The sequence below is a fragment of the Nelumbo lutea genome, chromosome 1 (genome assembly GCF_056320005.1).
Source record: "Nelumbo lutea isolate HS-2025 chromosome 1, American lotus-T2T, whole genome shotgun sequence".
Classification (NCBI taxonomy): Eukaryota; Viridiplantae; Streptophyta; class Magnoliopsida; order Proteales; family Nelumbonaceae; genus Nelumbo; species Nelumbo lutea.
The window spans coordinates 217,958,081-218,028,694 of record NC_142684.1 but is presented as its reverse complement, the minus strand read 5'-3'; the positions used below and the strand labels follow the sequence as shown (position 1 = coordinate 218,028,694).

General features: G+C 36.7%; 7 protein-coding genes and 1 long non-coding RNA gene across 19 annotated transcripts in view; 2 read left to right on the top strand and 6 right to left on the bottom strand.

The window, feature by feature from the left end:
- The window catches only part of LOC148881051 (uncharacterized), a 4,532-nt gene extending 1,171 nt beyond the window's left edge, over nt 1-3,361 (bottom strand). Inside the window, exons 1-3 of one of the 2 annotated variants that reach the window (XR_016104736.1) lie at nt 3,104-3,361; nt 2,943-3,006; nt 2,686-2,791 (exon numbers count right to left, since the gene is read on the bottom strand). This is a non-coding gene — a long non-coding RNA (uncharacterized LOC148881051). Of the gene's footprint in view, nt 1-2,685; nt 3,007-3,103 lie in introns of both variants that reach the window. The other variant, XR_016104735.1, reaches the window with a different exon arrangement.
- Nucleotides 3,362-3,751: 390 nt separating this feature from the next.
- On the top strand, nt 3,752-18,476 carry FKGP (L-fucokinase/GDP-L-fucose pyrophosphorylase). Of its 6 annotated transcripts, none has more exons than XM_088963281.1 (7): nt 3,752-4,341; nt 9,783-10,065; nt 11,088-11,452; nt 12,442-12,568; nt 13,149-14,165; nt 15,538-16,271; nt 17,889-18,476. In XM_088963281.1, exons 1-7 carry the CDS (start codon nt 3,997-3,999, stop codon nt 18,285-18,287), a joined length of 3,270 nt encoding a protein of 1,089 aa, XP_088819407.1. In that variant the 5' UTR covers nt 3,752-3,996; the 3' UTR covers nt 18,288-18,476. The 6 variants fall into 6 exon arrangements, with proteins under 6 accessions (XP_088819407.1, XP_088819409.1, XP_088819408.1 ...); XM_088963283.1 differs by having other exon boundaries at nt 3,764-4,341; nt 15,538-16,266; XM_088963282.1 differs by having other exon boundaries at nt 3,764-4,341; nt 17,839-18,476.
- Nucleotides 18,477-19,712: 1,236 nt separating this feature from the next.
- LOC148881049 (NC domain-containing protein-like protein) lies at nt 19,713-24,570 on the top strand. 2 transcript variants are annotated; one of them, XM_088963280.1, is made up of 4 exons: nt 19,713-20,378; nt 20,474-20,622; nt 20,755-20,885; nt 23,590-24,570. In XM_088963280.1, the coding sequence occupies exons 3-4, from the start codon at nt 20,792-20,794 to the stop codon at nt 24,312-24,314; spliced, it is 819 nt and encodes a 272-aa protein (XP_088819406.1). In that variant the 5' UTR covers nt 19,713-20,378; nt 20,474-20,622; nt 20,755-20,791; the 3' UTR covers nt 24,315-24,570. The 2 variants fall into 2 exon arrangements, with proteins under 2 accessions (XP_088819406.1, XP_088819405.1); XM_088963279.1 differs by having other exon boundaries at nt 20,118-20,381.
- Nucleotides 24,571-32,821: 8,251 nt separating this feature from the next.
- On the bottom strand, nt 32,822-33,571 carry LOC148881048 (uncharacterized). Its single transcript, XM_088977832.1, has one exon. The coding sequence runs from the start codon at nt 33,569-33,571 to the stop codon at nt 32,822-32,824; it is 750 nt and encodes a 249-aa protein (XP_088833958.1).
- A 1,880-nt stretch (nt 33,572-35,451) lies between these two features.
- Nucleotides 35,452-35,906, bottom strand: LOC148881047 (uncharacterized). The gene is made up of 2 exons (XM_088977818.1): nt 35,818-35,906; nt 35,452-35,749 (listed from the first exon to the last, which is right to left on the bottom strand). Exons 1-2 carry the CDS (start codon nt 35,904-35,906, stop codon nt 35,452-35,454), a joined length of 387 nt encoding a protein of 128 aa, XP_088833944.1.
- A 1,909-nt stretch (nt 35,907-37,815) lies between these two features.
- LOC148881046 (plant UBX domain-containing protein 10-like) lies at nt 37,816-55,498 on the bottom strand. Its single transcript, XM_088963278.1, has 4 exons — nt 51,844-55,498; nt 40,433-40,603; nt 39,184-39,387; nt 37,816-38,326 (listed from the first exon to the last, which is right to left on the bottom strand). The coding sequence occupies exons 1-4, from the start codon at nt 52,705-52,707 to the stop codon at nt 38,096-38,098; spliced, it is 1,470 nt and encodes a 489-aa protein (XP_088819404.1). The 5' UTR covers nt 52,708-55,498; the 3' UTR covers nt 37,816-38,095.
- A 116-nt stretch (nt 55,499-55,614) lies between these two features.
- Nucleotides 55,615-63,394, bottom strand: LOC148881045 (transcription factor LHW-like). 5 transcript variants are annotated; one of them, XM_088963274.1, is made up of 14 exons: nt 62,990-63,123; nt 62,154-62,590; nt 61,842-62,012; nt 61,604-61,705; nt 60,853-60,942; nt 60,479-60,587; nt 59,948-59,989; nt 59,701-59,760; nt 58,583-58,723; nt 57,092-58,387; nt 56,909-57,010; nt 56,635-56,784; nt 56,390-56,515; nt 55,615-56,257 (listed from the first exon to the last, which is right to left on the bottom strand). In XM_088963274.1, exons 4-14 carry the CDS (start codon nt 61,696-61,698, stop codon nt 56,072-56,074), a joined length of 2,397 nt encoding a protein of 798 aa, XP_088819400.1. In that variant the 5' UTR covers nt 61,699-61,705; nt 61,842-62,012; nt 62,154-62,590; nt 62,990-63,123; the 3' UTR covers nt 55,615-56,071. The 5 variants fall into 5 exon arrangements, with proteins under 5 accessions (XP_088819400.1, XP_088819401.1, XP_088819399.1 ...); XM_088963275.1 differs by lacking the exon at nt 62,990-63,123 and adding an exon at nt 62,706-62,841; XM_088963273.1 differs by having other exon boundaries at nt 62,154-63,394.
- A 6,552-nt stretch (nt 63,395-69,946) lies between these two features.
- The window catches only part of LOC148881044 (pentatricopeptide repeat-containing protein At2g13600-like), a 5,737-nt gene continuing 5,069 nt past the window's right edge, over nt 69,947-70,614 (bottom strand). Inside the window, exon 1 of the mRNA XM_088963272.1 lies at nt 69,947-70,614. This exon is cut by the window's right edge and continues 5,069 nt beyond it. Within this exon, the coding sequence (XP_088819398.1) occupies nt 70,503-70,614 (112 nt within the window). The 3' untranslated portion in view covers nt 69,947-70,502.

Sequence of the window (70,614 nt, the reverse complement as noted above, 5' to 3'; positions counted from 1 at the left end):
TCCTAGAAGATAATTTACAACAAAGCAACATTAATATGGAAACCAATAGAGCTATTCAACCAGTATTGAAACCACTCAAAATAGTGCTGATACTTATCTAGAGTTCAATCTAAGCCCAACAAACCGATACCATGACTATGTGATGGTTATCAACTTGAAACCAAAGCCTCAATAGAAAACTTGCTACCCATTACATGATCTTGAAAACCAAAGTGAGGCTGAATCTGGAGGTGATATCTTGATCAAGGCAATGATGAGAGTGGAAGCTCAAATATAAAATTGTTGTCACAAGCATGGAATTGAAACAGAAGTACGTCCCTTAAGCAAAGGAGGCTTCAAGTGGAGCTGCACCACCAAAATGAAGACAAGGGTAGACAAGGCTTTGTAAAAATAGAATTTAAGTTTGTTGTCGAAATTCATATCAAACATGGGTTTGTTGACATATACAGATAGGACAACCCTGAAACCATGACCTGCAACTAATCACCATGAACAAAAGTAGTTAGAATGCAATTGCCAATGTTCTCTCTTCCCACTCTTTTCTTGTTTCTACCCTTCTGTTTCCCGTTAAATTAGTTTTTATTGCCTCTATGATATCCTATATTTTGTTACCTTTTTTTTTTTTTTTTTTTTATCTTGAACTACTACCTCAACGTGCTTAGGAACTAAATCAAGGCATGATTCTCTCATTCCTTTTTATTGACTTTGATTTGATTTTTTTTTCTTCTTTGTATTATCATAATTTTTTCCTTTTTGCCTTTTCTTTCTTTATTTAGCATTTATTTTTTCTTTTCTTTTTTTTCTCTTTCTTTGGTTTTTGATTTTTTAATTTTAATATTTTCTTTATTTTTTTAATTATATATATATTTTTATTTATGCCTAACCTTCCTAGCCCTTTTATCTCATTTTTTAATGATTTTTTTAATTTTTTAATTTTTATATATCTTATCCAATTGTTCTATTTCTATTTTAGTTTATTACACTCTTGAATTTTATCTATTTTTTATTTTTATTTTTATTTTAGGTTATTATTTTATGTGGACCCCACAAGAGGCATGCAAGCAAGCAAAGATGAGGTGGCTGACACCCTAGCTAACAAGGCTGACCTGTGGGGTGTGATGCATGAGGTTGGAGTGTGACACCTAGATCCATGGCTGAGGTCACCAATTTGCAAACCTCCACCCATACGAACTTCTCAGGTTGATGACTGACTGAGAGCTTTCCACCGGCCTCATCGGGTCCCTAGTAGGACCCTCTCCTAATAGGACAAGAGGATTCTAAATCTAATGCAAGATGATGTGTGTAAAATGTGAATAGACAGATGAGCAATAATAGAAATAAAGCAGTAGATAATTATGGAATACATCAGAAATAAAGCAATTATTAATATAACTAAAAGAAATAACATAAAAGCATGCATATATTCAAGAAGTTATAATAAAGCCAAACAGCCCCACGTGGACCCCACCTATGGTCCAAAAAATACCCAGTGGAGTCTCGAGTCTGTGAGCATTGGAAAATGACTCACTTGGGGCTGAAATGGATCTTCCTTTTTTTAGTCGGGACTTAATATTCAAAGAAACATAAAAAAGAGAAGAACAATGAGGCAAATTCACATCTGTATGCATAATCAGCAGCATTATCATGGACAAAAGGTAACAAACCAATACTTAATCGACTGATCTTGCTGGTTCAACATAACTTCATCACCAGCGCAGTCAATTCCTGGCCAGATGCCGGTTGCAGCAAGTATACAAATAAACTTAAGAAAATAAAATGAAGAAAGAGACTAATGAGGGAGAGCTTATGCAATATGTCTGGCCTGAGAAAAAATCGACGAACAGAGGAAAATTACGTCTGCTGTAATCTCTGATGGTTGGCAGTCAAAGAGAGGAGATCATCGGGGGATTTGCAACTGGGATATTTGTGAAGGCAAGAGCCGGCGTTCGAATGTTATATAAACTCTGCTCTGATGGGATGAAGATGACCGAACACAGAGAGGTTGACCGAACACAGAATGTTATCTAAACTCTGCTTCTCGGGTATCGCCCTTTCTCCTTGGCCGATGAACGAGAACGAAAAACGGGAGGACTGCCGCTACTAGTTCTCTATTCTCGTCAAGAAAACGAACAATGACTGAAACAAACAAAAAAAATAAAATAAAAGGGAAAATGGTGAAATAGTAGGGAATCGGGAAGGAAGGGGGAGAGAGAAGGAGATAGGAGAAGAGAGAAGTAGAAGAGAGAGTAGATCACCGTTGAGCGGTGATCTCCTAACATTCGAATAGGGTGGGTGAGACCAAGAGGAAAGCGAGATTGGGAAGAAACGAAAAAAAAAAGAATGAAAAACGGAGTAGGAGAGAGAGGGAGAAAAGGGAGAAAAGAGCCAAAGATAAAGGGGTGCCGCCGATGCTGTTCGGATGCAGCTAGCGAAGAAGATGAACAGGGTCTTTCTCTTTGAATTCGGCCCCTGCAATGGTGGAATGAGGAGGAGAAAAAGAAGGATGAAAAACACGAGAGAGAGAGATGGCTAGCTAATATACCTTTTCTCAAATTGTTTTGTATATGCCGAAAAATTGTATGCTCTAGATTTTTTCACCAACCATAAATTAAGACTTTCCCTTCCAATAAATAAATAAATAAATAAATTAAGAACATGCAGGGCTAAATAAAAACATAAACTTACCAGGTAACGTCGTAGGTAATGTATGAAGCCAAGGAGTTTGATTCGTCCTACCCTACCAATAGTCGTTGAACTATGCTCTATCACCAACCCCAAATTAATGCATTCCCTTCCAATAATTAAATAAATAATATTTCATATTATAATTGTCCAACAACGAGGTAAATGGCTAGCTAATATTAAACTGGATTTTTTTTTTGTTTTTGTTAAAAAAAATCGAGAACATGCAAGACTAATTAATAATAAACACATGAACTTACCAAGTAATGCCTGAAGCCAATAGACTTATTCGTCTTATCCAACAAATAGTGGTTGAAATGTATCCTAACATTGCTAATGGCGCTTGATTAGTTAGTGTTAAACAACCACCAATATATAGTAGAACAGTAAAAAAACAAAACTAAATAGAAAGTAAACTTACCGAGTAATGGTTGAAGCCAAAGCCGATGGTTCAGAGTCGTCCTTTCCAACCAATAGTCTTGAACTGAGATTTACTGTCTCACCAACATGAACATGTGAGAGAAAATAAGGTGTTTTTAAAAAAAAAAAAAAAAAAAACAAAACCAAACTTGTTTGATTCCTGTGGGCATTGACGGTGCCGGTCCTCTGACTGCCATTAAACTCAAACCAGAGGAACACTTTGCAGTTCATTAAACTCACTGCCAAATGCCAAAAAACAGCAAATAATTTTTTGCACTTATGCTATACTCAAACGAATGTTTGGGGGAAATAACAAAGGGCAAAGAGGGAATGTTCAAAGAAACCACCCTGTGAGGGGCGTGCCGCGTGTGTTAAAAAGGGACAATCCAGTAAATATAAAATGAGGATGTCTTGACCATTTCCATCATTTTATTATTTTAAGAGGGTAAAATTGGATATTTGAAATCAGGGTGTGTTGGACGATTCATCCATTTTCATTTTTATAAATGCGTAAGATTTATGGCTCTCGGGTCTCGACGGGTCCATGGGTGTTAATATTCCATTCATTGTTAACCGCGTTACACGTCAGTCATTATACACGTGTACTTCCGCAAGAGGGTGTTGATGGGATGTCTCAACTCTCACGAATGACGACGGCTTCGTCGGTAGGCACGAAGGCACCTATTGTGATTCTCTCTCTCTCTCTCTCTCTCTCTCTCTCTCTCTCTCTCACAGCTTTCTGCGGTTGCTCATCTGCTCACTGCTGACTGCTGAGCTTGACCTTTCCATTAGTTTGGCTCTAGTGGCGGGTACGAACCAAGGGGAACAGAGAGGGATGGTTGGTTAGTGTCTATTTGCGGTTTCTACAACGAACCTAGAGCTAGAGAGTTAAACATGGAGACTAATGGAGATAAGGGATCCTTGAGGAAGATGAGCAGGGGAGATTTGGCGACAGTCCTACGAAAGTCATGGTACCATTTGAGGTTATCGGTTCGACACCCTTCTAGGGTTCCGACTTGGGATGCAATCGTCCTTACTGCTGCCAGTCCTGAACAGGCCGAGCTCTATGAATGGCAACTCAGGCGGGCCAAGCGGATGGGCCGGATTGCAAGATCAACCGTTACTCTCGCTGTGCCCGATCCGGAGGGCGCACGCATCGGCTCCGGTGCTGCTACGCTAAACGCCATTTATGCTCTCACCCTGCATTTTCAGAACTTAGGTGTCGACTCAGAGTCAGAGGTACTCCAGTTACCATCTCTTATCATTATTTGCGTTTTTATTTTAGTTAACCCAGCATGATTCGACAAAGACTCTCAAATCTCTTCCGAAGAAATGGGTCTCAAGCAAAAGCTCATTTTGGACAAAGTTTAACAATTTTCTACATTTGATTTTTTTTCTTTAATTTTTATAGCTCTCATTACTGAGATTTTCTATTAGGTAAGGTCAAAGATTCTTAATTGGAGGTAATGATATGATCTTTCGATATTATAACAAGGGCATAATGACGCGTACTTGCATATTGCACATGCAAAGGGTATTTCCTCCAAAAAAAGGAGCTGAATTATAAGAGAAATGATAACATCTTTATCATATTTTCATTCCTCAATTAGGCTTTTTATACTATTCCCTAGATGGATAATTGCCTTAAATAGATTAGCTACGAGAAATTTTTTTTTTCCACACTTGGAAATACTCAAGAAATTTTTAAAAGAAAAAACGACAACAATGCAGCTCTTCTAATAAGCCACAAACTGGAATAAAGAAAAACCAATAAAAATACAAAATAAAGGAAAATGTTGCATCTCATCAATCTTGTGATATGTGCAATCTCTTTTCCAATTTTCCAGTTACTCAAAACACCTGAAACTAAGAAAAAAAGGAAATATTGTTGTCTTTACCAAGGTTCAAAGTATCAACACAATAAGCCTTGTATTGGGCATATCTGCCACTTGCCAATACGCCTTTTTTTAAGGCTAACCCCAAAACTAACTGTTTTAAATGTTAAATAATGCTTAAAATCTCGCCCCTTCCGTTGTATCAGGGTGTATCGATACCTTGGTTTTTATGAAATTTAAATCCAAAGTGCATTTAGTGGAGTTTATGATGTTCACCACAAATAACATCTTATGATAGCAAGCAGTGGCTTTGACATCCAATAGAATGGGCGGCATCATCTAAGCCTTGTCCCAACTATATGGGATCGTCTACATGAATCCTATTTTACCATTCTGTTCTTTTTCAGTTTTAGTGCCATCTCCATTGTTAAATTATGAGCCCTTCTAGCCCCTTCAACTTGCAATAGACTGTTTCTTCTTATGGGTATTGTAGATTTCTATGCATGTGATCAAACCATCTTAGTCTACTTTCTCTCATTTTATCACCTATTAGAGCTAACCCCTAGGTTTCTTTGAATGACTTCATTTCTGACCCTATTCTTTCTAGTTTTTCCACCCATCCATCGGAGTACAAAATTGGAGTACTCCATCTCTTCATCAAGGTAAAGTTTGATGGCTATAGCATTGGGAATCCTGGTAATTCAGGTGTTGTTGGATATTTTATAAACCATTCTCAAGACATTTGGGTGATCTATTCAGGTTTTATTGGTGTTGAAGACTCCAAACTGGCTGATCTGCTCTCCTTATTTCAAGGACTAAGGATGGGATGCTCTTTAGGATATGTGAACCTAGAGGTGGAAAGGTAACTTACAGAAAGTCATTAACTGGATGAGGATTGGGAAATTCGGCCCTTGGCAGCTATTTCATTATATTTGAGCAAGATTTTTAGAAATTAGTTTGAAATCTTCATGTTCAAAAGTTAGCTAATGCTCTTGCTGGCTACTCTATGTCTCTGCAGAGGGAGTACATAGACAGACGTTGGTGATCAAACCCCTCATGTTTGTATATTAGCTAGAGGATGGGAGCAGAAGGACTAGCCCTCTTATATTTTAATTTGAGGAGGGTTAATCATGCTCTTATTTCTTTATACATCATTTCTTTCTCTATTGTTTTCTAAAAAAATATTCTGATCAGTTACTGATTGAAACAAAAATGCATTATTTGAGACATTTGGAAGAGAAGAACTACTTGATAGGATTGGCAAAATAGCTAATACTCAAAGTGCCATATAACTTTTAACTGGACATCAACTGGAAGCAAAAAGAGAGCCCATTCAATGTTTCCATTCGAGGCATTAGATTTTCCTTGTCAAACATGTGCAGATGCCTGAGATCGAAAGGGTTTTTGGCTAGAATAGAAACAAATTCATGGTCTTGGATCCAAGACTTTGACTTTCTTTTTTATCAGTAACAATTAAAACATTTTATTAGGCATGAAAATGTATGATAAATATCATTATCATCATCTAAGCCTTGTCCTAACTATATGGGTCCAACTACATGTTTCACCATTCCATTATGTTTAGTGCCATATCTGTAAGTACATGTAGTTTACCATCACCAGGACTATGACGAAGATGTTAAAGGAAAACCATACGGAGAAATCCCAACCGGGACATCTCACAGAAACACTTTATCAAAATGATGGAAGGCTTCACACACTTGCAATGAGCACAGAGAGCCATCCGGTACTTGCGATGGGCATGAAATGCCTGTTGGGACCTGCGATGAGCAATGAGTGTCACCTAAGACTTGCAATGGACATAAAATGATAGTGCTAGTATGAGACAAACCCAATATACTACTAGTGCCTTGCGATGGACACGAAATGACAGCCCATGCTGTAACGAACGGAGGATAGACCTTGAGAATAGTGACACCCACTTGTGGGTGATTGACATCCCTTCTGGTCACAACAAGCTGTGATGAGGCACCTTGGGGGCGATCGAGCAGAGACCCGAGCATAGTCAGATCTAGAACTTGTCCTTAACATGTGGCCACAGGGAAACCCATAAGGGGATGTAGTTTTCATGTTCCACGCGAGAATCCTTAGGAGAAAGGAAACTTTGTCCTTGAAGGATCTCGTTGGACATGTGACGAAACTCCAATGGTGCTCTCTTAATAGCCGACATAAAGACAAAGATCCCATTTCTTAATAGGAAATGTCTCTTTTGGGATCTTTTCCTAATAGCCTTAAGATTCCGTCTATAAAAAGGGGAAACAAGCAAGACACAAACAGGAGAGTCCTCAGAGTTTTTTTTTTTTTTTTTTTTTTTATCAGAAAAAAGAGAATTTAGCTTTTTATTAAATTGAAAAACAGATTACAGTTTCTTTATCTACTCTGCACTCTGGAGTATTAGGATATACAAATAAACCCAGATTATGTAGATCAACATCCCACTGTTGTGATACAGCCAACTATAGTTTAGCCCAAAATAGAGTAGATCTATTAACTCCCTGTTTTGCTAGAGTACCTGCCAGTCCATTCCCTATCCTTTTAAGCCATCCAAAAGTGGAGTTAAATCTTTTAGCAAGAGAATCAATCTCCTTGAGTGCAAATCTGTACTTCCATGGTGCTGAGTTTACTTTCTTAGCCCAAGCAATAGGAGAGTCCTCAGAGCTTACTAGTCGAGACCCTTTCATCCCTCTCTCCCTTCTTCTCTCTCCATGGCCATCCTCCTATTGCTTGGGCTAAGAAAGTAAACTCAGCACCATGGAAGTAATTTGGCTTCAGAAACTTGACAGACCGCCAGTCAGAGTCCATGGTGATTACATATCCATTGTTAAATTATGAGCACTTAAATCATTTCTTGCTACTTCAACCCATACCCTATTTGGTCGGCCCCTATCCTTTACCAAATCTTACATTATGGTCTCAAATTCCCACTGTGGGGGGTTGAACCCCAGTAATTTGGCTTCTGTTTGCCCCTTGTTTTGCAAGCCCATCAACTGCATTATTAGCTGTTCTTGGAATCCATCTAATGATTACAATGTATCCACAATGGTATTGCTAGCTTTCTGGTTCCATGATCTAGCTTTATTGCTTTTTAGCCATCTAATGATTACATGCAAATCTCCTTCCACCAATGTGTCCTTGTAGTGCAGTTGTTTTGTCAGCCTTAATCCTTGTAGAACAGTGACTGTTATTTGAAAATGATTTGGAGATGTTTGACGAAGGGGCTGTGTTGGTGGGGAGTTTTTTCCCTCTTGTTTGTCTCAGTAATCTCTTGTCACCAGGATTTTTTTAATGGATTTGTCACCTGGGGTTTTACTCTTCCTTATTTCCTTTTCATTTGAATTTCCATTTAGTATAAAAAAAAATCCCTTCCAACCCAGAGAATGGAGCTAAGATATTTCCTTCTTAATTTCTGGTAACACCCCAACTCCAAAAATTTCTGGATTCCCCAAAGATGCAAAAATGAAATTCAATTTGATCATGATCGGGGTTGGAGGAATCCATTTTATGATTTTGGCAGGAGCTACTATCTTCAAGTTAATTTACTTTTTATGTTAGAACATTGTTGGTTGAATATTTGTTCTCATAGTCTACCTTTTCTTGGCATTTCTTGGTCTGGAGTTGATTCAATACTGTTTGAGTGTTGACTCTCAAGTTTTTTTTTTGGTGGTTTGACACCACTAACCAAGGCCTTGATTCAAGAAGTGATGTAAATGATGCCAATTCAAAAAGAGATTTACAAGTTCTCTAAGTATTCCCTTCTAATTACCTATCTCTTTCTCTCTCACTTTTGATTCTTTGATTTTCTTATTTGATTCTTCTTCATCTATTAGTATCATACTTCTTGGTTGTCATTCTTTTTGATCAGTAACAGAAAATTTTATTCATTAATTTATTAGTAAACAGTTACAACAAGGATAGTCTCGGTTACAACTGAGCCCAGAAGCAGATTTCCCTATGGACCCCCTGTTTTGCTAGTTGATCCGCTACTTCTTGGTTGTCATTGGTTACTTCTTTTTGTTTCTCTGGCTTGTCCTACATCACTATGACAAGGTTGTGAGTTTGCTTTCAAGCCCCTAGGGTCATGTCATTCAGGCCGCATTTTTAGACTAATACTTCATAAAGGCGAGAGGTGATTAGATCTTTTATACAACTCCTGGATACTATGTAACTTAGGAGATTCTTTAAATGCGGTAATAGGTTCTAATGGTTAATCCAGGTTCTCTGTGTGGTTTATTTGTTAATTGTTGGGGAACTTTGTCTTGGGTGGGATAAGATTTGTTGAAAGGATTGGTTGATTATTTGAGGGGGTCAAAGTGAAAGTCCACGGCTGGATTGGTGGGCTGGTGGAGTTTTATTTTATTTTTTTCTCTCTCGGGTGATTCCTGGTGACCTTCCTTTGTATTCTCTTTTTTAATTTGATTACTACAAAAAAAAATATCTGTAACTAATCATCAACATCATGTAAGCCTTGTCCCAACAATTAATCTGTTACTAATGTGCTATCTAATTATCCGCTGAAGAATTGATGATTCATTGGACTTCCTACAATAATGATTAAACAATAAAAAAGACAAACTACAGCACGTTCCTACAACAACAATAACAATGATTAAATATTTAAATTGATGATAATTTGAATACATTTGAACGATATGCGCTTGTGATACTATATTTTGCATGTTAATTATGAAGAATATTTTATACTTCTATCGTAATGTTATCTTCTTTTCCCCTATCCCAAATATCTCCTTGCATTTTTCTGTGCACAAATATAGATACATAAGTTTTCTCTGTTGTTGGCTTTGATTGGGCATGTATCATCTACAGGTTGCAGATACCAAGACTGGCAGTTCAGGAATTTCAGATTCGTGTATAAGGTCTAAATCTGAAGTAGCTCCCCAGTCATTGGCTAATTTCATTGCCAAAAAGCATATACTATTGCTTCATGCTGGAGGTGATTCCAAAAGGGTGCCATGGGCAAATCCAATGGGGAAGGTTTTTCTACCATTGCCTTATTTGGCAGCCGATGATCCTGATGGACCAGTTCCACTACTTTTTGACCATATACTTGCAATTTCCTCATGTGCAAGACGAGCCTTTAAGAATGAAGGTTTCTATGTTGGTGGCCTTTCTTTTGTGCATATATGAAAATTAGCATTAGTTCTGACAAGTAAATCACCTCAAGTTGAACTATTTTTGTTTCATTCCCTTATCTGTTTGTGAACTTCTCTTTTCAATTAATACAGTGGTGTATGAACTGTCCTTAAATGAAGTTGCCATGTTTGTACACAATTCAAGCTCTGTCAAGTCTGTCAGGGGTTGAGAGTAATGATCACATATTCACATTCTTGAGAGAGAATTATTAAAAACAAAGATGCAGGGTCATGAAAGCAAAAAAAGAAAGGCACTTCCCCCTAATGCAAACTGCTCTTCCATTCTAATTCCTTATATTGTGTTTTTGGCAGCTTTTGATCTTGCTTCCAATTATTTCCTTAAGTTCATGCACTGCAGTAGTTATGAGCCTCTTAGAAATTACAGAATTTAAGGCACAGAGAATCCACCTGGTCTAATCTTACCATGTAAAGGAGCAGCTGGGGGCTGGATGTTAACACTTCTTGCTGGAGTCCAGGTCTGCTCCCCACACCAATCCCGCAGCACATTGCAGCCATGTATTGGGAACATCTCCCCATTAATGACAACATACAAGTATTGGAGATGTTCTCAATGTGAGGCTGAAATGTGCTGTTGGGAGAAGATCTGAGTTCTTCCTGTTGGAAAGAAACTGTTTTTAAGATGCATCTGGTCTTATAATGATGCTAGGAGCCATATGGGTTGTCCAGATTCTATTTTCTTACGGGTGCTTTGAACACTGTGGTCTGGTACATCATGTGGGGTCCAGTGTTTAAAAGTATAACTGGCAACATATTCCCCACAGTGTTGCAGTTCCATGGTGTTCATGACACCCTTATTATGCAAATATGGTTTGGTCAACCTGTTTGACTAGCATTTCTCTTGTGTCTTGATGTTAAATGGGTTGAGTCAAGCAAGCTAGGAATATTGTTTGCTTTTGCTGTATTTATCATTTTATTATATTGTAGAAATTGACTAGCAGCAACATATTTATCTTTGCAGGTGGCTTATTCATAATGACTGGAGATGTTCTCCCATGTTTTGATGCCTCTTCTTTGGTTCTTCCAGAGGATGCATCCTGTATTATCACTGTTCCTATCACGCTTGACATTGCTTCTAACCATGGTGTTATTGTGGCATCCAAAACTGGGACCCTGGATAAAGCATATTCGCTCTGTTTAGTTGAAAATCTTTTACAGAAACCCACTGCAAGGGAACTCATTGAGAACCAGGCAATTCTACATGATGGTAGAACATTGCTTGATACAGGACTAATAGCTGCTAGAGGTAAAGCATGGGAGGAGCTTATTGGGATTGCAAGTTCTTCTAAAGAAATGATTTCAGAACTTCTGAAGAGTGGAAAAGAGGCAAGTTACCATCCTTCAGTTTAATCTGATGGTTAGACTTAAGAACTTATATCACTAATGGATATAATGTTCTGTTTAGTGTTTAGCTAGTGCAGCTTCAAGTGGTTGGTGGGACAAAGAATAGTTTATTTGCTATCCAGGGGAGGGGTGGTCTGGATGTGGATTTAACATTTGTCATTTTCTTGCACAAAGTAGCTGCTCTGAGACTCAAATCCACTTTCTTGTGCTTGTCAGTCTGAAAAATTTCCATTGCACCAAGCAATAGCCCCTGCATTGAATCTGTAGGAGGGACAATTTTTGTGAAAGCTAATAATTCTTTTTATTGATAAATTTTCTGTGAACTTGAACTAGCCTATCAAATTTTATACATATGATACTTATATTTTACATACAGTTCAGTCTACGGATTTGTGTGGTGAAATGATGCATAAGTAAATTTTTAGTAATTGTTGCTGCATCTTTTTATTATTAAATGTGGTTTCAATATGTTCTTTTGCTTTTACCTCCACTTAAGTTATTTTCTTTCTCTTTGCGTAATTCTGCTCTTAGGCCCATCATATTTTCATTAAGGCTATGTTTGGTTTGAATGAAAAGGTAGGAATCGAAGGATTCCCTACCTTTTATTTTAAACCAAACACAGCCTTAGGGGTCTCTTGCAACAGCCTGTGGAGGCATTTCAGTTCTTTCACTCCTTCATAAGATCAATATTTGAAAGTATTTCAAGATCCTCCTGTTTTTTAATTTGGATAGTTCCATGTTTTCCTCCATGAGTTGCAAAGATCAAGTAAATTACTGAGTTTATTTTTGTTGTGTTACATAAGCTGGATTTTCCATGTTATTTTCATGTCATTTTATTCTTGTGGGACTTTTTGCAGGTTAGGAGTAATTAAAGAAACTTATGTTATTTATCTCACAAACTTAAATGCTGGTTTTCATGGTTTCTGTGTTAGACCTTATCAGTGTTTGATGGCTTTTCAAAAGTTCTGCAGATGAGTCTATATGAAGATCTAGTGGCAGCTTGGGTACCTGCTAAACACAATTGGTTGAAGCATCGCCCTTTGGGAAAAGAACTGGTCAATGGGCTGGGAAATCAAAGAATGTTCAGTTATTGCGCATGTATGTTGTACTTGGTCTGAAGTATAGGAATCTATTACTCTTATACTAAAGAAACGTAAAGTCAAATAAACACATACATGGATATTCATAAAAAAGAACTGAATATTAAAAAACTGCTGGTGGAAGGCGACTCTAGGCTGGCTGTTAGTTGGCTACAGAAGGAAGAATTAAGTCTGTAGAAGTTCTTAAATGAGAAAAAGAAAATTAACCAGCTAACTCAGAACATGGAAATTCAGTTTCAGTGGTCCAAGAGGAGTGCTAATTCTATGGCAGATTCTTTGGCCAAACAAGGGGTGGGAAGAGCTAATCTCTTTTGGGCATTGCTGTAATTTGTTTTCTAATTTTAGGGAGGGTTAAGTGAATTTACCCCTCCCTGTTGTAACTTTCTCTTTTCTATTCCTCTTAATAAAAGTTTCTGTTATCAATAAAAAAAAATCATAAAAAAGAAAAGCACATATACAGATGTTTTGATGCATAATTATGCTTGTATCCTAGTTAACGTTGTAGATTTATGTTAAAATGAACAACCATTGTTAAAGGTTTTATTCTTATTTTATTTTTTTCCCTCATTTAATTGCAGATGATTTGTCATTCTTACATTTTGGAACCTCTAGTGAGGTTCTGGATCACCTAAGTGGGTCTGGTTCAGACCTCGTAGGTAGGAGGCATTTATGTTCTATTCCAGCAACCACTGTATCAGACATTGCATCATCTGCTGTTATTCTCTCAAGTAGTGTTGAACCAGGGGTATCAATTGGGGAAGATTCTATGATATATGACTCATCACTCTCAGGCAGAATACAGATAGGATCTCAGTCTATGGTTGTTGGCGTTAATATCCCAGGAGATGGGGAAAATAGGCAACCGGGAGATTCACTTCAGTTCATTCTTCCAGATCGCCATTGTCTTTGGGAAGTTCCTTTGGTAGGATACAGAGGAAGAATTATTGTCTTTTGTGGACTTCATGATAACCCAAAGATATCATTTTCTAGGGATGGAACTTTTTGTGGAAAACCATGGAAGAGGATCTTGAAAGATTTAGGCATTCATGATACTGAAATTTGGAGCTCTTCAGATATTAAGGAGAAATGTTTGTGGAATGCAAAGATATTCCCTGTTCTGCCTTATGTTAAGATGCTTAGTATGGCAATGTGGCTAATGGGTCTAAGTAAATATAAAGACCGATCTATGCTTTCAATGTGGAGAAGTTCACACCGTGTCAGTTTGGAGGAATTGCACAGATCCATAGACTTTCCCCAGCTTTGCCTTGCTTCCAGTAATCATCAAGCAGATCTTGCAGCTGGAATTGCTAAAGCCTGCATTAACTATGGTTTGCTTGGACGAAACTTATCTCAGTTGTGTGAAGAAATTCTACAGAAGGAAGAATCGGGAATTGGAATGTGCAAAAACTTCCTATCCATGTGTCCCAGTCTCCAGGCTCAGGACTCTACAATTCTTCCCCAAAGCAGGGTATACCAGGTGCAAGTTGATCTTCTTCAGGCATGTGGAGAAACAGCAACATCTCTCACAATGGAACGAAAAGTTTGGGCTGCAGTTGCTAATGAAACTGCTTCAGCAGTAAAATATGGATTTGGAGGTAATGTCTATGAATACTTGTTTCCTTCCCTTCTCTTCTTTCCTCCCATCAAAACCAAATTTAGGGGGTGATCTGTAGCGTAGATGAGAAATTAGGTGGTGTGCTTTCATCCACACAACTCCCCAACAGGGTAGTTGTTCTGCACCATGGACAAAGATGTGTGGATGGAACCACACCACACCTCCATGAGCGTTCTGTAAGGTGTGGTGCATTTCAGTTCACACACTGTGTTTTGATTCCATGCATCTCAGGTACAACATTTGAGATGATCTGTATGCCGTTAATCATTAAAAAAACAATATTTTATTTTTTAATAATATACACAATAGAAGAATATTAGTAAATTGCTAATAATATCAATAATTAATAATAATTAAAAATGAGTAATAACATTAATGATAATTGATAATATTAAAAATAATATTTAATAATAATCAATAATATGAATAATGACTAAAAATAATTATTAACATTAATAAAAATAATATTTGAAACTTAATAATTAATAAATAAATATCAATAATGTTGCAATGATAAAATGTTGTATGTTTTTAGGGTAAAACACATCGTGCTTTGAGAGTGCAAAGCATGGGATCATTGTGGTAATAAATTTCCACGGTAGTGCGGATCTGTCCACAAGAAATAACCGTAGATGATAAATTGCCCTGTGGTTTGGACCAATCCACGATATAGTGCGGTTCGGTCCACACCACGGTGCAACCAAACGACTAGATGAAGTGTTGCACATTTCAAAACAGAATATCACATGGACACGCCACTGTTCCAAACACCACCTTAGTTATAAAAAAAACACCTTGTCTTCAATTGTATCACTATGATCCCTAGCTTGAGTCTCTAGGACCGTGGTTACTAGAAATACTTACTGTGTTGTAAATGGGTTATTATCCTTCTGTTTGTGCATAGTAATGCTTATATTACCTGCCAATAAAATAAGTAAATAAAAATGAGACTTGAAAACATGTTTGACCTCTTTTGCTGTTGAAAATTTCAATTCCCCTATTGCTGCCAATTGGAGTGAGCAATGAATGCAGTGCCATCTTGAATTGAGGCAGCATATGTTGAAGAAACAACATCTGAATTGGTGCAGCTAGAGATAACTTTACCAAAAAAAAAAGTGAAAAAATAATAGAAATGATGGAAATAAAAAAATCGTTTTAACTCAGTTTGCAAATTTCCCTTCCCCCATGATGCAAAATATAAACCAATATTTTTTATATTTCTTTCTCTGCTAAGTTTCTGCATTGTTTCACCAGAATGTGCTTGAGTTGAATATTTTATCACATTGTGAGCTCATATTCTATCTATGATTGTTTCATGGATTTTGATTCGTAAACTTACTTTCTTTCCTCAGATCATCTCTTGGAGTCTTCCCATGTCATATCTCTTTCTGCAAATCAAGAGAATAATGTCAATGCTTCTGTTGACCATTCTTTCTACCAGAAGAGAGCAAGGGTAGAGCTTCCAGTCCGTGTAGACTTTGTTGGGGGTTGGAGTGATACTCCTCCCTGGAGTTTGGAACGTTCTGGTTGTGTTCTGAACATGGCAATAAGACTAGAAGGTTCTCTACCGGTTGGCACCATAATAGAGACAAGAAAGATGGTTGGAGTGCTGATTTCTGATGATGCTGAAAATCAGTTATATATTGAAGATCCTTCATCTATTACTTCACCATTTGATAATGATGATCCATTTCGTCTTGTCAAATCTGCACTGCTTGTGACTGGTATTGTTCATGACAAGATACTTTCATCTACTGGCTTACATATCAGGACATGGGCCAATGCTCCCCGTGGTAGTGGTTTGGGGACTTCAAGTATATTGGCAGCGGCAGTTGTTAAAGGACTTCTTCAAATAATGGAAAGAGATGAAAGTAACGAACGTGTTGCTAGACTTGTTTTGGTTTTGGAGCAGATCATGGGCACTGGAGGAGGTTGGCAGGATCAAATTGGGGGATTGTACCCAGGTATTAAATTTACTTCAAGTTTTCCAGGAATTCCGTTAAAGCTTCAAGTCACCCCCCTAGTGGCTTCACCACAATTGGTGTCAGAGTTAGAGCAACGACTGCTGGTGGTATTTACAGGTCAAGTAAGTCTCCAATTTCCTTGTATTAGTGTACACCACTGCCTTTTCTGTTTCTAACTGAATAAAATAACTGAAAATGCATCACATAACTAGTTATGGTTAAAAAAAATGAATTTTAGAAGCCTGCCCTACATTATAGTATTACTACATGTTGGGAATGTAGAGTAGTATACTAAGTCCTCGTTCCTTTGGTCTGTTTTCAACCTCTGATGTCTTAAAAGCAATTTTTTTACCTCATATCTTCATACTTCAAACATCAGATCTGACAGCATTCTTATTTTTTGTCCCCAAAATGCAGTAGTATTCCAAGGCCTTGTAATATTATTTTATTATTATGTTATTATTTTACGTAAATTTTATTAATAATAATGTTAATTATCATTAACGTAAATATCAATTCTCATAATCAACTACAGGGGAAAAATAGTAAAATAACCATTTTCAGAATTCAACATTCAGATTTCATAACAACTTTCTCTGCATTCAAATTCAAATATCAGATAAAACAAAAGGAACTAATTTTCAAAGTACTTTCTTTTAGAGCTTTTTTGCTTTTAAGGCATCAGACTTTAGACCAACAGAAACAACACCTAAGAAAGGATGCCAACCTTTCAGTGAGTTGGCAACGATTTTATGTCAAGTTGCTTTACAGAAATGTTATTTGTTGCCACGTGCTATTGTAACCTATCAGACAAAAGGATGCCAAAATTTCTTGGTGGAAATAAAATAGTGCCAACTTTAAGTGAACATAACATGGGCCCTAAAATCACTTTGGAGTTGAAACTTACTTCACTCAGAAATGTATGTACAAAAACATAGTTGGCTGGTTTGATTGGTCTTCAAAGTTGAGAAATTTGTCTTTAAGTGGCCAAATGATGCCTTGAAAGCTTTATAAAGATTATCAAAGAATGGGATTAAAGGTAGGTTCCTCGTGGAAACCAAAGAGACTATCAATCCCCATCACAGATCCTTTCTTTCCCTACCATAGATTCTATGATTCATTTTGCCCCTTGCAGATTGAAGCTACCACATTTCATGTTAAAGCAGGAAGTAGACTTGTTTAAGCCTAAATCATTATTCCAGGAATACCTTATTAAACTTTCTACAGTGCAATCCAAAGAGGAAATTACATGGTAACATTTGTCAGTAGTTAATCCAGAATCCCATATGAAGGCCATATAGTTTTCAAGTATATATAACATTTTATTTCATGATTTTCATCTTGCAACCATTAAAGATATCTATAAAATTAAATATGTACTTCCATGGAGAGGACCGAGAGGTTGGTATTTATGCTTTACAGGGCATTCTGATTGTAATCATTTTGCTCCTTCTTACCCATAAGGAAAATGCGTGCATCATGGGCCTTGTCTATTAGATGCCAAAGCTCAATTAATCAAATATTGGGGTTAATGTGGCCAGCACCATTGATGCAAGTCTTGACCATACTATAAATCCTTGAAACCAGAAAAAGTTGTCTGCTAATGATCGTTGTCATGCCCTCTTCTAGTTCATTTTAGCTATCCTAAATTTTGATCCAGTTTAATCGAATTATGTATTTTTTTATCAGCAACAGATTATCTACTTTTGTCTAAAGTACATGCCACAACCACCATACAGGTTCGGCTTGCAAACCAGGTCCTACAAAAGGTGGTAATCCGATATCTCCGACGTGATAACCTACTCATCTCCAGTATTAAGCGCCTTGCTGAGCTGGCCAAAATTGGGCGGGAAGCTCTCATGAATGGAAATATAGATGAGCTTGGGGAGATAATGCTGGAAGCTTGGAGGTTGCATCAGGAACTAGATCCTTACTGCAGCAATGAATTTGTAGACAGGCTCTTTGCATTTGCTGATGACTTTTGCTGCGGCTACAAGCTTGTGGGTGCTGGTGGTGGAGGATTTGCTTTATTACTTGCCAAGGACGCTCATCGTGCAAGAGAACTGAAACATTTGCTAGAAGAAGCTTCAGATTTTGATGTGAAAGTCTACAATTGGAACATCTTTTTAGGACAATAGTTGAAAGATAGTTATTCTTTGATGATAGCATTTTATATTTATATTCTTTATCTGTATTTCAATTCCTGTTATTGACTGGAATTGTATTTATAGAGCATCTTATTAAAGTGAATATTGTACTTGGAATGAAGGTTTACGATGAAGGCAAATAAGATACAATGCAGAATAATGGTCGCTTTTTCTTGGTCAGCTTCTTTTTATTTTTATTTTTTTCAACTTCTTGGCATTATTGATTGATGTTTATATAGCAAGTGTAAACCATACCCCTTGGTTGTGTATTTGAATGTCATTGACCAGAATGATTGCCATCCATTTTACTTTTTTTAATCATTTTTTTTATTGCAGAAGTTATGCATGGAGCCACATTTGTCTTTGTAGAAAGCAAGGTACTTTTCTGTTTTTTTTTTTAAGCATAAAAGGAAAAATTCAACCATGGTCATTTGGTAAATTTGTCATCCAAATGGATGGGTAGAAGTTGTTCAGTTTTCACCAGGTAAGTTAGAAACGTAAAGTTCACACTGTCATTAACTGGTCAGGTTTTGTAAGAGTCAGCCTCAACTTGAATCCAATCCAAACCTATTTCTGAAACTAATCAAACAAATGATGATTCTCCTCTCTACAGTGTTTTTGATTGCACATTTTTAACTTTTCGGACACCATGGTTATACACCGTAAGTACATGAATTTAAGCATCACTAGAATTGAGACAAAAGTTATGCTGATGTGTGCCGTATGTGTAACAGTGAAAGCCGAATCATTTGATACATATTCAGTACTAATAAAGTAATAAACGGACATCTGGATGATAAAAAGATTTTAAAAGTAAGGGTAAAATACAAAAACCTCTCCCGAAGTTTTTTACAATCATAAAAACCTCCTCTATAGTTTTATTTTAGCAAAAACTTTTCATTTATTTTTGAAAAAATTGACAGATACATCACTTCTGTCAATGAAAAACATTAAACTGATGACCATTTTTTTAAATACCTATTTTACCCTTTTATGAATTAATGTATATCTATTTTTATTAAAATACTCTTATCTACGTTTTATACTCTTTATCCCCTTTTATTATCCCATATTCAACTTTTTATGTCTGAAAAGGAGCTATTAGAGAGGAACAACCAACGATTTCAGTCAGGTGGGTTCTCTATTTTCATTTTAATGCATAATGGTCCTATAAGAAAAAAAATCATAACAAAGATATGGTTGAGAACAAACAAATAAAATTAGTGAAACATAGCAAAGAAATGAATAAATCAAACTCCAAGAAAACATAGCAAAGAAGTATAAATCCAACTCAGTGAAGAAATTAAAAATGAATAAACATATACACTACAGAAAATGAAGCAAAGAAATACAAAAAAATGAACTCACATAATAGAAATTAAATTCCTTGGATTCTCAGAGAATGAACACAGATCTGTTGATCAATACTTTGATTCTCAAAGAAATAACAGTGGTAGATTCTCAGAGAATGAACAACAAAAATGGTTTTCAATGAAGAACAGCATTAGCCTTTGGTGAAGAACAATCTGGATTCTCAAGAATGAACAGCAAAATAGTCTCCAGTGAAGAACAGAGAAAGAATGATGGTCTCTGACTCTCCAGTGAAAAACGTCTGGATTCTCAGAGAATGAATAGCAAAATAGTATTTGATGAAGAAAGTTTTGGGTTCTCAAATAGTGAAAAACGGTCTGGTTTCTTATATAAAAAAGAAGGAATTCTAAGCAGTTGCTCGATTAAGGGCAAATACGAAATTTTGCAAATTGATCAGATGACGCTTAAAGGTAAATATGTAATCATACACGTTTTCTGTCTTGATGATTTGAGGGAAGGGAGGTATCTAATTATTTTTTTCAAAAATAGAGGTAAGGTTTTATGATTGTAAGAAACTCAAAGGGAGGCTTTTGTAGTTTACCCTAAAAGTAAAACGGACCTATCACCTGTGCTGTGGTCAACCGGCGCTTCAGTCTTGTTCTAGAATCAATCTGTGGTGGAGGTGGACCCCTGATCACCTGAACGAAAAAGCATGAAGCATTGAACATATGCAGATTGAAGCAGCTTCTTCACATCCTAAGAGAATCCAAAGTGGTCTATTGTTTTCCGTTACTTTGTTTTATTTATTTATTTTTTGTTAAAATCTTGTCTATCCTTCTCAAGTCAAGTAGTTTGGACCTTGGTAGACGGAACGGAACAAGGGCACCTATTCCTGACTTGACGATCACTTCTACGTATACTCAGATTCCGTCTCCTCTTCCTCTCCTTTTAGTCTTTACGAGTAGACGGGTAAAAGGAAAAAATAACGAAACGAGGGAGTCAGTCAACAACGAAGGTAACGTAATTATTAGTATTTTTTTGGCATTGTTATTAGTATTTAAAGCATATGAGTTGTTGAACCGATCCTTCGGCTTTCTCATTTTTCTGTCTTCTTCTCCCTCCAATTATACTCTACTCTTTATTCCAGAGAGCAGAGAAAGCAAGAGATTGAAAGCGGTTGACAGATGGGTCTCCTCTCCAACAGGGTAGAGAGAACCCAGATCAAAGCCGGGGATCATATCTATACCTGGAGAGCTATCTATACTTATTCTCACCATGGTAACTCCAGTCCCCCCCCCCCCCCCCTTTCGTCTTTGCAGAACCATATAATGTGGGTTCATCTTTTAATTTTGGTTTTTGAGTTGGTTTTTTTTGGCTTGTCTGTTTGAAGCTCTTTTCTGCGACTTCTATTTGGCGTGCCTGTTGGGCTTCTTTATAATGCGGATGCTCATGATCAAATAGATTATCTTTCCCAAGGCTTGATTTGGGTTTTCATTAAACTCTGAGATTTCACAAACGGTTGATGAAGCCCCGTGAGGGTGATTTCGCTAACTGCACTTTTGTTTGTAGGGTTTCATCAACATTGTATTAAATCCACTGTTTCTATAGCGTTTCCTTGATGGAAGGTGGATAATTAGGTAGGTTTCTTTGCTTGTAAATCTATGCATGCGATTCCTTAGTTAAAGCATCTCAGTAATCCAAAAAATATACTCCCTTTGAGTATTCACAAGGTGCTGAGATAAATGGGTTCCAAATTACAATGGACGGGATTTGGACTTCTTTCAAAATTGGGAGTTTCTTTTTTTTTTTTTCTGCAATTTCTTCGCCAGTTTTACTGCTTGAAAGGGGGAGGGGGGAAGGGGGAGGGAACAAGGGAGATGGTAAGCTGTAGCATGTTTCTTCTCAGGTAAATTTAGTGTTGTCCAGGGAAACACTTCGCCCATTTACTGTGTTGGAAATCAAATCATAACCAACCTCTCTTAATTCTGGTTTGAAACTGCCTTTGATCCCCTTTAAGAGAAACTGTTAAGAGATGCTGGCAAAGGGACATTACAACATGACAACCCCGATACATATTCGTATTGCCTTATTTTTGTATAGAAATGGAATAATATGTGGAGTTAAAAAAGAGATTGGAAAATTATGAATATAATATGGTAAATGGTACATTATGGAATATGGAGTATGCGATGTGTATCTATAAAAAGCTCATAATTGAAAAAGGTACTAATTGCCTTTTCCATCCTTCCTATTTTTTCAACTACAATGCCTACAAACTATGGGAGAGGATGGATGGTCATGCCAATAGATTTTTAGAAAATTTGCCGTAAAGAACTATTTTATTTTCCTTGATTTGGAGGCCACAACAATCAGCTGAAGTACACGGGACATATGTCATTACCACATTGTTGGTACAATTAGGATTCATGACCAATAGATGCTTTAAACTCACCACTTTTGTTATTTTGTTTCAATAATCCATATGAGGAAGAGATTGAAGTGGATGTTATACAGGATTAGAACAGTGTAGATGAAGAGGAAAGGTGCATATCAAATATTGTGTGAAACACACATAGATGGAGATAAGGAGAATTTTGTTATTTTGTTTCAATAATCCATATGAGGAAGAGATTGAAGTGGATGTTATACAGGATTAGAACAATGTAGATGAAGAGGAAAGGTGCATATCAAATATTGTGTGAAACACACATAGATGGAGATAAGGAGAAAAGAATCTCATCATCATCTAAGCCTTGTTCCAACTATATGTGGTCAGCTACACGATTACTGCTCCACCATTCCATCCTGTTCAGAATCATATCCATTGTTAAATTTTGGGCCCTAAATAATTTGTCAGTACTCCAACACAGCCTGTACCTAGCCATCCTAGCCCCTTCAATTTGTAATAGATCACATTTTTTTTACTGGTGCTGTATGTGGTCTTCCCTGCATGTGCCCAAAGAACAGGAGATGCATGAGCTTATAGCAGACCTTACTGGTGATCTAGCTTAACAAAGCCTGTGCATCTTCTGTTTTTTACTGGTGCTATAGGTGGCCTTCTCTTCTAGCCCTGTTGACAGAACATAGGTCATTGATAGAGTGAAATGACGAAACAAGATCCTTATAACAGACCTTATATAGTTGGAATAAGTTTTTGCCAAATTGGTGATATGTATAGCTCATTATTTTTCTTTCCTATTTTTCCCTTGGTGTAAAGTGTAAACAATATTTATCTTTGTTCTGCAGTAGGTTGGGCACTGCCACACTAATACTAAAAGCACTTGTCTGCGTATGTTTCTTCTTTGTTCCTGCATGTCTGTATGTTTCTTCTTTGTTCCTGTATGGCTGCGATAAGGTAGATCATAGATGGATTGTCCAACTTTAATAGATACTGACCTTCTTTGTAGATTTTTGTTGCCAAATTCCACCTTCAGAACTGTGCCCTTTAAACTCACCAATTTCATAACCTCTTGTACATCTCCTCCCTCTCATATCTTTTCATATTGATAGAACCTTTTTTTTTTTCTTTGGTTTGAAGTGTTAGCATACCTGTTCTTTTGCAGCTTGTGGGACAGGCCTCTGCCATTCAGATTTAGTAAAATTTGTTCTACTTGATAATTTGTATAGGTCACTGCATTTTCCTATCCAAGTGGTAATGTGTATTATTTCTGGAAAATGTTTCTAATGGTTACGAGAAAACAAACAACATGATTAGTGCTTAACTAACAACATATCAATCTCAGTTACTGCACTCATGCATGTTTGCATTTGAATATGTAATTGCACTACTCCACATTATGCATAAGGGCATGATGACATGTAATATAGCCTTCTCATATGAGTTATCCAGAGTTCTCTGCTTCCGTAACTTTTTGTTCCAGATCATCATAGTAGATATGGTAGTTAGCATAACTTGTTTGCACATTTAGCTGACAACCTTTGTAATGCTTTTAAGTTCCATTTGGATTGGGAAAACATACAGGAATCTATGTTGGGGGAAGCAAAGTGGTTCACTTCACGCGTGAACAAAATGCAAGTTCAAGCATATCTTATCCTAGTTCAGCTTCAAAACTCCCATCAGCCTGCCCTATCTTCCCTGACTGTGGATTCAGGCAACCCAATAGCGGTGTTATCCTCTCTTGCTTGGATTGCTTTCTTGGAAATGGATCCCTGTACCACTTTGAGTATGAAGTCGCTCCATCTTATTTCCTCGCCAAAGTCCGTGGTGGCACATGCACCACTGCAAAGCCTGATCCCCCTGAAACTGTGATCCACAGGGCAATGTATCTGCTACAGAATGGGTTTGGGAACTATGATGTATTCCAGAACAATTGTGAGGACTTTGCATTATACTGCAAGACAGGTCTTCTGGTACTTGATAAGTCAGGAGTGGGTAGGAGTGGTCAAGCTTCTTCTGTCATTGGAGCCCCGTTGGCAGCCCTTCTTTCATCTCCTTTAAAGCTGCTAATTCCAGGTCCTGCTGGTGTTGTCACCGTAACAGCTGGAATGTATTGTATGAGCAGGTATGCCACTGATATAGGTGTCCGAACTGATGTAATAAAAGTGGCAGTTGAAGACATGGATGCAATCCTGGGTTGGAGTGGTACAAGTGAGGAAGAAGCCGAGGATAAAGAGGCTTCTGACAGGCAGAATTCGCACAGCCTAACAGGCAGTTCATTGATAGTGAAACAAAAAACATCTAGGTGACGTGAATTTCCTTTGTGTGGCCTGTGAGTTTGCACTTATTTGTTCTTAAAAAGATTAGAATCAGCAAGCATTTGATTGACACTAATAAATTGAATATATGACTATGTGCTAATCGTTTTTTGTCCCATATGAGTTTGTATTAGGTGTTCTAAAGTTGTTTACTCAGAAAGTTATGGAGTGAACATTAGTAGCAAGGGAATAATGTGGATTTGGATTTGGATGATATTTGAGAACTTGGAAGAAAACTCTTTAGTAATCCATTCTTTGTAATTGATAAAATGCCATGCTAGCTCTTGGCTACCAAATTCTTATTTATTCATAAATTGTAACTCATACAGACTAGTAAATCTGTATGTTCATTGCACATGACAATTTCAGATAACAATAATAATTTTTCAGTATCCCTGTATCCATTAAAAAATATAAGTAACTAAAACATGGTGTGCTAGTAGATTTAAATTTTGTATTTTATTTTCATTGTTAATAAAAATACTTCTTATTTATCATATTTATTTTTGCTTAATGTGATAAACATATAATATTAGAGATGTGCACACTTTTTTTTGACAAATTTCATTATGGCATCATGTTTTGACATATTTGACTTGAAAGAGAAAACAATCTCATTTTTGGGAAATTTTAACTTTTCTATTCCATTTTCATAATTAATTGTAATAACAATTATTGTTTATCACACTTATCTTTGTTTAATATGACAAATGTATAGTATTTTAGATATGCCAAAATTTTTTATAAAATTTCTACACTTTTAATTTATAATTCTTTCTATTTTTATTTTTTGTTTAATTATGACATTATTGGTTGACTCATTTAACCCAAATAATTGGATTAGTAGGGTGCAAGTTTATATGTTTGTATATATGTATACATGTTGGGCTTGGATTGGATTGGTCAATCATCCTCATGCTAAAACTTGACATAAATGTATGCATGTGTATATGTATACATGCGTGCTATATATGTCTATATATATATACATGTATGCAAGTATGTATATAGTATATAGTTAGACTAGGCTCAAGCTACCTAACGCTAGGCCTCTGCATAGATCAAAAAATAAAAGAGTCTAAACTTTTGGGCAAGGCCTATGCCCAACCCAAGAACCAAAAAGCCAAGGTAGTTCGTTTAAAACTGCATGTTGGGTTGGTCCAAACTCATATTGAGCCCATCCAGTTTGCACCTACATGGGTCACTGGCCACCAATTAAATGGAAATTTTCTTTTTGAGTTGGTTTAATTTTTTATTCTATTTCCATCATTAACAAAAATAACTCTAATTTATCATATTTATTTTTGTTTAATATGATGGAATGCATAATATTGGAGATGCATCCAAATGTTTTCTACAAATCTTTTTTATTTTTAATAATTCTCTCTCTCTCTCTCTCTCTCTCTCTCTCTCTCTCTTTTTTTCATAAAATTTCTATTTTTTAATTATAACAATGTGCATTGACCGATTTGACCTAAAAGGTTGAACCATTAACTCACCACTTGAATATGAAATGTTTCATTTCTAGGTCATTTAAATACTTCTTACTTATCATACATAATTTTGTTTAACATGATAAATATATAATTTTAGAGATGTGCCTAATTTTTTTGTATTTTTATTATTTTTAATTTTTTATCATTTAACTATAAGACTATTGGTTGACCAATTTGATTTAGATAGTTGAATTATGTACCCACCACATTGACATGTTCTATGTTGGGCTTAGACAAACTTTTAAGCCTACGGGCTCGGGCTTTCCCAAATAAGTCCAGCCTTAGCCCGAGCCCAACTTAATAATAGTTAGTATATACATAATAAAAAATATCATATATTATTAATAATATATTATAAAATATATGTCCATATCAGGCTTGGGCCTTTGTCATTTTCAGTTTATAAAGAGGCCAAGCCCAGCCTAAACCTATATAGGCCATGAACAAAAGGACGTTTTAGTTTTCAAATTGAATTTGAACACAGGTTTTGTATTGTTAAAATTATTGAGTATAGATTTAATTAGTAGAATTGATTGGTGAAACAAAAATGCTTAAATAAGGATGTAAGGAGGGAGAATGGAAAATATCACCTTAATGAAAGAGAATTGAATGAGTAAAAAGTAGTAGTTTAAATTACATTTTTCCCCTCACTGTTAGAGAATGACCAAATTCAAAATTGAGGGTATTTTAGTCAAGAAAAAGTCCATAAAGCTCGTTTATTTAACATACAGTAAATGTGAAATTTAATGAGAGGGGCTGGGAGTTAATACCTAAAATATAAAGATTAATAAGTGGAAATGGAATGAATTTAATATAAATAGAAGATCAAATTATGTTTTGTGCCCTTACAATAAAAATGGACCAAATTCAACAATAAGGGTATTTTAGTTAAGAAGATTTCTAGAATTAGACCTCATTTCCACTTTTAATAGTAGTATAGATTAAGCAAAAAGTTTGGTAACAAAGAGCAATAAACATAAATTTAGGCTATGTTTGGTTTGAAGGAAAAGGTGGGGAAAGGTAGGGAAACCTATACAAGATTTGTAAAGGTTTCCCTATATGTCCCTTCCTTTCCCTGCTTTTTCCTTCAAACCAAACACAGCCTTAGGAAACTAATTTTCCTCTCCTTTCTCACAAGTGGTTTATTTGTTTTTAAGTTTTTGGGTTAATTGCTATACGTACCTAACTTTCAAATCATTCGTGACTGTTTCACATGTCGGTTAATTTGTTTTCAAAATCCCAAATGTACCCTTCTATTGTCTCTTAGTGGTACAAAATGTTAAATTAAGACATTTTTCTACTTTCAATGGAGGAACAGGGAAGACTCAAGTTGTGGCTCTGATTTAATTTAGAGAACCAATCGTGAATAAGGCAGGCAACAAAAGTGTGGAGTGCTCTATGAGAAACTAGATGAGAACATAGCAGTGACGGGCTGTAATAGGTTTGGTTTCAGACCTGGCTGTAACAAAGTGGAGATGAAGACCTCACAAGTAGATGACCAGTGGTGATTGCAGCTTAGATATAGAAACAGGAACCACCCTTGCATCAGATCTGTCAATCAGAAAACCTCCCTTCCTCTTGAAACATGGAATACCCAGATCCAGATTAAACATTGCCTGGAAGAGATTTGAGGGAGGGGAGCTAAACTCACTTAGGAACGAAATTAGAGGATGATGACAAAACTTTGGTCACTACTCAGTACTATACTCTTCAAAATCGCTATCATTTTTGTAACTAGGAAGAGAAGGGATGATTCGAGATCTTATATACAACAAATGGATGAAGGAGCAGAGAGACTAAGCAGGGAAGAGCCAAGGCGTTGCTGGCCTCTGCCCTTGGCTCTCTTGGTCTTGGGTGTCTCTTACTTGGCTGCTAACCGAAATTAAGTGGGTCCATTACTGTTATGAAAATACCCTTGCGAAGAGAAGAAGAAGAAAATGTATATTTTAAATATTTAATGAGCAGTTAAGGACATTTTTTGTCTTTTACAACTTATCTGCTAGACTAAACCTTTGAAAGGTCAACGAGGTATATATAACTAGGTTTTAGAAGTTTAAGGTATATTTAAGTAGTTTCCTAAATATACATAGTATACATAAGTAATTAACCCTAAATTTTTACTCTCTCCCCCTTCCCGATTAAGTCTTATTCGTTTCCTCTTAACTCTTATTTCTTAAGAGGAATTTTTTAACTTTAAGAGAAAAATGAGTGTTTGTTTCCTCTTATCTTTTATTTCTTAGGTTATGTTTGGTTTGAAGGAAAAGATAGGGAAAGGAAGGGAGAGACAAGGAAACCAATACAAGGGTTGTAAAGGTTTCCCTACCTTTCCCTACATTTTTTTTCAAATCAAACATAACCTTAAAGTGCAATCATACAACTTTTAGTTTTTCAATGATACCCCCAAAAAGACAAACTCATATATGGGGTCAAAATGGACATTGATAATTTTCAAAATTCATAACAACATTCTCTCATTCAGAGTTCAATGGAAAAAAAAAAATCACCAATACCAATATACCTCTTAATGTAATTATTAGACTTTCAGATGTTAGACTTTGAGCAAACGAACATACCCTTAATGTTTATAACCTTCTCTCTCCCCCATTAAATCCTCTCTTCTCTTTGAATCGTTCTTAATTTTTAACTCCCTCTAATAAAGTAGGGTTACCTAACTTTAGATTCAGGTTGGGCCAAAACCAATGCCAATTCCCATGCTAACCCCACATAAATTAAACCCAACACAACTTGAAATGGGCTTGGGTGAGTTGTTCAGGTTTGAAAGTTTCCTCACTTGTATTTTATCCAACAAGTCATGTGTTGTACAACTGGATACAGTTTGACATGTATCGATACAAAAGCATATCAATGCCTAGTTTGACGAAACTGTATATTGGTCACTTTTGGATTATTTTTGAACTTTAATAATATATATATATATATATATATATATATATATATATATATATATATATATATATATAATTATAAAAATTCAAATAGAATTATTATTATAAAAACTAAAAAACAACTTAATATTTAAAATTTCTCAAATTTAATAAAAAACTAAAAATTATAAAAAATAATTTATTTATGTTTTATTTTACCATTATGTGTTAAAAATAAAAACATACTTATTATCTAAAAATAGTTATTATTTATATAAAAATACTAAATAAATAAAATTTGAAAGTTATAATTACAAAAATTGAAATAGATTGATAATTATTGAATGATGCCTACATGTTCTAAAGTCCCGGTATTATTGATTGTAATGCTTTCCTTCATATAACCTATTAAAGTGCTTTTTTCATGTATTTATATCTTGTTGATGTATTTTGTGTATTTTGAATGAATTTCCCTTAGGTGGCAGTGGAGAAGGGCATTGATGCTGGGAAGTGGAGAAACACAGGAAGGATCATGAATTGCAACCAGAAAAGATGTTTCCGAACTGATGGACTGTTTGATTTGCCGTTCAATCTGTAAGTGTATGTTTCTGTTTCAACTTTCAAGCTGAAGGAAGGACCTTTCAACTGACCGGTCTACAAAATTACTTTGATGTTCTTTGTCCACTACTCACTGGACTAGTTTTTTTTTTTTTTCAAGAGAAGCGTCTTTGCGCTTATTTATTCAATTCAACACAAAATTACATTCACAATTCAGAATTTAGAATTTAATAAAGAGTAATATCTAAGTCTTGTACTTTGGGGGTAGTGGCACTTATTCAGTCCTGACCACCTGCCAGCAAAACACGTTCCAACCTCTCTACCTATATGATCTTACACTGCATATCTCATACATGATGGATCCCACTTTTATGGTGGGTCCCAGTCTCATGGTGAGATGTGTGGTGTCAGGCCATGTTGGTAGAGGCTTGGAACATGTTTTATTGGCAGGAAATTCCAATTCGTCGCACTTAAGCTTTTTGAACTTTCATTTCCAACAAAGACCCCCTGAATTTTTAGACTCTAATATTTTGCCTTTTATTCTTTTTGGGATTAGCTAAATGTTTTAGCTCTTCATAGGCTGTGGAACCAATAATAATAATACTGCACACCAGTCATAAAATACATGGGGTCCACAATTATTCAACCTCGAGTGCTATCATTGGTTATAGCCTGTTGCACAGCTAATGCATTCAATTAATCCAAATTATGTTCTTTATTGGGTTGATGGTGATACTAAAATTACCAAATTACCTATATAAATTTCCATGTTCCGATAACACCAAATATCGATGACGAAAATAGCTTTCGAGCAAAACCTTGTCCTGAAACTATTATAGAAGGAATTGAAATCAATGGAGACTCTCAATGTCAAAAACTTTTACTCCAGAAATCGGTGGAGACTATCAAAAACTTGTACTCTATTTTTGTTTTTGTAAAAATTGGTGGACTGTGTCGAAAACTTTCACTAAGAGGGAATTCGTTTTCTGGATTTTGAGGGGGGGAGTTGGTCAATGGATTTTGGTTCCCATTAATCAATAAATTCATTTTCTTTTTTTATATTTATATAATAGGTAAATAACTTTCCCACCTACCAGCACTTTGATGGGACAAAAATATCCTTTTATAATTAAAATGACCATTATCTTATTTACTTGAAAAATAAATGACCATGATTAATACTTACTCGAAAAATAACTTACCAAAAAGCGACGAAAATAGTCGTCCTCAAGCCGCTGGCTTAACTATACTTCCAATGTGATCCTGTTGTAGAAATAAAAAGAAAGAATAAAAATTAGTGGAGATCAGTGGCAAATACTTCTATTACATTATTGGATTTTTCCAGAAATTCCTCTTCTTTCAAGGTTTAGAATTTTTTTTGAAATTCATGGCAAATCTTGTTTAATTTTGTTTATGAAATGATTATCTCCTTTTCCTTTAAGTTTGTCTATGAAACAGAGCATTGTCTCTGCGATAACCAAATGAAACCTTGAATTTATGTCTATAAAAAAAAAAAAAAAAAAAAAAAAAAAAAAATCTATCATTTCATTTAAATACTGAAAACAGCCATAAATCTGTAAGGATCTATTGGAAGTTGAAACAAGCAAAAAAACTTTAATATTATATTTAAAAAACTATCGAATAATAAGTTGTTGAAATAAATAAAAAATGGTAATTTAAAAACTAAAAAATTTTAAACAGTTGAATAGATTTTTTTTTTCTTTTTTGTAATTGACAGAATTGCAATGGAGGGATATTTGTTGGAAAGTGCAATTTCTGTTGCAAAAAAATAGAGGCAATACAGTAGGAAATATCTGGTGAATGAAAATAACTCACTGCATAATTTCATCAAGGAATGGCATTTAAATAGGCACCTACATCAGATAGAAGCATAAAAATAGGAACCATTAACCACTAAGCTAAAGATTTGGTAAAATCACAACCACTTAACAAACTTGCTGAAGACTAGTTCAGCAAGGCTCCAACTAATAACTGTCTTCCTAAAAACTAGGACAACTGGCCAACAAATAACAAAAATAAAGATTTTTTTTCTAACAAACCCTCCCTTGAACTGATGTCTACAGACATCCAGTTTAAAACATTCAGAATCCCCTCAAATTGAGTCTTCCAGACTGCAAACTCCAAGTAATTTCCTCAACTTCAGAAAAACAGCTAATTTGAGGAGCTTAGTAAAAACATTAGCAACGTGGTCCCCACTTCTATAATAAACGAGATCAATGACTTCATCCTTTGTGAGATCACGCAAGAAGTGATACCTCACGTCTATGTGCTTGCATCTCCATGAAGAACAGGATTTTTGGAGAGCTCAATTGCTGAATTATTGTCACAGCAAATCTGGGTAGAACCTGGTTGCTCAAACTGCATCTCCTTGAAAATTTTTCTCAACCAAAGTGCTTGACAAGCACAAGAAGCTGCTGCTACAAATTCGGCTTTTGTTGTTGACAAAGTAACTAATGATTATTTCTTTGATCACGAAATAGCTGCAGAACCCAACATAAAAACATATCTAGATGTGCTTTTTCTGTCATCCAAATCTCCAGCATAGTCACTGTCTGTAAATCCAATCAAGCATGATTGTTCACCCTTCTTGTATAAAAGCCTGAGTTCAGTAGTACCACGCAAATACCGAAGAATCCTCTTTGCAGCTAGAAGATGAATTTCCTTTGGTTGCTCCATATACCTGCTGATAAGATTTACAGCATACATTAAATCAGGTCGTGTTGCTGTCAAGTACATTAAACTTCCAACCATTTGCTTGTAAAGAGTGTTGTCAACCCCTTTTCCTGCTGGATTTTTCACAAGCTTCAATCCTGTCTCAATTGGTGTAGTGGTTGAGTTACAGTTCTTTATATCAAACCTGTCCAAAATTTCATGGGCATATTTCTTTTGAAACACAAAAATTCCAGTAATAGATTGCACTACTTCTATGCCAAGAAAGTAATGCATTATCCCAAGATCAAACATTTCAAACTCAACCATCATGGATTGTTTAAAGTTTTCAAACATTGCTCTATCATTTCCAGAGTATATCAAAATCGTCTACATATAAGCACACAATAAGCAATTTTCCTCCATTTTCATTTTTTGTATAAAGTGTATACTCGTATGGGCATTTTTTGAAACCTTCCTTTAAAAAATAAGAATCTATATGACTGTACCAAGCTTTAAGTGCTTGTTTTAGTTCGTGTAGAGCCTTTTTTAATTTGTAAACTTTATGCTCACTATCGAGTTTCACATAACCAGGAGGTTGATCAATAAATACCTCTTCTTTTAAATCTCCATGTAAAAATGCAGATTTCACATCCAATTAGAAAATGGGCCATGAGTTTTGTGCTGCTAATGCAATCATCAATCTCATTGTATCATGTCTGGCTACAGAAGCAAATACTTCTTTGTAGTCCACACCAAAGTCTTGCTTATAACCTTTGACCACCAAACGCGCCTTGTACTCATCAACTTTGCCATTCTCCTTCAACTTCCTCTTGTAAACCCACTTAACACCAATCGTCTTTGGTCCCTTTGGAAGGTCTGTCAATTCCTAGGTTTTATTTCTTTCAATAGCTGCAATCTCTTCATCCATGGCTTTCTGCCATTTTTCTTCTTTGATAGCAACTTCAAAAGTTGTAGGATCACAATCTGAAAATAGGGCAAAATGTGTAAGTGAATCATCAATATCATTTATGTTGGGTACCTCGTAGTCTGACATCCATGCTGGTCTTCTTCTGACACGTTGAGAACAAGAACCTGCTGCAGCATCAAGTTGTTCATCTGATTCTGTTGTTGGTGGTGAAGTTTTAGAGGCTGTAGGGATGTCATTTTGAGTATTATGAGGGGCCGGAATTGCTGGAGCATTTTGTTGTTGTTGCTGTTGCGTTTCATCTGCATCTCCCTCATCAAAATCTGCTTGAAGTTGCTGTCCACCTGTATTGTTGCTCCACAACCATGTCTTTTCTTCATAAAAAATGACGTCACAACTAATAACAATTTTCTTGGTGATAGGATTATACAATTTGTAGGCCTTTGAATGATCATTAAAACCAAGAAAAATGCATTTTTCACCTTTGTCATCTAACTTTCTTCTTCTTTGATCTGGAACATGGGCATATGCTATGCACCTGAACACACGCAAATGATCTATAGTTGGTCTATTCCCACTCCATGCTTCTTCAGGAGTTATATTTTGAGCAGCTAGTGTGGGGATTCTATTCAAAATATAAACACTCCAACTGACTGCTTCAGGCCAGAAACTCTTAGGAAGACCACTTCTTTGTTGAAGGCTTTGCACCATATTGAGAATCGTTCTATTTTTTCTCTCGCTTACACCGTTTTGCTAAGGTGTATAAGCTGCGGTCAGCTGTCTTTTAATTCCATGTTTGCCATAAAAATCAGCAAACTCTTTTGTACTCTCCACCTTGGTCAGTACGTAAAATCTTAATTGGACTGCCAACTTCATTTTCAGCTAGTGCTTTAAACCTTTGAAAGACTGCGAAAGCGTCCGACTTTTCCTATAGAAGATACACCCAGGTTTTTCGGCTAAAGTCATCAATAAATGATATAAAATATTGTTTACCTCCATTTGATGTTGGTATAATTGGCCCACACAAATCAGAATGTACTAGTTCTAGTGCCATCTTAGCCCTCTAAGATTTTCCTTTTGGAAAAACATCTCTGTGTTGTTTGCTAACAACACATTCCTCGCAAATTTCTGAAGGAGACTCAAAATTGGGAAGGCCTGCCACCATGCTTTTCTGCTGCAAGGTCTTCAAACCACCAAAACTGAGATGACCATAGCGAAAATGCCATAGCCATGTTGTCTTTTAGTTTTGCAGCGAGACATTTGTGGGTAATGTGATGGAGATACAAAGGAAACATCCGATTTGCTGTCATCTGTACTTGGGCAATTAAACCCAACTTGTCATCTTGGATTCAACGAACTCCATCCTTAATTGAGATCTCATATCCCTTTTCTTAAGGCTAGCCAACACTAAGCAGATTAGTTTTTAGATTTGGAACAAATAACACATTGGAAATAGAATGATACTTTCCTTTGGCTTGAAGTATAACACTTCATTTTCCCAAAACAGATACTCTAGAGTAGACATATTCATGGGCCGGGCCAGGTCGGGCTCGAGCCAGGCTTTGACTCTTTATTAACAGAAAAATGTTAGGCCCGAACCCGAGCGCAGCCCGACCAACGGGCCTACAACTTGGGCCCAAGCCCGGCCCTGATAAAAAGCCCGAAGCCTGAGCCCGAAACCCGACCTAATAAAAGAAATTTGAATTCTTCCCTATCCAAATGGACATTTTCTATTTTAATTTAGATGTTTTTTCCCCTATTAAAATGAACAACAGGCCTACAAGTGAATCAACAACATTCTCAAATCAAAAATTTATTCAAATGGACATCACATAGGGTTTTTACTTAGGTTTAACTATAGGTCGGGCCGGGCTATTTTGGCAAAGCCCGAGCCCAGCTCGAATTTTATGCGGGCCGGGCTTTTTGGCCTGAGGTTAAGCCCACGGGCCAAAAAGCCTATTCAAGCCCGTCTGGGGGTCGGACCGGCCCGTCGGGCCACCCGGCCCATGAATAGGTCTACTCTAGAATTATCACCAAATTTAACAGTATCTCGGAATGATTCATCCAAATCAGAGAAAATTGATTTGTCTCCACACATATGGTTGTTGCAGCCCATATCCAAGTACCATAAATTCGTGTGAGTTTCCTCCATAGTATGACACACCATTAGGAGAGAAACTTCTTCTTTTTCCTTTTCTGCAAAGTTAGACTTTTCCCCTCGATGTTTATTTAAATTTGTACGGCATTCTGAGTGATAGTGACCATACCTGTGACAACGATAACATTTCACCTTGGATTTGTCAGCTGACTTTGGTTTAGATCCTATTGAACTCTGAGCATCACGAGCCTTCCAGTTTCCTTGAGATTCAGCATCTTTCTTGTCTCCTTGTCTTTGGTGTGTATTCTTGCCCTTCCATCCACCCTTTCCATGTCCTCTTGAGCTTGTTGCTGCCTGCAATGCTTGTTCTTCATTGTCTTGTTGGGTATTTTCTGCTCATGAACTAGCAAAGATTTTTGCAATTCATTTATTGAAAGAGTATCAATGTCTTTAGACTCTTCAATAGAACAAATCACAAAATTAAACTTGGGTGTCATTGAACGAAGGAAATCCGCATCTTGTTTGCAATTGCCATTGTCCTTGAAAAGTACTCTGAAACTGACTCCACTGACTTCATTTGAAGAAGCTCAAACTCTTTACGAAGAGCTTGGAGTTGCACACGCTTCGCCCTTGCGTTCCCTTGATACTTATTCTTCATGGAGTCCCATATTTGCTTGGAGGTGTCCTTGCAAAGAATTGTTTCCAAGATTGAACGATCAATAGCTTGAAAGAGATAATTTTTTGCCTTCAAATCTTTCAGCTTTTGTGCCTCCTGTTCTACTTTTGTGCATCTGTCAAAACAACTCCAGTTGCTGCCTCTTTTATGCCACTTTCAACGACCTGCCAATATTCTTTGGACCTCAAGAAATTCTCCATCAGCAGGCTCCAATGATCATAATGACCATCAAAGCGTGGGATTGCAGATTGAACAAAATTTTCAGAAGCCATAGAAATCGTTGCTGCAATGAAAGAAAGAGTTGTTGCTACACTCTTCCTGTTTCACTCTTCGGCTCTAATACCACTGTTGCAAAAAAACAGAGGCAATATAGTAGGAAATATCTAGTGAATGAAAATAACTCACTGCATAATTTCATTAAGGAATGGCCTTTAAATAGGCACCTACATCAACAGATAGAAGCATAAAAATAGGAACCAGTAACCACTAAGCAAAAGATTTGGTAAAATCACAACGACTTAACAAACTTGCTGAAGACTAGTTCAGCAATGCTCCAACTAATAACTATCTTCCTAAAAACTAGGACAATTGACCAACAAATAACAAAAATAAAGATTTTTTTTCAACAATTTCAATGTGTTTTTTGTCACGAATAAAAGAACGGCAATAATTATCACTGACCCTTTAGTACGGTGGATAGAATGCCTTCGTATCCTGAAAGACAAATGGAGTAATGGAGTTCAGGTTTGCATATCTGAACTGTGTTATTGAGCATTCAAGCACTTATGAATGCTCCAAAACAGCACCATCATCTTTCCGAGAATATTGAAACAGCAAACGAGTGGATTCGTCTTGTATGCAAGTGGTTAGAGATGGCAATTTCACCTGTCGCTGTGGAGCCCCGTCCCGCTCCACTCCGATCGGGCGGGCTTTTTGACCATTGATCGGGGTTTGGGTGGGTTTCGGAAAAACTTGAAACTCTGAGATCGGGGATGGGGTGAGAATAGTATTTGTCCACCCGCTCTGATTATAGTATAAAACATATATATATATATATTTTAATATATACTAATATATGTATTATATTATATTATAATATCATATATTATATATACTATATTATAGTTTTTTGAGAAATAAAATACTATATTATATTACACAATATAAAAAATAGGGCAGGGCAGGGCAGGGCAAAGTCGGGGATCCCCGATCCCCACCATTTTTAGCCCCGTTAGGGATAGGAGCGAGGATGGGGTAGGGAATTTGAATTTGGAGTCAGGTACGAGGCAAGAAAAACCCGGCCCCACCCCCCGCCCATTGCCATTCCTACAAGTGGTGTTTGATGTAATAAAAACAATGTTTTAAAAAATGACTCGAAATCGAAAGCCATAGTCACAAACCTGTATCGACAAGTGGTGCCAGCTATCGTCTGAACCAGTGTCTAACCCGATACAACCCCTGAAAGGACGTATCAGAAAGCCATGGGCACAAACCTGTATCGATACTTTAAACCTTATATTAGATAACAGAAATAACAACAATCCTTCACATCAGGCGCCCATGACGGGTAGTTACTAAAAGTAAAGAGGGGTCCTGGTTGAAGTATTTTTGCTCATTTCGCAATGCATGGGCCGGGATACTATATTGTACATAACAAAAAGGAGATGAAATGACAGAAAATTTTTGGTCGTGTAAAAAGCCAGAGTAGTCTTGAATTGGAGTGCCCGAATCACATTGTAGGAATCGGAGCAGATAAGGATAGGTCCTGTAGATATCCGTTTCACAAACTGGACTCCTTGATGTATTTATTCCAAGAGGTTCAACTTCCTCCACTACTGATCCCCGGCTTATGAGACTTTTTACACCCACCATACCTAATTACCCATACAAGGAGTTAGAAAGGCAGATAATAGCACCCCGGCTTGGATAGTTGGGGCTGGGTGCCACTCACATGATGTGATAACGGGTTTTTGTTTCCACAAACCAAGGGCAGGAAAGGATAAAATCTTCCAAAAACCCATAATTTCACCTCTTTTAAAAGCGTTTTCTACGTAAAGGGAAGAATCGGAACTCTCTTTACCTTTCAACTTGGACCTAATCTTAGATTAGATGAGGAGGACCACGAGGCTGAACCATTTGGAGAAACAATCCCAACAAAATAGTTAACATAATTCCCGCAACTGACGAATTACTTTCTTCAGCCTTCATTTTATCTAAATAATTATGTAAATCAGTCACCAACAGAATGCAAGTGCGAGTTATCTTTTTAACAGTCAAGAAGGTTCTAGACCTCACGTCAGACCCAACAGCCCCTCAAAGCAAAGGTCATTTGTTTGATTCGATCTGCTTGAAAGAAAGCTTTAGCATCCAAATTATACAACTTCTATGTTAAGGTGACAAAATACAGAATACAAACTGGTTTTCCACTGTCCCATCTCAGGCTACTGACCACAAATAGCCCTCATGAGTCCACTTCTACAAAAAGGCTAGCCTGAGGATGCAATCCTGCTTCGTTCAATGACAAAGAGTGCTTCTCTGGGCCATAGACAACCCTCGGAAAGTTGGAGACCAGGCTGTACTTCTCTGCATTCAGGCAATCCAAAGAATCAACATAATCATAGAGGGACTGGATTGTATCTGTATTATGGAATCTCCTTTCCTTGCGTTCTCCAGTCGGAAATCTTACAAGAACCTGTCCAAAGGGAAACAAAACACCTAAATTAGCAAAGCACAGAATTATCTCCCAGTAGTTGGAACCCAAATGTATAAAGTCTGAACCATTAGCAAAGCACAAAGTAGGAATAGATTAAAGAAGTGCAACAAAATAATACAAACAATAAATTAACGGTTCATTTGTCATGAACAAAAAAGAAGTCTGGAACCTTGTGGCTGCAAAACATTATCACTGATCTCCATCTAGCTCAGCTCTACTAAGCTGAATCCTCTTCATCTCTCCTCATTATGGATATAGCAACACATAAAACATTTTTTTGTACCATAGCTAAGCCCAAATAAAAGCCTCATCTCCAACAGCAGCAGATAAATCAATCCGGATGACAAACAAGACTACACGTTTTTATGTCAGTAAATTCACGATCTCTGAAGACAGTACACTAGAATGCAAAGACTAGTTCATCACCAACGAATAACCAAAAAAAAAAAAGGAAAAGAAAATGTCCAGAAGCACTGGAAAACTACATGATGCTTGAAATATTAAAAAAACCTTTTTATTTAAATGAACCCACACACATTTATATGCCTTTTTTGAACATAGATACAGGTCATAAAGCATAAAAAACTTTTATATTTTCTCAAACGAATGTTCACACGCCTTAAAAGCTAAAAGAAAGCTAATTCTCAAAGGCACAACATTTTTTAAGCAACTTCTCCACATGAGCAGTATTAAAGAATGCAATTGGCAGAAAAACCTCATTTTGTAAACAAGCACAAAACTTGAACTTTGGCTGAAACCTAATAATAATAATAATGATGATGATGATGATGGTAACAACAACAACAACAATAATAATTCAAATTGAGAAGCGTTACTTGTGTGACATTAGGTCCTTTTTCAGGTTCAACACCCAATGACATAGCTTTCTCCTGGCGCCTTCTAATTAGTGCAGCTTCTCTCTCAGCAGCCTCACGAGCTGCTCTTTCCCGTGCTTCCTCTTCCTCCTTACGCTTTCTCTCAGCCTCAGCAGCTTCTCTCTCTAACCGCTCTTGCTCTTCTTTTCTCTGGCGTTCCCTAGCCTAACACAGCAGAAAAGCAAATTTCAGAAACAGAAAAATAAGTTTCAAAATTGCATAGGGTCCTAATATAGATATAATCACAGATTCATGGTCCATGTGAAAGCACCATTTCTACTTGTCATGCATAATTGTCAAGGCATCACCTAGTGGATGCCTAGATGACATGACACCTTTGGTTGAGTTGAGTGCCTCGCTTAAACACACTGGTTTATATATTAAAAAAAGGTGCTTGTTTAGGTAACAGAAATCACTAGGTGGCCATCATTACTGTGTGTGCTAACGTCTTACCATATATCATACACCATCCATGCTTTGTTCAAGGATTTTACCATTAAAACATGCAAGATCAAAGGATTTCAAGAAAAGAAAAAAGAAGAGAACTATAAAGAGTTTTATCCTTTTTAAAGTCACCTGTCTGTTTTTTCTGGCCAACTGGAGTAAGATTCTTATTCTCAAAGTGGTGAGGCCAGAATGGCCATTCCCTCAAATGGAGGAATGCCATTCCACCAGGAATGGGAATCAGAATTCCATTCTGCTCAATCAAACAGCTGGAATGGAATGGGCAATTTGGATTCCAATTCCAGACCCCTACTCCCACAAATCAAATAGGCCCTAAATTTTTATTAGTATAAAAGTATAGCCTTATGTAGTTGCTAAAAAATTAGGCATGCAATTGCTCTATTAAATACTTCTTATGTCAGTGCTATGTCTGAAAATTTAAAATTAATTGATTTAAAATAGCATTGTCCTTTAGATAAAACATTGCTATACCTTGAGAGAAAAATTAAAGTTGCTTGTAAAGAGAATTTCTACTTTTTCAATTTATATGCATGTTGATTGGTACATAAAATTAGGGAACTAACCTATGATTTAGTTTTATCTTCATAAAATTCTATTGCCTAGGTGACTACGTACTCTACTGTCACCTATATGCCTTGATAACTTTGCTTTTATGTTTCCATTAAAATAAGAACAGTGTCAACCCTGACAACCAGTCAGATGATATAAGACAGCAAATAAAAACCAGAAAAGTAAAGTAACATACCTGATCAGCTTCAAGTGCAGCCCTGTAAGCAGCATCTTGCTCCTCCCTCAAACGCATGTTATTCCTCCTCTCTTCTGCTTCAAGCCTGGCTGCTACAAGAACAGGCGCACTCTCTTCAACTACTCTCTGAAGGATTGTGAGCATTTGTTCAGGAGACCTTGGACCCTCGATCTGTGATCACGAGTCAGGTAGGGATATAAGAAGATTCAGTTTCAATGACCATATAAATAGAAAAACGAGAGATATATATTCACATTGCAGGTATCAATCAGGAGATGAAACACACATGCAATTAGCAAAATAGTACAATAAACTTTGAAAATTATTACATTTAAAGAGAACTTTTGGTAATCAAAGCAATGATGTTCAATTTAATACAATCTACTGATTAAAATACCCTTTAATATCTTCTTGAAATCTACAGCAGAAGCTGCATTTTATTATCAGTAACAAAATTTCTTAATTACTAATAATATGGTTAGAATAAAAAATTTTACTTCTGTGGTTCTTGAGTTTTACAGATGGGAACACACACTACCAAAAGTACTTATTATACCCTAAGGTGCTAAATAGTTGGGCTGAACTAAAGGCCCATATGATTCAGGCCATTTAATAAAATAATGGACCAGTTATTTAAGCTCTTTTTACAACCCATACAATGTCTTTAAATCAGGATTTGGACGACACTTAAGTGGGACAACTAAAAAGGCCATTATCCAATGTTGGTTTGGTCCAGCCATCTGAAATCTTGGAAGGGTTAGACTTGATACAGACAAATCTTTGGCATTTTTTGCACAAACTGGCCATTTATGTCAAACCCTGAATGGTCGTACTCAAAATAATCAACTAAATTATTGAGTTAAGTATCTTGTATGGAGATTTCTTCAAAATATTTTCAATAACAAATATACAGATATTACATTATAGAGCTAGCCCATTGCTACTCTCTCCAACAGCTCCACACAAAATCAGACATACAAGCAGTACCTTGTCTCATTCAAAAGGATATGCCCCCTACATCAATTATTGTCTATGAACTCCCTTCCCTGCAGTTTCTCTTCAGCCAGCTAATGACTGATTTTGAGTTTCCTTCCACAATCAGATTTCTGTTGCCATTGAATTGACCAGTCTTAATTCTTCAACTAGGGGTGCAACTCGGGTTGGTCCATGCTAACATTTTACACTGCTTCTTTCTCAGGATTTGGCTGGGCCCATTCAAATTTTGACAAAAGCTGAACCCAGTGATTTAAAAGGTGCACCTAGGCACACGGGCGAGGTGCATTTTAGTGTATGCGCCTCACCTAGGTCCTAGACGCAGCGGTTTCAAAAGGCGCATGCCTGGTGCGCCTTTTTAAATTTTTACGCTTTTTTGCTTTTTTTGAACCTAGCAGTTGGGCCCGGGGCTCCGTCCCCAAACCCCTGACCACGCCCCTCGAGGCAAGCACAAACAAGTCCATGTTTGGGTCTTAAATTCTTAATCGAGACTTTAAGACCCTAACATGGACTTGTTTGGGCTTGCTTCAAGGGGCTTGGTACAAAGGCAGCTCGTAGAATCAGGAATGCAATATGTTTTAGATCACATTAGCTACTTGAAGTAATGCAACTGAGACTGTGTTTGTTTCCAATGCAAACACAAATACGTATCCTGCATATTTGCCTTCATCCTGGTTCATGAATGCAAAGTTGGTTCACAGCTTAGTCCGTTTTTTGTACTCTTCTCGTTTGTTTGGAGTTGAGGTAAATGTGCGTACAAATTTGCTGACATTTGGTTGACATCGATGCAATCTATGAGAGCAAACGTAAATGCTCTAACTACCTACTCTCCACTGTGTTGAACTTTCGGTCAAATAACCATCAGACCAGCTTCGATGAAATCTGGACCTTCCATTCTAACCAAGATCACATGATAAGAGGATCGTGCGCTCCATTTCGGAACTCCTCTTCTTCTCTCTTTCTTCTTCTTATTCTTCTTCCTTCCACTTTGATCAATCAATCCGGTGCTCTCTCTCTCTCTCTCTCTCTCTCTCTCTTTGAATGTTAAATAAATGGAAGCTAGGAGCTTGGGACTCTAGTGTTATTCCAGCCTAGGAGCCGCAAAACACTGCATTTCTTTCTTCAATGACTCGATCTGGCTTACATTTAATCGGTGCCTACCGTTTTCATTGTTGTTGCTGATGGCGTTTGATCAAAGCTCCACCCAGAAAGGCCTCCGGTAGTTAGATGTTGCTCGGATGGTCGTCGAAGAACCACGTGATGTCGTTGGTTTGGCGACAAGGAGGAACACCGGGGGATTTCTCCCTAATTCGGCTCGTGATGTTGGCAGTCCTAGGTCTAGACAACAATTGTATCATGCGGCGACAGTTCCCGGTATTGGGTATGTGGGGTTAGGGTTTGCAAATCCGATGATGGCTTGGTGTTCTCGTCCGCTTATGCTGATTGGCATCGCTGGTGGTGTGCCTGTTGGGTATACTGAATTTCCAAATGTTGGAAACCGGGTTGGAGATAATGGGGCCAATCGAGCGAGCAATGAGGGTGGCGAAGAATCGGTGTCGAGGAAGAAAGTTAAGTTTTTGTGCAGTTTCGGAGGTAAGATTTTGCCGAGACCAAGTGATGGGATGTTGAGATATGTCGGAGGTCAGACTAGGATAATTGGCATGAAGAGAGATATATGTTTTCAAGAACTAGTGCAGAAGATGACCGACATCTATGGCCAATCCGTGCATATCAAAACACAAGAGGAGATGAACATCTCACCCCCATCTCCGACCAGCAACAACCATGCCATGGCCGGAGATGGGGTGAGAAAGTTATCGTTGGGGGTTGGGGTGGGGTGGGGAGTGGGGGGCAGAATGCAGCAGATCTCCTCTCACTCGAACGGCTATTTTCGTTCGATCGAACAACAGCACAAACATATGCCCTATTTACATCATGAGTCAGAGAGAGCAAGTTTGCATCTAAAAAATCGATGCAGTAATGCACTCTGGAAGCGACATAAAGCTGTCAGAAAAAACAATTTTACACTCTTAATCGATGCAGTTATGTATGCCAAACACACGCTCACAAACGTGAACTGGATAAAACCCCAGTTTGGCATTTGTATCGCAAACAAATGCAGCCTGAGGAAAAAAAGAGATTGTGGGTTTTACATTCTTGAAAATGTTTTATATGTCTATTTATTTTTAAATTTTCATTTGAATATGCTTTACATGTTACGTTCATGTATTTTAATTTGATAATAGGTTTTCTAAAACAATTATTTTAAAATAAAGTTTATATTTTTTAATAATATTTTGTTTAATATTTTTTGAATTTTTTGACTTTTTTTTTGGCATTTTTGTATTTTTGCACCTTGCTTCAAAAAGGTGCACGCGTCACCTTGCGCCTTGGGCACAAATTGCCCTTGACGCTTTTAAAACACTGGCCAAACTTGAGCCTACCCAAGTTGGCACCCCTACCTTGGATTAGCACTATGAGTTCCACTTTAATTGAGTTTCCTTCTCCTGTTGGGCCTCAATGAGCCACCAAGTTATGTCCTTCATGATTTCTGATAGCAACCCTCCCCCCCCCCCAACATGACTGTCAAGGATTTTCAAGCTGCTTGTTGCTTTAACATGTTATACGATAAGGGTGACCAAACTAGTGTATACCTACCCCCTTTTTTTTTAACGTGTTATACAATAAGGGCGACCAAACTAGTGTGTACCTACCCCCTTTTTTATCACTAGTGTGCCTACCCCTTCTCATGAACATTAAAGCTACTATGGACCAACCCCTAAGGAAAACACCAGTATAGAAAAAATGAATACTCCTTTCTAGTCTTCACCCATGACTAGACCTGTTCAAGGGTCAAGTTTGAGTCGGGCTTTCTCTGTATTAACAAAACACATTCAGGCCCGAGCCTGAGCGAGGCCCGACCATCAGGCCTAGGTCTTGAGCCCAAGCCTACCCGTCATATAAAGCCCAAACCCTGGCCAGAAAATTGGGAAAAAGGTTTTTCTTTTTTTATTCAATAAAAAACTATTTTGTTTATACTAAAAGACCTCAAAAGCCAAAAATAATTAAAGATCTCACTATGACTTGAAAAAAGAGAAGAGGAACAATTGAACAAAGAAAAAAATATTACATAAATTTTTTATTATATATAATATTCTTTGTTATATAATATATTATCAAGTCAAGCTAGGGCTTGGGCCAAAAAGCCCGAGCTCAACCCAAAAGAAAGTTGGGCTTGGTGTTTTGAGATAGAGCCCGAAACCGCAGGCCTAAATTCATGTCCAAGCCCAACTTAGAACAGGTCGGGCCATGACAACTAAGGGTGTCAATGGACCGATCAATTTGAACAGATTGGACAGACCAACAAGACATTGGATTGGATTGGGTTGGATTAAACCAATATCTGGTCCATTGATATAAGATAAGAATATATGTGTCAATGGACCAGGTTTGGGTAGAAACCAGTCTAAATCAAAATGAATTTAAACAGATTGGACAGTCTAGACATTGAATTGGACCGGTCCAAATTGGTCCAAAACATTCATTGGATTGGATTGGACCCAATCCATTTATAATGGACTCACATTGGATTGGATCGGATTGGACCAAATCCAATCCAGTTGACACCTGCCAACCTGTCGAGCTACCCGACCCATGAACAATTCTACCCATGACCCAATGAATGATTCTAATTCTTATCAAGCCTATTATATCTTCCACTGATTGAGATTGGTTAGGGTTTTGTTGTTTTGTTCTTCCCATGATGTCCATGATAGAATTGTTGCACTTGTGTAAAAAAAGGGCAGCCCAATGCCTAGTGCATGAGGCTCCCACCAATGTGGGGTTTGGGGAGGGACAGATGTACGTAGCCTTACCCCTACACATACAAAGGCTATTTCCAAGATTTGAACCCTACGTAACCTAATTCACAATGAAGTAACCCAACCATTGCGCCAAGGCCCACCCTCAATTGTTGCACTTGTGTATCTCCATGAGACCTTTCCCCTCTTTTTCCTATAGGAGAAAAAGGATGGCCAAAACAATGTATGTCTATGCCTCTAGTGCTAATGTAACACTTCCCAATAAAAAGTAGGGTCGGGCCCAACTAAATTGTTTTGACCAGAACTTAATTGTGGTTTTGGTATTAGAGGTAGGGGCCTTAATGTAGGAGCATAGTAAAACTGACCAAGGTGATCGACATCATGGTGGGCAACCGCCTAAAACAACCTAAAACCAATGTTTTAAAAAACGACCCAAAAACGGAACCATTTTCCTTCCGGGTCATAGGTTAGCGATTCGACCGTCTGGATCAAATGGATTAACCTGTGATAAAATAAATGTAAATAAAAAATAAATAAAAGCACAATGGATTTATCTCTAGTACGCTTATAATATAAGTCACAAGAAAAAAAAAAGTAAAATTTGTTTAAACTTGCTAACGAGTTCACATCAGTGCCCCACAATGCCCCACAACACATCTCGACCTTGTATTGGGAACATCTCCCGATGATAGTACGGAAGATGATGAGACATCATCGGGAGATGTTCCCAATACAAGATCAGGATGTGTTGTGGGGCATTGTGGGGCGCTGATGTGACTAATTGAAAATAACCCAATAAACAATTCATTTATTCAACACATGACGCAGCAGTTTTCACGAAGACACAACAGTTTAAAGAATTGATCGTATGATCTTTGAATAAATAACTCTTTAAATTAGTTAAAAAGTTGTAAAATGAACAATGGATTTACCATATTTTGAGTTGTGGGATTTTTCACCATACTTTCTTATCTTTTGTCATTTGTCATTTCAGTATTTTATCAGAGAGAGGAAGTGATTGAGTGTTAAGTGTATGGATGGATGGGAATTCGTTTTTAACTTGCGAACCGTTGTCTGGGTCGAACAATTTGACGGTTCAAACAGCCAAATAAACAGTTTATTGATTTTTCAACAATTTTTCTTATAACTCCAGGTTAGGAGGTAAACGGAATTGGGTTAATGACCAGCTTTCGGGTTGAACGGTTCAACCATCCAGGTCAACAGCGGTTTAAAAAGTGCCTAAAACCCAAAACCCATTGATATGAGTGCATCGGTACCCCAAAGGTATGATGTGATACACCCGACATTGAGCATATTGTATTGATACTTTGAACCTTGATCCACAATTTAACTTTTATCAACCCAATTGGATCCAAAAAATAAACCATATAAGGACTCAACAAGTCAAGACCATCTAATACTTCAATCTTCATGATCCTTAAGACCTCTTTGAACCTAAAATCCCACAAAGCTAAGGAGCCATCATATGATGAATAATGAATTTTAGGAAAGAATCAAGAAGAAAATGAATCACTTTCCAAGACAGAAGCCAGTGTTGCTCATGATGCCAGTGTTGCTCATGATGCCAGTGTTGTGTCCAGTGCCCCATCCATTAAAGTGTTCTCCATAGATGCTTTTTATCAGCAGCCGCAATGTGTGAAAATCTAGAGGAAATTCCCACAACCATTCCCCAAGTAACAAGGTGTTCCTCAATCTCAATTTATCTAATTCAAGAGCACCCTCCCCCCTATTTTGATAGACACTACCCCAGTTAATGATGATTTTTTTAGAATCTCCTTGTTCCCATAGGAAATCCGTCATGATTTTCTCCAAACATTTAGCCACTATGGAAGATTGTGTTACAACTCACAACTGGAAATCTTACATTCATTTCAGATCAACTGATCAAAACCATAGAATAATGGATGAACAAGTTTTATGATGTTGCTATAACAATTTCCTCTTACTAACTGATGGTTGGCTTCCTCATGAATCAGGTCAGAGTAAAAAACCACTGCTTTGGAGTTTGGAGTAACTTATAGCCATAGAACGGGAAAGTAATAGTTTTGACCAGTTAGCTCAAAATGGTTCATGGTGTGTCAATGAAAATATATTGATCATTTAAATAAGTCAAGATTTATTATAACAAAGTGAAACTTCCACCTAGATATTAAGTACTTAAGTTACATTAGATCCATGCTCACTAGCAAACTAACAATTCACTACCTACTGGAATTCCAAAAGATTCAGAAGATGCAGGTTATAGTTCAACATTGCAAAAGCTAAGCCACACCAACCAATGGCCATTAGTTCAACTGATTACCATACTTCTATTACCAATGGCTAATATAAGCAGTGAAGATGCAGAATTCCAAACAATTCCAAAGATGCAAGTAAGCAGGTTATAGTTCAACTTATTATCAATGGCCAATATAAGTGGTAAAGAGAAACTAGAGAAAATCCATGAGAAGTTTACAACTAGTCGACAGATCTGCAGTTAGTTAGTTGAATAGAAAGGTACAAGGGTCACTGACCCAAAACTAGCGTTAGAATCCTTCTTTGAGTGAGGTTACAAGGGGATCCTAATGTAAGGTAGTCTACAAACCTCCGTATGTATCTTAGTATATCCCATTTATAAGTTTCAATAAAATTTTGATTGGTACTGATTAAAAAAAAAAAAAAAAAACTTCTTTGAGTTCTAATAACAACTCATGAACAGATTTGCAATCAGTTGAACAAAATGCTGCAAAGGGTCACTGGCCAAAAGCTAGAGTTGAAATCCTTCTATGAGTGTTTCTATGGATCAGTTCTAGGTCTATCTTAGTTATAAAACAATAAGTGGTTTTAAGTTAGTTTACTAATTGAAATTGGAGTTCTGTAAAGGGAAATCTGAGCCCTTATGTTGAGTCTATAAATTTCTCTAGATCCTTCTTTCCCTTATTTTCCCACCACATAGGCCCTAATAGGATTTTCTCCTCCCTGTCCTACACCAAAAACCAATTATAATGTCTCTATGCTACAGAATTACAAAGATGCAAATATCTATTCGAGCAGAATCACTCTAACTTCTTGTGTCTAACATCTAATGTTCAAAATCTCTTTTCGGGAGGGGCAATATGATCAATCCAGGCTGCCCTTTTGGGGAATCCTTAGATTAGCTCATTAGCCATGCAAAGGGTGGCCCTGTTCACAATCCTGAATCCTCTTGTTAGACTACTCTCCTAAGAAACCCAAACTGAAAACGAATCCAAAATAACTACTTCCAACTTCAAGATGAATTTCTTTTTCGCTATGCTGTTTGCCTGAAAGTGGAAAAATCTTGCATTGCCATCACCTTCCTTGTTCAACTTGCATCTAGCTTTGTGCCTCTAGCAAACCTCCTCTCTTTCTATAATTTCTTCTAACTCTTTCTTGAGGTTTCAACAAGTTCTTCTATCAAAATCAGTGATTTAAAAGGCGCTCCTAAGCACACCAATGAGGCGCATACCTTAAAATGTGCCTCGTCTAGGTCCCAGGCACATTTTAGAGTATGCATTTCACCTAGGTCCCAAGCACAACACTTTCAAAAGGTGCATGCTTGGTGTACCTCGCACTTCATCCCAGGTACGGGCCTTTTGAAAATTTGCACATTTTTTTCTGTTTTTCTATGCCCAACAGCTGGGGATGGGGGCACAAAGATTGGTAAAACAATGTGAAGATGCATTAGAGCTGCAGCTCTATGGACAGGAAGAAAGAAATGCGAGGATTTTCCAAGAGAATGAGAGAAATATTCAGAATGTAAAGGACTGCATTTTGACCAGGACAATCCATTGGCTCAGATCCTTGAAATCCTTTAAAATATTCTCATTTGATGACATGTGGAGGAACTGGAGAGTTGTGGCTAGTAGTAGTACAAGGAAGAGCAGGGTACCAGCAGTATGGGTGCCTCCTCCTGAAGGCTGGACTAAGCTGAATTTTGATGGTAGCAGCCAAGGAAATCCAGGCCCTTCAGGAATAGGAGGGGTGCTGAGAGAAAAAGACAGCAATATCTTAGCTTTATTCTCTAGCTCCGTGGGTATAAGAGACTCTATTAGAGCTGAACTTCTAGCAGCGGTACAAGGTATTCAGATTGCAGATCAGTTAGGAGTTCAGAATTTGCTTATTGAAGGAGATTCCAAAGTTGTTGTGGGTTGGTTAAAGAATCCAGATTCAGTTATTTGGTGTTACAGGGACATTATGAGAAAAGTTAAGTGGTATTCAAGGAACATGATTGTCAATTCTCAGTGGGTGGGTAGAACAGCTAATGCCATAGCGGATGGGTTAGCTATATCAAGGGAACTTCTATTCTGGGCAGCTCTGCAATCTTTTTTTCTGAGCTCAATGTAATACTTTGTTGTTGGTAAGGAGAGGTACCAGCTTGTGCCTCTCCTCGGGCATCTGTTTTTGTATCATCATCTTATTATGTCTGAATAAATTACCATTCATTTATCAAAAAAAAAAAAAAAAACAGCTGGGGTTGGGGGCTCTATCTGGGATGGGCTGGATGTCTTTTGCTCACTCACCAAAGCTTTGAAAAACCCCAATCTGCTAATGTTGCTCATTCATTTATCCTAATAAAAGATATTTTTAAAAGACAATTAAAATTATAAAATCTTTTTATAGGGTTAAGAATTTAAGACCCTAATATGCAAGTAGGGGTGGCCACGAGCCGAGCTTCTCACGAGCTATTCGAGCTCGGCTCGGCTTGGTTTAAACCGAGCTTCAAGCCGAGCTCGAGACTGATAATATAGACTCATTTGCTAATGGAGCCGAGCTCGAGCCCAGTGAAGCTCGGCTCGTGAGGCTTGCAATCCTAGTATAATAAATAAATAATTTTTTATTGTATGCATACATATATACATGTACATATACATATAAATATATATAATAAATAATTTTTATAATTCTTATATTTTTGTACGTAAAATAAAAAAATATTTTTATATGTATACTTTTTATTTTTTAGACAAAAAACTTGTCTTGCAGTCAAGCTCGAGCCGAGCCGAGCTCAAACTTGCAAGCTTTGAACCAAGCCAAGCTCGAGCTCAAATCTCTAGCTCGAATCAAGTTTAAGCGAGCCGAGCTCAAATAGCCAAGTATTCAGCTCGGCTTGGCTCAAATCCATCCCTATATGCAAGGTGCCAACCAGCTGGTTGGTAAGGTCTCCTACTGGTCGTACAGAGACTTGGGATCACCCCCTGCCCCCCGATTGTGTAGCCCTTCAAAAGAAATCAAAAAAAAATTAAGACACTAATATGGACTTTTTGGGCTTGCCTCGAGGGGCTTGGTACAAAGGTGGATCATAAAATCAACAATGCATAATGTTAGTTTAACATCACATTATCTATTTGAAGTAATGCAATTGGGGAGAAAACAAATAGATTGAAAGTTTTACATGCTTGAATATGTTTTATGTTTATGTATTTTAATTTGAGATAATGGTTATTTCAAAACATTTATTTTAAAATTTAAGCTTATATTTTTAATTAATATTAGTTTAATATTTTTTTTAATGTTTTGGCTTTTTATTTTTATTTTTTGCTTTTTTGTGCGCCTTGCTTCAAAAAGGGTATGTGCCTTGCCTTGCACCTCAGGCGCATAATGCCCCTTGCACCTTTTCTTTGCACCTCGAACTTTTAAAACACTGATCCAAATCAGATAGAACTTCCTCACCTTCTTTTACTGTTTGGAGCTTCTAGAAAAGCTTAATAACCTTCCACTAGCTTGCACCTCTTCCTCCCACCAAGCCTTACTAATTACAAAAAACCAAGGTGATCCAACCACATATTTTCAAACCAGAAAGGTATAGGTCCCTGGTCCTCCACTAAAGGAATCACGAGAAATCCTTATGAGGCAATCATCTGAAATTGGTCTAGGCAGAGCATCGCATTCAACACCAGGCCAGTCCTCCTCTATCCGATTTTGAGCATATAGAAGGGGATTGAAAATTGGTTCATGTGAACTTAGCATCCAATAAGGAAGTTTCTTTTAAACCACACTCACTAATGAAGTTGTTGAAGATTTGAAGTTCCTCATACTGGTGGAGATAGGGTTATTGGGATTGTTTGAATCTTTTGTAAATCTAATCACATTGAAATAACCACCAATAAGCAATGATCCCTCCCATAGACCTCTTATATCACCAAGTTCTTCCCAAAACGATATACGTACTGGGCACATATACATTGGTCAAAACCCAAACCATCCTCTTTTCCTTTTATCTTCACGGACAACGAGAATTGCCCCACAAGCAGCTCAGTGCATTCAAAAACATCGTCTTTCCACAAAGTGATAATTTCACCCACCTTGGTAGAAAACCCAATTAATGTTCCTTTAACTCCATATATTCCTAATCCACCTCCTGTCTGTCTGACAATTTTGCATCTTGAGCAATACATCTGGCTTCTCTTTTTTCAACATGTTTTTTATTACTCTTCTTTTATTCCCATTTCCGAGGCCTCTCACATTCCACACTAATCTGTATATAGTTAAGCTTTCCGATGAAATAACTTTGCAATCATAGCGTTAAAAAAAATTGTAAAGAAAAGAAAAAGGAAATTAGGATGCAAGCACCGGTACCTGCTGAAGTAATGCAATCCTCTGATTTGAAGCGGCCATAACCACTGCACAAAACGGGAATCTGGAAGCCTTCAAGCTGTTACTCATCTTAAAACCCTCGCTCGCTCGGATACTCCCACCCCACGATACAAAATTCTCATTAATAAAGGATGCCACAAGTTCAGAGCACAAACTTTGCTCACAAAACGATGGTGTATCAGGGTGATCTGGTGAGTGCAAATACACAAACAACAGCTTGAATGCCTGGCGGGAACGCTGCAAGGCATCCATGAAGCCCTCGGTGACAAAATTGGGATGAGTCGTTCCGTAATTCCTCTCAAAGGCGGCTACAAAATCCAAAGCCTCGGAAGCGGCAGCCGAGAGGGAAACCAGAGGAGAGGATGCATCACCATTACGGGATGAACCCCAGCCCAGCAAGCCAAGGGAGTGAGAAAGAACGCCGCCGGCAACCCAGACACCAAGGCCGATGGCGCCAGAAATCAAGCTCAAACTGCCAGAAATGACGGAAAAGGGTAGAGTGATGAGCTTCCAAGCCAAACCGGGAGAAGCGGCGGGGGCGACATCTGCAACCGAATGTGACTCTTGCCGAGCCAATTCGGATCGTTCGACGCCTTCCCACGTATTGGAATTTGATTGACCTCTGCTACCGGCGTTGCTGTGGTCGTTGGAGGGACTAGTGGTGGTGTCGTTATTAGTATGGTTGCCATTTGGGTTGTCGGAAGGAATGGAATTGGAGGCGGTGAAGGCGGAGATCGCGAGTTCGAGATCCCAACCATGAGCAGCGAGCATCTCCGTGCATAAATCGGGATCTTCAATGCCAGTAATTGCTTGAAAATAAGCTAATTTATCGACGAAATCCCCCATCTCTGCCTATTTCCCTGGAAGGTGCAGGGGGAGATCGAAGACGAAGGACTAGGGTTTTCTGTCGGTGGAGTTAAAGAGCCCAAATCCAAAACCAGACAGGGATTTTGGTCTTCTTCCTTGACACTTGACAAGTAATGTTTCGTAGACGAAATTGAAATTGGAAGTCGGAGAGACTCGGGGGAGATGATGACTCGCCGTCGTATCTCTCCCTGCTCCAAATCCAGTTTGAACGTTGTTCTTCTTTTCTCCGTTGCTTTGGTTTATTATTTTATCGAAATGAATGAAATGTGTATGTTTGAGAGAGAGAGAGAGACATTGACAGGGAAAGGAAATGTGATTGCCCCAGGCCCCCGACTTTTTTTCAATAACATGTATCCGTTTACCCGAATCCGAATCGGGTTTGCTTTTCTTTTCTTATCGGACGTTCCCTTACCTATTTGATACGATAAAATTCTATACGTATCTTTTTAGTCCTGCATATATAATTATTTTTTTATCCTTCATTCCATAAGTATTGATAGAATAAAATTTTATGTTTGTCTTTCTCGTCATGCATATATATGTTATTGTATTGTATGATGTATCAGTGAATATGACTTGATATTCATTGATATAAAAGCATATCAGACCCTAATTTGATGGTATATTCAAATATTGATTTAAGATTTAATTTAAAAAATTAATAAGAATTGAAAGTTACAAAATTAATTTATTTTATTTATCCTAAATGATTTATACATTATTTACATAAAAATTCTAAATAAATAAATTTTCTCAAAAAAATTTAATAAAAATTATAATTATAAAAACTGAACTAAATAATTTACGAGTTCATTTTCCCCAACATTTTAATAGAAACTGAAAACTATAAAAATAATTTATTTTATCCACTTAAATGATTTATATGTTTTATTTTAAAATTATATGTAAAATAAAAATTGTATGTTAAAAATAAAGATATTTTTATTATTTTAAAAAATAGAGATTATTTATATGAAAATACTAAATAAAAAATATTCCCAAAAATAATAAAAATTGAAAATTATAATAACTGAAATAAAGTGATAATTATTGTATGATATGTACATCTTCCATAGTCCTCCCGGCATTTACAACATATTCATGTGATTTGTATGCATTTCTCTATTGTATCCAAGCATTTCTATATCTTTCATCTGTATTTATGTATTTCTAAAATGTACCTGTGTCCATATCCGTATACGAGTTTTTTAATACAATATTCTATACCGATACTTTAATCCTTAATAACAATAACATGTTTAATATGCAAAAAGCCAAATAAATAGAGAGATGATAGGTATGTGACAATGGAAACTAAGAGTTGTATGCTGTATAAGAAAGAAAACTGAGAAGCAGCCTAGGATAGAAATAGATCCACCTGTCAAACTGAAAGACCGGTAATAGATATATACTTTATGAATTATGATCATTAATTTACAATAATGCCTATAGCCTGTAGGAAAATGAGTAATTATGTTAATTTCAAAATTAAAGTATTTTTGCTTTAGCGTCAAGAGCTCAAGATGAAGCAATTTGATCATTACGCATAAACAGAGTCAGAGATATCCAAATCCAATATCCAATATAATTTAAACATGAATACACAAGGATCAGAGGTAAAGGAGAAATGGTCTGGCCATGTGAAATGAAGACGAGCAAATGCAGCAGAAGTGGGTAGGAAATTGGAAATTATGGATCTTACGCAACTCTGAATGGACAAGAAGAGCAAAGAGTATCTTGGATTGTTATTCCTGAACCTCTTATACAAAAACATTTGCCATCTGGCTCAGTCATTAGCAGAACAACACCACCTAGATAAAGCATAATGGAGGCACTGGATTCGTGCAGGTGAGCCCATAAAATTGGACAAGGCCAATGATGCAGAGAAAACCAAACAGTACAGTTTATTTTATTGGTCGAAAGGTAATAATAATATGTTCGATCGAGCTTGGTTGGACTTGGAAATCGAATTTTCAATTTGCCATTTTACCAGATTAAGCCTGACAACACCATTATCCATAATCTATAGACAACAGTGAAAAATCGTTCCATCAAGTAACTATCAACGTTATTGATTACACTAAATAAAATAAATCCCTTTTGGTAGAAAAATAAAAATAAAAAATAAAGCCCCTGGACGGCTGGACCCAGAGAAGAAAATGGAGAAATCTTGGGTATGCCCTTAAGCGTGATGAAAGAAGGAAAAGCTTAATGCATTTGGTCGAGACTGCTGCCACCACAAACCTATTAATGACTGTGTTTGATTGCAATGCAAATAAATTTGCACTGATGCAAAATCATGGCAGTGCAAATGATTTGAATGTAAATTCTCACCTATTTTTGTTTCAAATTTTAGCTTATTTTGTTTGATTACACTACAAATTAAGTAATTAAGACATCAAAAAGAATAAAGTAAAATCCAAAAAAAATTAAATAATAATTTGTATTTTGTTTACGTTTGCACTCCCATGCATTTATACTAGTGCAAATAAAATGCGCGTATAAAACAACTCTACTAAGATACAAAAGTAAATTTTCATTAATAAATTCAAGAAAATATTTATAATTTTCTAATGTGAGACAAGGTAATAAGAATTTTAATTTAAAAAAATCAAATTTTTTAGAGAACTATTAATTTTAAAGATAAAAGTGAAAGTATACAACTATGTAACCAATCAATTAAACACCAAAAATCGAGATTAAATCCCAACAAAAACTACAAACCAAATGATTAAAATAAGATCTAGTGAGATGGTACAAGCTCAAGTTCTTAGGTAGGGGCATGAGTGCATGACCAAATGCTCTAGAGAAGAAGATAGCAGTCAAAGCCGCTATGTAATGGTTAAGCTTGTCTGGTTTTAGTCACCATGGTTATAAAACCATATCTTGATTTAGAGTCCAACCTTGATATAAAATCATCGTAAGTAGTAATTACCATGAATAGGAATTAGGAACAAGTAACTAAATAGAGTGGCCAACAGCCCAACGGCCTGACTAGCAAGTAGAGAGAGAGAGAGAGAGAGAGAGAGAGAGAGAGAGAGAGAGAGAGGAGAAAGAACCATTTGACATTCCATCTCCTGCCCGAGGAGGGACAATGTTCAAAAAACAGTGCATCATCCCTTCCTTGAATAGAAATCATCCCCCAATGCAACATGCACATCCCCATTCAACCCTCATCTCCACCACCTGCTTTGAACACGATAAGAAATAGAATTCCTATGTACATCTCACCACTTTCTGCATGATGGTGGATCTTCAAGATCAAATAACAGAGTACCAGTTGTGGAGGGCACTAAATGCATGACTGCTCAAAGCATTTCTGAACGATGATGTGTTCTTATAATTACTGCATTCTGTCAGCCAATCTGATTCGAAGAGGCATGGGAGCTTGCTGGCAATTGATAAATAGTGGAGCTCCAGTATCAACGGCCTTATTAGACTCGTTATTCGGACCAATCCCACTAGTCATTTGTTGTAAAAACTCAACAAGAAAGAGAAATATATCCATTCTGGTTAAATCCCTGTTTGCCTGTAAGAGACCGGCTATCAGTTTCCTGATTGAGTAGAGAACTTTTCAAAGAAGAGCACAATATGGTATCTTTTGAATTAAATTAGGTCCTTTTCTGTCTTATTTTATTTTTATTTGTCAATTAAGTTTTACCTCAACAACAAATCGTGCCCATATTTTGTCCTCCTGAACTTCCATTAATCCCTTCAAGATAGTCAAGCCAAATCCCTGAATTATATCTGCTATCTCAAGAAAGAAACCTTGTTCTTCACAGAGCATCTGTAACAAATAAAACAAGGAATGAGGGAACTAAATTGATTAGAGATTGGACATTCACACCATGAGATAACTTGTTGGTAGTAAAGCCTCTGCAATAATGTATGACATTTTTGTTTTACCTCTACAAGCATCTGGTCAGGGGGATTGAGGTCCTCAACTGTAATTGGGAAGACCATAGTTTGACCCCCAACTTCAAATGCCCAAGTAGCACCACCATCACTGCCACATGAGTTGTCTCTCAGAACTACACCATTTTCCTCTCCAATCATCTGCACCAACACAAAACTTGAATATAAAATATCACTGAGATGCAATGATTAATAAAACACCTGAGACCCTTATCTAAAGTTTTTAATATAACGTTCAAGAGAATCGAACAAACAAATTTGTTACCTTGGGATCATTGACTTGTTTAAGCTTATTTGCATACTTAGTCACACTTTGCAAGAAAAGCATGTGTTTGATGGTACGATCCAACAAAGCATCAATGCTACACTGTTACATTAGATCAGTATAACAAAATTAATCATTCATGCAACAGTCAGCATACAAACTTCAAGATCTGAAAACAAGTACCTTTGCACCATTTGGGACAATTTCTCTGAGTTCTTTCACTCGATCCTGGATCTGCTGACGGTCTTTTGGCCTTGGTCGAGTACTTTCCCCAGGCTGATCTCTTTTCCTGATGACTTTTGCTGGTTCTCCAGGTCTCTTATGCTGGCTGACAACACTCTCAGTGTGAATATTGTAACTGTCATCAACCCAGGAAACTGCCTGAGATTTTGAGATAACCTCTTCCTGAGTTCTATGCATTGCTATCTTCTCCAGGGTAGATCCAGGCACCATCGCATCCAAACACCTACCCAAGTAAGAAAGACCTGCCAACTGAACTTGATTACCATACTGTGAGGTACTCCCTGTTCTTGTTACTGTAGATGTGGACAACTGATCTTCCAAAGCAGTCCTGACAACAGAGTTAGAATCACAAGCATCATTCAATATCTGTTTGAGTCCAAACTCTGACAACAAGCCTTTCTTACAATCATTAATGGAGCCAACATCCAACTCTGGAATGCATCCAGAGAAAAATGTGCTCAAGCTTGAGTTATTACTCCTTCCTAGTGGCACTAAAATATCATCCCAACATTCTTGCCCCTGGAAGTACCCAAAATCCAATCCTGAACTATCAAAAATTTTGCTGACAATGGGCACTTGCATTGGAACATTAGGAGAACCTTCTTTCCATTCACAAACTGCAGCAGGAGAATTTATAGTATCATTGATAGGATTGTTTACAGATGTATCCACGTGGTTTTCTGAGATGCTGTTGAAAACATCACTTTGAGTGAAACCAGATGATACTGAAACAAGCCCGGGAGATTGTGACAGATTTTCATTCAATTTTGCAGCCAATTCACCGTTGACCTGCTCAAATGGTGGGGAATCCCACTGGGGAGTACTATTTCCTGGATTGGGTTTAGAGAGAACTTTTGTAGCATTGGAAGGAAAAGAATCCCCTGGGAAAGAGGGAAAACTAGTTGATGTTTTTGAAAGTTCAACTTCACTTGCATGGGGTAAGTCTACCAGCTTCCCTGAGCCATATACAATAGGTCTGTTGACCTGAAGCAATCCTGTGTCGGGATCCCCTTGAAAATTTTGAAATGCATTTCTGCAAGGTACAAGGTTCTTTAGGTATACAGAAGGCATATTTGAAGAACCATGTATCCCCATTCCGGTGAGAAGTCGTTGCTCAATCAAAGTCTTAGTCAAACTCTCTCCATTCCAAGTGCTCATAGTGGTGTTTTTGGCAATAGAATTGCTAGTAGAATTGCAAGTAGACTGCAATAAAGCCTGAGCTTCAAGACCTGCCATCTGGAGTTCAACCTTGTGATGAAATGAGTTGCTAATAAAGGGAGTTGTGCTGCTACTGTGCAACTCCAAAGTAAAAGGGGAATATTGAGAGAAAATCAATGAAGATCAGCTTTACGTGTTAGCTCTTTTCAGCTATCATTATGCATGGATTTGATGTTGTCAGAAATGGAAAAGGAAATTCCAGGCAAAACTTACTGATGCAAATGATCCACTTTGATGACTAATTTCACTGTTCAAAGATGTCAATACATCTCCTGACAGGACAATTCCATTACGATTTTCAATCTGGCCAAACAAGTTTTGTGCATGATCCACAAATTCTGAACTCTCCTGAACCTACCAAAGCAAAATCATTACAGTAAACAATGAATCGTGGCAGTTCACATCAAATAGGGGAAGTTTGAAATAGATGAAGTGGCTGAACTGAATGACTTGTTGCTCTGTCTTTTAATGAACAAGTTGTTAAAGAGGTTGTGAGCTCCTTAATGGTTGAAGCTGAAGTTGGATTGACTGCTGTACCCTCAAGTATTTTGTCATTTAAATATTTTCTTTACCACACTGAATAGAGTAGAATGGTGGAACAGGATTCATGTAATCCTAGTTGGGACAGAACTTAGTCGAGTTGCAGGATTATTTTATCCACTAAAATAAAAATCAATAAATCATTTAGTTCAGCCACTTCAGTCATTATCACAGAGCCCCTTGGTTCCACCTATAACCACAAGAACAAAGAGAAGCCAAAGTTGATTTTTCTATCCACTTATCATAGCAAAAATCATCTGGCAAGTCTAACAAGTTTGTGACTAATCAATTATAGTACCTTAAATATTGTTCATTCTAAGATATTTGTGCAAACTATAAATCAAGCACAAGACATCTAGGCTCCAATGAATGAATAAATGACAGATTTATTTAAAAAAAAAAAAAAGAAGAAGAGGAAAAGACAGTTCATTCATGCTAGATAAGTAATGTGTCAATCACTAATTGTAGACCCTCCAAAAAGTAAGCTGATAATTCCATGGTTTGCAATGAAATTTGGATGTAATTTTCACAGTTGTAAAGGGATAAACAATATGCTCCCAAAATATTAAAGATCAACACTGAAACCTCAGCCCACAAGATAGGCATAGCTGTAGTCAGCAATTACTAATCAGTTATCATTAAACCACATTGCAATCTTTGCAATTGGAATTCACTTGAACAGGTTGGTCAAGGCAATAAATAATTTTAGAAATGCTATGGCTAGAAAACCATGAAAGTGTATCCTTTTCTATTATTAATTTCTCAATAATTCATCCCTTTTTATTACTAACCTTCTCCATGGATCCAAACTGCAAAACACCCTGTGGTGTTACTGCAATTACCACAATTGTCTGCAAAAAGGACCCAAATGGTCAGTGGGCATTCCTTAAAGACTTGAAATGAGAAAATGATGACAAATTCACTATGAAGTGATTATGGGGAATAAAATGATTTGAGTCATAATAAAACTTAATTACTTCAATATAAGAGCTAATATGTTTCTACCTGTGCATGAATACAAAAGAAACAGGGATATACCTTCACTCCAGAAGAAAATTGATGATGAAAGTCTGTATTGTCCTGTAGAAAAGTATCAAGGAGTTAACCTTGTAATTCATTCATAGGAAGGAACAGGGCTTGCAGTTCAACAAGTACCAACACCAAAAAGTTTATTTTCATCCAAAATAGATTTGGAGAAAATTATCTTTAGAGTATGTAATTTTGAAACTTGCAAGCAGCCTCACAATCCACATCAATGTGACTGCCAATATCTTTTATGGCAAGCTGTATAAAAAAGCTAACAAATATTTTCTCTGTTGTTGATACATGTACAATGAATGTTCCTTTAACTAGTAAAAGATAAAAAAAGAAGAACGACAAATATCTGTAGAACACATATAACTTTATAATACAATAATGAAAATACCCCAAAGTTTACATGGAAGAGATTACTAAATCAGTAATGACTAAGTCAAATTTGAAACTTAAAAATTATATAAACATAGATCACCAGAATACTGAAGAGAAAAATAGTGACGGTTGAGCACCATATTTAACATCTAGCAATACCTGGAATGCATTTTGGTTGTCAACAGATTCTGGGGGACAATATTCTCTATAGTAGGTGTCTGAGAACAACCATCTGTTCTTCCCAGTAAAAGCAGCTTCTCCAATGATTCTAAAAGGGAAAAGAAAAACAAGATTAGCTTTGTCAGCACCCTGCCTCGTGCTCATGACTTGCCTAAGGCTTTCAAAATTATCATCTTTATAGGAAAGGAAAATTGGTTTAGTTGGCAGGTTGGTGTCAGAGAATTTTGATCCTGTAAATGAAGACATCCCGAAATACAAATTTAAAGCCTAATTAACTGAATATATATATATATATATATATATATATATATATATATATATGTATGTATGTATATATGTGATAACAAAAATACCCTTGTCCCAGCATGTGTACTTGTTGAAGCATCCTGTCAACTACCACCCCAATATATTCTTCGAAGTAGACATCTTCTGCAGTCAACAACCTAGCAAGGTAACATCAACTAGGCTCAGTAAACAAGAGATCCGCATATACCTAAGGCAGTGTTTGGTTTGATAGAAAATAAGAGAGAAACAGAAATTTAAGAGAATGTTCACAAGGAATTTTGTGAAATTCCAACTCAAATCCATTTCTGTTTCTCTCTTATTTCTATCAAACGTTATTGTGTAATAAACTGAAATTATCAGCTATTTCTGGAACTCCATCGGTAAAAGGAGGCCATTGCATTCTCAACAAGGCGAAAGATGGAAAAAAAAATCAGACAGGACTAGATAACAGACAATTATTCCCCTAAAAACTTGAAGTTTGACGACGTTGAGTTTTTATAACGGAAATCCTATATAGCACTTAACTGCTCTTCTCAACCCTTCTTGCCTGAAAAGGCAGTTTCATACTATGGCAAACCAAGTTAAGAAAAAACGGGAAAGAAATAAAATACAGAAGAAAACAAAAAAAAAAAAAGCATAAAATAAGCAGTTCATGGTAATAATCAGAAGAAAACGAAAAAAAATGAAAAGCACAAAATAAGAAACCAGAGATCCCAAGTGCCAAAATAAAACAATTAATCAGAATAGCATTTATCACATGAATCCCAGAGAGGGAGGAAATAATATTAAGAGACAAAACATAAATGTGACTAGGATTACATGGAATTTGGGTGATTGATGCGCCAGAAGACCCCATAAGACCATCTATTGCTGCAACAGAGAGCTTTAAGCTCCTCTTTAAGCAAGGAACTCATCTTTTGTCTGCTTCAAGAACCACACAAATCAGATGGATGGATAAATAGAGTTCACGTAACAATTCTGTGGATTTCAACAACCATCAGCAGACAGTTAAAAATCTGCTTCTTTTTCTCCAGAATAAGAAATGCAGGAAACAAACCTGTGGATTTCAACAACAGTGGTTCTTCACATTGTAGGGTATATGAACGAGCTGTTTTCCAATTTACATTTCAACCATGGAGGAAGAATTAGAGAGCCGATTGGAGTAAAAGAAAACGGCTTTCGTGTTCAGAACTGGAACATAAAAGTTCGCTGCTGGGACTCTTCACTCCTGAAAGTGGTTCAGGGCATTATTACTATGCACCGAAGTCAAAACCTTTTTTTTTTCTGTCTTTTTTCATGGAGCTCGGTTTACGGAGCTGAAAACGCAGGAGCTTTTGCGACACGAGAAGAAGAAGAAGATATTCTTTACCTCCTTTTGTATTCGCAGAGCTTCTAAAACGAGTAAACAGCAATGAAGAGCAGTGAAACAGAGATTCTGGAGTTGAAGAACGCAAGAAGTGGTATTTTCTTCCTTTTGAAATAGTACTTGCAAATTGCAACTGTCCAACAAAGTGGTGGTTTTGAGCTCTCACTATTCACTTCAGCTATTCATCAGGCAGAGAGAGAGAGAGAAGGGGCGTTTAAATAGTACTCAATTTGTTCTACTAAATAATATTTGCGCATAATCTATATATAAGAATAAGATCCATCCATCTGTGATCTGTTGCTCTGCAATGTGAACCTGCAACTCCATCACAATCAGGTAATATCGTTTTCAGTTTTGACACTTCTGCTGCAAACTTGTGCGGGCGCGTGTGTTCTGTTCTGTTGCTTGCTGGGCGATCGAGGACGAGGAGCATGGGATACCTGCAAAAAAGAAATAAAAGTGGCACTGAGTTTGATTGAGGAGCCTTGTACTCCACTACTTCTCCAACTGTTCTGAAAAAAAAAAGAGTGTTTAGTTTGTCGTCACTAGACTTGCGTCTATGAATTTGGGATTTAGGCAGAGCAAGCAAAAACATGCAGAGATGGAGCTAACAGGAATCTCATAGCTTTCCGCAGCAAAAGCTGCAAGTGCCATTTAGGTCTGTCATCTTAAAATTCACATATTATATATAGATAGATAGTTCAATCGATGACAAACATTATATTCCCGAAATGACACAATCCCTTCTCCCAACAACCATTTCTTAATTTCTTATAGTTATTGTATAGGTTGTTCTTCCCAAATCGGGTGGCTTCTTCAGATAAGACGTTACTACTCACTGTATAATTTGTTTGATAGAGAAGAGATACTAATGGAGAGAGGATAAACGGGGTTTGGGAGTCAATGAATGAATTGAATTAAAGGAGGAGGACACACTCTACAAAATAATAGAATATATAAATGGAATGCCGATGGAGGCCATGCATGCACATGCAGTGATGGTGCTGTAAGGATCAAACATGAAACATATATGGCATATATGATTGATTATTTGTGGGAATCCGGAAACAGGGACTCGATTAGCTAATCAGCTTCATTCCCTTTCTCGGTTTCTAAGCTTACTCAATTTCTGAATTAATGATAATTTCGGTAAATTGCAAAATGGTACAGGTAGTTTTTTTTTGTTACACTATTGATCTATTTCCACCTTAACACATCAAAGATGATCAAGGTTTTAAAAATCCGACCGGACACGGAAAGGTGATCAAGGTTTCAAAAACCAGACTGGACACGGAGCCTTTCTGGGACAGATTTCCACGTTGAACAGTCAGATTGTCTGGTTCAAATAGATGGTTCATTCTGACTTAAAAAATAAAATAAAAACAGGCAAAAACTGTTGTCCGGGCCGATGGGTTAATAGTCTGACCATTTCAGCAGGCTGCTGATTAAATCAATGGTTTTTGGCTAAAAGGCAGTTTTAAGGTCAAACGGAATCAATTGCCTAACCAATCTGACCTGATTTTTAAAACTATAGAAGTGACAAAGTAAGTACAACCTGATCTTTTCAGTAAGTTATTTATCCATGTTTTTTTTATTTCCTAAATAAATAAGGTAATGACCATTTTAACCTTAAAATCCATTATTAAAAGGGGTATTTTTGTTCTATTCAAGTGTTAACAACTTTCCCCCTAAGTGGGAAAGTTATTTACCTAAGTAAGTGATACCTAGGAAAATAAACTTTCTCTGATCCTCACATAAATATGAAAAATGAACATGAGATTCTTGGTCGATGGAAACCAAATTCCCATTGACCTATTTTCCCCCCTTTCAAAATCCGAAAAAAGAACATCCCCTAAGTAGAGACTCTACACATAAAAGAATTATGAATAATGAAAAAAAAGTCAAAAGTTTAAGTACTAAAGTGTCACATTTGAAAGCTCATGCCCGTAAGTGAAACTACTCCCAAAATATAGGGTAATTATTTGCAATTTATCCTCCTAATTATTAAGGGTGTATTGATTTTTAAATCTCGTAAGTTAACTGATAGAAGAGTAATTTGCTATACTTGAAGGGTTTCATGAGTGACGAGAAAGAGCATTAAGGATGAATTGGTTGCAGTGCAAATCCCAAATAAATACAAATTTTGCATCTACTTGTTAATAGTTAACCATAATTGTATTCGTATCTGATATAAAATTTATACTTTTTGCTTTATTTGCATTCATTCACCGTATATGTTTTGTATCTCAAAAACTGATGCAAATTTTGAACCATTTTTCTCACCTCAATTATCACTCATATAAATTTGGAACTACATCTTACTTCCCAACTCACTCTCAAATAAACAATCCTCCTACCTCCCTTCTTTTGAATATCAGGTGAATCACACCATTTTAATTTATATTTTATTTATTGCAAATAAATAAGTCAAGGTGTAAAAAAGGGGAAAAAAAACCCAGGATTTAAACTCAAACTATATGCACGTAATCTAAAAATTAATCAAAAATTGACAGAGAAAATCGATCATGGTCGGCTCTGGAGCCCTCCCATTCTTGAATGGCACTCTCAAGGGTCCACACGACAGTATTGCTTTATGACATGTGTACTAAAGAAGTCTCCCCAAAAATTCTCTTAGGATCCCGACCAGCTGCATGTGGCCCTGAGTTATTTTTTTCCCATGTCATTGTCGTCGTGTCACATGCCATGATTATGGTGCAATCTTATTAAGGAGTTCACATCTGTTACCAACACAAGAGATCACATCTGCGCCTCACATATACATTTTAATGTGCATTGAATATTTTTTCAAAGTTGTCATTAGGAGATATTTCCAATACATGGTTGAGATATGTTGTGAGGTATTTGAGGAGCAAGAATGTAAATTCTAAAGGGAGGTGTTCTTAATGTGTGACTGCAATGGCCTCTTGGGATAGTGTTGGAAGTGTTCTGTTGATAGTACATCCCTATCCCTTATTAAGCTTACAACAAAATCATTGGAGTTTAGATCTCTTCCCAACCAAGAAAAAAAATTCTAACTCCTTCCAACATGATCCAAATCTACACATCTCATACATGGTGAATCACACTCTTATGTTGACATGTACAAACACAAATCATGTTAGAATGAGTGTTGGAAGGGTGTTTGGAACTATCTTGTTGGCGACAAATCCAAATTCTGTTAAAATATGTTTGAATGTGTCTTTTTTTTTATGTTGGAAGTTCCCAACTCAAATCCATGAGCCTTTTATCCCGTTCATGTAGGTGTTTGGTATGTGGCCACTTTTTTAAGAAACACCATCACATCAATGCTATGTAGGTATTTTGATTTTACCCAACCAAAATTTTGTTGAGTTAGATTAGGTTGGGTTTGGTTGGATAAAAATAAAAATGATTGAAAAAATGTATAAATATGTCGTTCACAAATTTAACATATATGCCAGTGAGGACTGAGAGGACCCATGTGACTTAGGTGGTCTCAACCCAAGCCTGGCTTGGCTCAGCCAAACTTGGAGCTGGGCTTCGGTCAAAAAAATCAAGTCTAACCTACACTCAAATTGGGTTTGGGTTGATGCTTTAGGTAGTTGGAGTTTGAGTCCGACCAAATCTAGGCCCGTCCAACATTTTATGACATACATATCTACATACTATTCTACTTGTAAATTGGGTTATAAAGCTCAACATGCTCAAGCCCAGGTCTAGCTTGATGTTAGATTAAGCTCAGGTTGAGTTTGGGTTGGTAATTCAGGCTTAACCTTGAGTCAGGTCAAGCTTGAGCTACCCAAGACCTTAACCCAAATTTAGATTAAGTCCAAATTTTTAGGCCCAAACCTAGTTCATAGTCCAAAAACTTAAACTCAAACCTTGAAAATTAAAAATTCAGTTTAGGTTCATTCACGCTGGTCCAAATTGCAGCCCTACCATTAAACACAAGAAAACCCAACCTCAGACTCATTTATTACTACTTCTACCCATGCCATTTTTTGAGCTCTATTTCGTTCCATCTTCCAAGTACATACTTCCGCTTTTTCATGGTGGATGTTCAAGTCACCTCATTTAACATTCAAAAATTTTCAAAAAAAGCGAGGCATAGTTGAGTCATCCACTGTGAAAAAGTGGAAGTACATGCCACAAGGACAGATCAAAATTTTTTTCTCATTTTTTGCCAATCTTGAGAGTTCCTCTAACCCTTTTGTATCAAATAACAAGATCAAACATTATAACTATTCCCATGTCTGGATGCAAACAATGCTAGTACCAAATTAGGCCTTCTCAAAGTGATATTGGATTATATGTACAATTTTTATTGTTTTTTCAAGTCATATAGACAAAAGTTTAAAAATGGTGGTATCATTACAAACCAAAGTATATCTATATTATATATAAAAGTGGGAATGCAATGTGAAACTTTTTTGGATTTAATTATTCTCTACTTTTTTGTTTGTGAAAGGATATAAAAGTCATTTTATTATAGTTTTAATATCAACTTTTATGATTACTAAAATGCCCATAATTGTATATTTAGGCCATCTTTAATGGTAAGGGTTGAAAATGTAACTTCAATTATTACTTTCCACCTCATTTAGTTCCCTCTCATTAAGTCTTATACTTAAATCAATAACTTCTATTTTCTTCCATTAAATTCTATATTTAGTTATTTTTTACTAATAAGTGCTACTAATTAGATCTATGCCAATATTTTTAACAACATAAACCCATATATTTCAAGCTAACTCAAAAACAAAACCATTATTTGTCCAGGTGGTGGCTAAGAAACTCAACCATCCAAATCAAATTGATCAACCTATGAAGTCATAGTTAGGTAATAAAATTTTTAAAATAGGAACAAAATGTAAAAAAAATAGACACACTTATGATATTTTTATTAATCAAATTAAAAGAATAAGTGTAATAAACAAAAATTATTTTGATTGATAATGAAAATGAAATACATAATTTAGAACTGACCAAAAATAAAACTGTTTTACTATTTTGCAAAAATTAATAGTTCAACTTTTGGGTCAAATGTGCTAACATTTAATGTCATAAATAAATAATAATAATTAATAAAATATAAAAAAAAAACAAAATGAAAAAAAAACATAAATTTTACAAAAAGAAAAACATTCAGGCACATGTATAATATCATATAATTATCATATTAAACAAAAAGTAAGTGTGATATATCAGAATTATTTCTACACAGAAATACAAAAAAAAAAGAAAAAAAAAAATGAACACATTTATAATTTTATATTTACACTACTATTAAAAATATGAATAAAATTGTGGAATTTTCTTTTAACTAAAATACTCATTTTTGGATTTAGTCCCTATTTAATTATAACCTTTAAATTGTAAATTGAACTACTATTGTTCACATCATTCCCCTCTATTTAAATCTTACATTTTTTTTGGATAAATAGACAAAAAAAAAAAGATACACCAGAAAAGACAAAACATTACAAAAAGAAGAATCTAGCGAAGCAAGTAGGCCTATCAATGATACTTGAAACTTTACAACTCGATCTAATTATCACATATTTGGATGAAGTGTTTATGTAATTAGATTTCAATTTTACAATTTGCATCCGATTAATAATAATAAAAAAAACAAAATAAAAATACATATTTATAAAAATTTATGGATACATTATTAATATCATTATCATCATCTAGAATTGCCACGTGCATGCTTACTAGTTTTTATGAATACCCCAATAAAAAAAAAGGAGGTGATAAAACTATTAAATTTATCTTCTCCTCTTAATTTATATTTCCCATGGTTCCAAACACTTAAATTTATCTTCTCCATCTCTCTTATAGAATGAATGCAACAACATGAGGAATGAAGTGAAAGTGAGAGCTTGGGATTGAGAAAGGAAATCTCAAATCTCAGGCTGTCAGGGCTGATTAACATGCCAAAATGAAGTCACGAATGCATGGGACCCTAATTGATTTATGGCTCAAAGATTTTTTTTCACTGCTTTAAATCTATTTGGAATGAGCTAAGAAAGTGAAGTGAGAGTGAGAGGCTGAGTTTGAGATTGAGACCATGAGACGAAGCAAACCACCATGCCAAAAAGTAGCTACCTGCCTACTTGGTAATGATCTTTATTGATTAGTTAAACCATAGCTCTAGCTCTGCTTTTATGGTAACTAATGAGGGATGATTTGGCCCTCTAGTGACACATGGCACCCTGGAACCATCTCATGACACCTCAATGCCATGTAGGCAATGACATCAGAAACACTCTAGGCATGTCTCACTTTCCTTAGCTGTCCTAGCACCACCTCGGCAAGGCTGACTTACGGGCATCTCAGCCAAGTCAGGTCGGTGTAAGAGGTGACCTGCTTTCGCTGACATGACTGAGACCAATTGTCGATTTGCATGACATGGTGGCTAACCTCCTTGGCAAGTGGGGTATCATCTCCGAATCTTCCGGGATCACACCTTATCTACAAAGCTAACTCCCGCCCTACCCACTTCGGAGGCAACCGGATAAACTCTATCACTTTATGTGGAAGACGTCTTCAAGCATGAAAACACCTATGGACGAGGTGGGCCGGTGATCTCAGACGTGCTACGTGAAGCCCATGACAACCTACGGCTATATAAAGGTATCCCATTGGGGGATTACACTAAATCTCAACATTCACATCTGCCCTTCGCTTGCTTAAGATTTCAAATCTCCATTGTCTTGCAATACTTTGAAAATGTTCAGCTCTTAGATTTCCTATTGGAATTATGAGAAATATTTTAGTACCATATAACATATTATGTTCAATAATGGTTATATAACATAATTATATTTCAACTACTTTGTATAAACATACTACTTGAACCCTTTTCAAGAACATTTGTAAGTGGTGTAGAATTAGATAGTACATATGACAAAGCATTGTGAAGAATGTTTCAGTGTGATTGTTGGCTAGAGGGAGAGAGGGAACATGAACAAAGAGAGAGAAGCAGGAGGAGAAAGGGGGAGAAAACCTGAGAGGGGGGAGAAAGCGGAAGAGAGAGACGGGGTGTGAGAGTCACACATGCATAAAGTATTGATGTTTTCGCATGCTGACTTAACGCCCCGCTCGTGTAGATTCCATTTACTCTACTTTTATGATTTATGGCCCTAGTTTGGCTATATAATTTTTCCAAGATTTTGAGGGATGTCATGGCACTGAGAAAGTTTCAGAGCTCTTGTTAAAGACAAACAACTGGATGAAAATATAAGGTAAGCTTTTCTTTTCTCATCTTCCCCTGAAAAGGTGGGTTCTCGTTTTTCTTTGATGTGATATTGCAACTGGTGTTCAAACCTTATATTCCCTTTCTTTTGTCTGACGTAATGAGCATCATCCCCCCCTCTCTATAATGGACCTGAGTTCTGATCTACATGGCCTACTCTGGAGGATGATGCAACTAAATTAAATTGAAAAATTTGGCTGCTTATATCAAAGTGAAGTTAATACAAGGTGGAGTGTAGGACTGAGGTGGACTGGAGGAGTGAATATTGATCCAGAGGATCCCCTCATCCAATGCACTGACTGGATTAGCCACAGGGTTCCTCTGTGTGACAGAAATATGTGGAGGTCGTCTAGGGGACCTCCCATAAGACCATAACTGACCTGATTGGGAGACCAGTTTCCATACATATCACAAGTTCACTTTGATGATCTGCCTTGCTCAGGAGTCAGGAGTCGGGATTTGAACTTAGTGTTGCTTTTCTTGACAAACTCCGAAAATTAAATTTATGGTGCGATGCTTGGAGCTTTGAAAAATAACTCAAATAATAAGATGACAGTGCATCATTGAATATGGTGTAGTACTAGGATAATAATGCTTGAGTATCTCTTACAGACATGCCTTTGAACTGGAATTGGCTAAAAGAACTCTTTGAAGAATTTTAATAACACATAGTAGCATATCATTTTTGTTCAACTTTACCATGTAGCTAATTACAACCCAAGCCTTGCCATAAATCATACCTTGAAAAAAACTACAATGGGGGTAGTTCTTACTCCCATTGCTTTTTGAGTAGTGGACAGATCTTCCATTCTTTGTTGCTTTCTCAACAGTATTAATAAACAATACATGAAGACATAATACAACTTCTGGGTGAGAAATCTGCATCATTGATATGAGCAGCAAGTCAGTTTGGGTCAACCCCTTGATCCAGATCAAAGGCAGAGAGCTCTATATATCCAAGTTCGCAGGGTTCTTGAGTCACTAGATCTGTACTAAAATTTTGGGAGGGCTAACAAAATATCTAGACAGGGTGCTTGTATGGTCACCACTGAGCTATGCCTTTGTATGATTGTATTTGTATAATTTAATAACTGTTACTTGGTGATGAGAGATTAGATAAGAGCTGTATAACCTTCCGTTTTCATTTGAGTGGTCAAGCTGTCAAGAGTAGCATAGATCTCCTCTGTTTTATTGTGAGATTTATCACAAGCAAGGAATACATGG

Coding starts and splice junctions, on each gene's coding strand:
- FKGP (XM_088963281.1), top strand. CDS start 3,997: ATGGAGACTAATGGAGATAAGGGATCCTTGAGGAAGATGAGCAGGGGA. Junction 4,342..9,782: donor GTGTCGACTCAGAGTCAGAG/GTACTCCAGTTA, acceptor TATCATCTACAG/GTTGCAGATACCAAGACTGG. Junction 10,066..11,087: donor ACGAGCCTTTAAGAATGAAG/GTTTCTATGTTG, acceptor TTATCTTTGCAG/GTGGCTTATTCATAATGACT.
- LOC148881049 (XM_088963280.1), top strand. CDS start 20,792: ATGGGTCTCCTCTCCAACAGGGTAGAGAGAACCCAGATCAAAGCCGGG. Junction 20,886..23,589: donor CTATACTTATTCTCACCATG/GTAACTCCAGTC, acceptor GAAAACATACAG/GAATCTATGTTGGGGGAAGC.
- LOC148881048 (XM_088977832.1), bottom strand. CDS start 33,571: ATGGTGCAAAGCCTTCAACAAAGAAGTGGTCTTCCTAAGAGTTTCTGG.
- LOC148881047 (XM_088977818.1), bottom strand. CDS start 35,906: ATGGCTTCTGAAAATTTTGTTCAATCTGCAATCCCACGCTTTGATGGT. Junction 35,750..35,817: donor CTGATGGAGAATTTCTTGAG/GTCCAAAGAATA, acceptor TTGTTTTGACAG/ATGCACAAAAGTAGAACAGG.
- LOC148881046 (XM_088963278.1), bottom strand. CDS start 52,707: ATGGGGGATTTCGTCGATAAATTAGCTTATTTTCAAGCAATTACTGGC. Junction 39,388..40,432: donor CTGCACTTGAAGCTGATCAG/GTATGTTACTTT, acceptor CTGCTGTGTTAG/GCTAGGGAACGCCAGAGAAA. Junction 38,327..39,183: donor AAGGACCTAATGTCACACAA/GTAACGCTTCTC, acceptor CCCTTTGGACAG/GTTCTTGTAAGATTTCCGAC.
- LOC148881045 (XM_088963273.1), bottom strand. CDS start 61,698: ATGAGTTCCTTGCTTAAAGAGGAGCTTAAAGCTCTCTGTTGCAGCAAT. Junction 57,011..57,091: donor TTGTCCCAAATGGTGCAAAG/GTACTTGTTTTC, acceptor CTAATGTAACAG/TGTAGCATTGATGCTTTGTT. Junction 56,258..56,389: donor GGGCACGATTTGTTGTTGAG/GTAAAACTTAAT, acceptor GGTCTCTTACAG/GCAAACAGGGATTTAACCAG.